We start from the raw sequence: 72,089 nt of genomic DNA on the forward strand, positions 1-72,089 counted from the left end.
CCAAAACAGTGTGGTGGGCCGTTACTTGGGCTTTCGTGCAACTACAGCCCAGATCACCCATTTATCGCCGCAAGTTGTTACTGCTCACCAAATATTCGCTGACTTCTCCACCATCTGTTATGTCTTAGTAATTACTACTGTACAACCGTTACTCTAGTTTTTTCTCCGTGATTTGTTTTCTCCAAAATTTCCACTTGTGGCTCGAGGACTACGTCATCAATATGACTTGGTTCCTCACTACACTAGGGACTTTCTTCTATTGACTCTTTCTGACCCTGGCACCACATGACCATGTCACCTACTGTCAGGCTCGAGGACTAAGTGGGCACACTTCACCTTGCGGTGAATGTGCTTTTCTCAATTCAGGGTTACACCCAGGGACTGGCTGCCTGCTCGGCTAGTTTTTTGCTTTTCTTTACTTTGGACCCTGGCACCACATGACTACGTCACCTACTGTCAGGCTCGGGGACTAAGTGGGCACACTTCACCTCATAGTGAATGTGCTTGCTTTAATCTAGAAGACTCCGTGCCTCCTAAAGCTAAAGAACACTATCTCCCTTTCTCGTGGTCAGACTCTAAGTGGGCACACTTGGTCCACTATAAGGAAATTTTTTATTTCAAACTTGAGCTCCTTACATCCTTATGGCAAGCCTAACTTGGGATACGCTGCTCGGTGATGGTTCACACTGCTCGATGATAGTTCACGACGCTCGGTGATGGTTCACACTACTCGGTGATGGTTCATGCTACTCGGCGACATTTCAAACTGCTCGGACGACAGTTCCCAACTGCTCGACAACTCATCATGGTGGTTAGACCATGAGTTTGACTATTCGGCTTTGTTCGCACCTGCTTGGACAAGCTCAAGATGGCGTTGCACAACGGATACAAGGCACTTAGGGACTAGCTTTGTGGGGTACGACCCCGAATACCCATGGTAGACCACATGGGTTGCGCTCCTAGGGGTGGCCTAGCCCACAAGACGAAGCCTTGTGGGGCATGGCGCTGCTCGGCGTGTCCCACAAGACACCAGGAAGACATCCTAAAGATACTATGAGATCTGTTAGGATACATATGATCCCATGATTCTTGTAATCTATTATTACTTTCTGGTTATCTCCTAGATCTAACTGACTTGTAACCCTACCCCTGGACTATATAAGGCGGGCAGAGACCCCCTCCAAAGACACATAATATTATACGATAGCCAATACAATTAAATAGACCATAGGAGTAGGGTATTACATCATACTAATAGCCTAAACCTATCTAACTCGTGTGTCTCTATTGCCTTCTTGTTCTCGATTACACGCATCTCTACCGATCAATCTACCTTCATGGGATACCCCTTGGAGGACTACCGACAATATTCTATCGATAGGATACACAATGAGCTCACCACTAGTTACAACTTGCTAAAAGAAGAGTACACCAATCTCAAGATTAATCATGACAATCTTGTTTTTTCCCATGAGCTTTTATCAAATGAGCCGCATGATGCTACTAACAATATTGTTAAGATTGATATAGCCACATCATGTGATGACTTGATTGTTGAGAGCATTGAGCAAGGTTCTAGTGGCAAAGGGAAGAAAGTGGTTGAGACCAATAACTATGATGATTATGTCAAGCTCAAGAGTGAGAATGAGAAGCTCAAGAAGGATCTTGAAAAGCTATCAACCACCAACACAATTGTGATAGAAAACCTTGACAATGATCATGATTTGGCTCTTGAGAATGAGATGCTTAGAGAAGAGAACAAGCAGCTCAAGATGGAGAAGGATCTTGAGAAGCTATCAACTCATGATGAACTTAGAGAAGAGAACAAGAAACTCAAGTTAGAGAAGGAGCATCTCAAGACCGGTTTGAGCAAGTTCACAAGAGGCCAATATCTTCAAAGTGAGCTACTTATGAACACCATGATGAAGATGGATAGAAGTGGTATTAGATTCTTGGCAAATCAAGAGAAGAAAGCTCAACATCAACATCAACAACAATATAAGTCAAAGCCTAAGCCAAAGAGATGCTTTGAGTGTGGACAAGAAGGTCACTTTGCTCATGAGTGTGAAACTCCACCACCACAACCCTTGCCCAAGCATGCTTGACCCTTTGCTTTCAATGCTCACTACATGCTTAGGAAGGATTCTAGTGGAAAGATGAAAGTTATGTTCTTACATCCACCAAACAAGAATAGGCCTAAGCAAATTTGGGTCGTTAAGTCACTAGTTGAGAAAGTCAAGGGCCCTCATCAAGTTTGGGTCCCTAAACAACAAGCTTGATCTCTTGTGTGTAGGTGAACTACAAGACCGGTGGAAGCCATTGGGTTATTGATAGTGGTTGCACTCAACATATGACCGGTGATCCTCGTATGTTCACCTCACTAGATGAAGAAGTGGATGGTCAAGAAAGGATTACATTGGGTGACAATTCAAAGGGCAAAGTACAAGGGTTGGGTAAAGTTGTTATATCAAATGACCACTCAATTTCAAATGTGCTATATGTTGCTTCATTGAGCTTCAACTTGCTATCTGTTGGACAATTGTGTGATCTTGTCTTTCAATGCTTATTGACCGAGAAGGAAGTGGTTGTATCAAAGAAGGATGATAAACAAGTCATTTTCAAAGGCTTTAGATACAACAATCTATCTCTAGTTGATTTCACCTCTGAAGATGCTAACTTGAAGACATGCTTAATCACCAAAACATCACTTGGGTGGCTTTGGCATAGGAGGCTTGCACATGTTGGGATGAGTACACTCAAGAAGCTATTGAAGGAGTTGGTGAGAGGTTTGAAGGAGGTGAAGTTTGAGAAGGACAAGTTTTGTAGTGCATGTCAAGATGGCAAGCAAGTTGCAAACACTCATCCAACCAAAGCTTATATGTCAACATCAGAGTGCTAGAGCTTCTACACATGGATCTATTTGGACCAACAACATATAAGAGTTTGGGAGCCAACCTCTATTGTCTTGTGATAGTTGATGATTATTCAAGATACACTTGGGTGTTCTTTCTTCATGACAAGACCAAAGTGGCCGCATGTTTCAAAAAGTTTGCCAAGAGAGCACAAAATGAATTTGAAGTGAAGCTCAAGAAGATAAGAAGTGACAATGGGAAAGAATTTGACAACACAAACATTGAAGCATATTGTGATGAAGTTAGGATCAAGCATGAGGTCTCCGCAACCTACACTCCTCAACAAAATGGTGTAGTAGAAAGAATGAACTAGACACTAATCACCCTTGCAAGAACAATGCTTGATAAGTATTGTTTACTCCAAAATTTGGAAGAAGAGTCATAGGGACTCAAAAGCTCCCAAGATCATGTCAATTGTGTGCAGATCGGAACCAGCTAATTCGGATGCAAAAACTAGAATCGGCTTTCTTTAGATAGCACCGACGGATAACAACAAAGCCTATGTTCAGCATCAGGACGAAACATGTTGGACTATACAAAAAGGGAAAGATTAGAGTCTAAGTTATCTTAAATTAGGAATGTTTTCTCTAGGGTCAAAAAATTGTAATGAGTCGTGCTTAGACAGGAGTCATGCACAGGGCCCAGGTATAAATACCAAACCTTGGCTATTGTAAAAGACAACAATCAATCCAATACATAAGTTATTTACTTTTTTAGCTTTGGCCACCCCTTAGGAGTAGGAGTAGAGTAGATCTCAGCGAGTTCTTCAGCAAGTATGGTTGTATTGATCCAGTCGACCTCCACTGCTTGTTGTAAGTACCGTGATGGCATATACCTCTGTTCGTACGACTACATCGATCCGATCGACCTCCACTGCGACTCTGGTATAAGTTAGTTATCGATTCTTGCCTAGTTCAAGTATGGCTGCATTGATCTGGTCGACCCCCACTACATGAACTAGATCAAGGTCAAGTTATCGGCTCTACCTTAGAATAACAACCTTTGGTAGATTCATTAAGTTACCGATATTGCTTATTGCTTTCATTATTTATCTAATTACAACAATTTCACTCTACCCGATTGAGATTGATCTAGATCGGCCTTATATCTTGTTTAGTCCATCATTTGTTAATCTAAAACTGATCTAATATATACCTTAAACGATGAGTTACGTTTTATCGGCTGTTTTACTTCAATATTGATCATGCATAGCATGCGGTTAAGGCATGTTGTGTCTTGAGTAGATTTGTTGGCTAACGAGAACTGTTCCATGCCCGTTATCATGGCCTATGTGATTCTACCTCACACCCCACTATTAGCACCATGGAGTGGGGATCATTATTTGATAGATCTATTCCTGATAAGGCATGACTTTAACTGTGCGCTATGCCTGAATCAGCTGGTTTAGCCGATATCGAGTGCTTTCACGAACAGTTCGCATCATGAGACCGTTGAAGTAAAGATAGATTGAAAAATATGTTAGCCCCATGATCTTATTATTGTATTATGGCCTGCATGATTCTGCCTCATGCCCCACGGATATTAGTAATGAGTTAGGGTCATCGAGTCTATTGTTATTTCTACGGCCTGCATGATTCTGCCTCATGCCCCACTGGTCATAGTGATAGATGAGATCTAACATGTTCATTAGATTTATCTTTATTAAATGGTTAAATGATGTCAAATTGTTTCTTTATATAAAACGAGTTTGGTTGCTTGTAATCATTGGCTCAGCATAAACCAGTCATTATTGACATCTTATTGCCATTGATTAATATCTGCTCAAATAATGACATTTATCCAGAATGATAACCAATTCTTCTTATACAACCCAATGAGCATTAACCAAATTATTCTCATGAATGTGCTGGAATTGGCTGTTTAGTCGATCTCTTCTCATATCGGCTCTTAGAGCCGCATATTCGGGACTGTCTGGCAACACCGACAAGCTCTGCCCTTAATTACTGATGAACTTTCTCTCCTTGTCAATTATAGGGTCAAATTGATTGGCACGTCTTGGGAGGAGTGCATAGGATCAACCATCCCTGTGCTGAAGCTAGGCGGATCTACAGCTCCATCGAGCAGACCCTTCCGGCTCGCTGCGTGTGTCCTCGGTATGGAACAAAAATTTAGTGTCGACACACATTTCTGGCACGCCTGGTGGAACCCCACAATTGTCATGGTGGTTCACAACAATGATGACATCCTTATGCTACATTATGAAGATCTACCTGATGGGGATAAGGGTATCATCAGCAAAGCTATAGAAGAGTTTCAGAATAAATGTTTGTTGTCCTACACCAAAACACATGACACCACAACTGTTTAGAAATTTCCACTACCAAGAGTTCTGTTACATGGGCAGACAGACACAACTGAAGCTAAAGATGGGCGTTTCTTTAAGGAAGTTGTAGACAAATCTATTCATGATGCCATATTGAGCCATAACGAAGCTTTCGTGGACATATTCCACAATACCATGAGAGAGGCGATTCATGGGTTTCTAGTTGGTCAAGGTGGGCTAGCTTATTAAAACATTACAGATCTGTTGACCCAAGGGACCAATCAAGTTGGTACCAGCCATCAAATAGCAGCACTAGCTGGTAGTGGTGATGTATAGATAGTTCAGGGTTCATATGAATAAACTAAAGGAACAACTGCAAATCAGACATAGTAAAAACCTAGACCATCAGTACAACATGTGCAACAGCCGGCGGGGCAAAGTCAGAACCAGGTGATCAATTTTGGCACATCAGTCTACATATCATCATCGGCTCAAAAAATAACACAATCAATTCAAAGGATCCAAAGAGATATAGATCCTTATGTCTATAATCCGAGACTTCAGCATCAAGCAACAAGAACCTAGTAGATTGAGATTCCACATGGGTATCACTATGGCATAGATTATAACACCTTCCACATGATGCCAAATCTAGGATATCAAGGCACGCAGGATTTCAATCCATAGATGGGTCAGCAGGTGCAGAGAAATCCAAATCCTCAAGCTAATGAATTATTGTTGAGGGTGACCGAGATGATGAAGAATCAGTTCAGTCTGAAGCCAAAAGGGCTAACCTTTTCATACAAATGCCCCTATCCAGAATGGTATGATTTGGTTGCTCTTCCAACAAATTATAGGCTCCTAGAATTCACTAAGTTCACTGGCTAAGACAGTACAAGCACGATAGAACATATCAGTCGGTATCTTACATAATTGGGCAAAGCATCAGTTGAGGATGCCCATCGAGTTTGTTTCTTCTCTCTGTCCTTATCAGGGCCAGCCTTCACTTGGTTTTCATCATTATCAGTCAATTCCATTACCAATTGGGTAGACCTGGAGAAGAATTTACATATATATTTTTACACTAGGACTAGAGAAAAGAAGATTACTGACCCGACAACTATAAGACAAAAGACTAATGAATCGGGCACTGAATTTCTTCAGAGGTTCCAAGAAACCAGGAACTTGTGCTTCTCCTTAAACTTGGCCGATGATCAACTAGCTGCTTTAGTTGTTCAAGGAATACTGCCGATGTAGAAAGAAAAGCTGCTGGGACAAGAATTTGACAAATTAGGACAATTGGCTCAACGAGTAGCAGCGCTCAATAACTAATTCTAGAGTATGCGTAGAGATACCTAGTTCTAGAAAAGTACCATAGTAGCCAAAGCTTATGATCCATACTCAGTCGATGACGGATATGAAGATGAAGAAGAAGAGGTTGTTGTGGCTGAATGGAATTAGAGCAAGAAGACAGTGATGGTTCCAAATCCTTAAGGAAGAGGAGTTGAGGAGAGCTATGACTTTGATATCACCAAATCAGATAAGCTCTTTGATTTCTTACTTGAGAAAGGGAAGATCAAGTTACCTGATGGTCATGTCATGTTGCCCCCTGATCAGTTGAAAAATAAGAAGTTCTACAAGTTCCATAATGCTACTTCTCATTTCACTAATGAATGCAGAATCTTCAGGCCGCATATACAGAGAGCTATTCAGTAGGGGAGGCTCAAATTTGATACACCACAGAAAATGAAAGTTGATGATAATCCTTTCTCAGGAGATCAAAACATGGTTGATGCTGGGCTATTTAAAGGAAAAACTAAGGTCCTAGCATCAACCAAATCAAAAGAAGTTGGAACAGTCAATCCTAAGAAGCAAATATCGAATGATGAGTGCAGAGAGATTAGAAGACATCATGCCGAGCAAAAGAGCTGATACGAGCAGGGGAAGATGTCAAAAGTAGAGACGACAAAGCCGCGGGTTACATCTCGGATTCTATTGAATAAATGGCAGCGGCAGAAGGAAAAGGATTATCAACGTTAGTTGAAAGATCAAGCGTACCAGCATCAACTGAAAGAAGAGAGGTATGAAATGAAACAAGCCAAATTACATTGGAATTGTCCTTTCTTCAGACATTGCTAGAATGAAGGTTTAAAGTTGCCTACCAGACATGATAATCTAGAATGCAGCAATCAATATTGGGAATACAGACAGCCTCAAACCAACCGCTGGTCTATCCATGCTCAAGATGCATATCATCATAATAACATGGATCAGCGCTTAAAAAATAAAAGTATTCATGATCAGCTTGGAAAAAGAGTCATTGACCAGGACTGGGCTGATCATGAAGAGGAAGACAACGGAAGAAGATGTGTGTGGTAGGAAGGCCAGTGGTGCCCAGGAGGTTTGATAAGAAGCCATAAGAGAAAGGTGCAACGCCTAAGGAATAAAGAGATGGAACAGGCTCAGGCATCCGGTAAAACTCAAGTGTGGCGCACCAAGAAAATAGTCGATAGGGAGCAACCATCGGCTAATATCCAAATGGCTTTTCTGTTGCCATCGGAATTCAGAGCTCCAACAGATCAAGAAGTTTATTTGGATTTTGATGAATTCTAAGGAGATAGTTGCCAAGTTAACGGTTGTATAGCAAGCAATATTTGACAAACTAGTCAAACATTGGCACTTAAAAGCTTTATATATGAAAGGTCTTGTTGATGGGAAGCCGATGAACAAGATGTTGGTGGACGGAGGTGCTTCTGTCAATCTTATGCCTTACACTACTTTTTGTAAACTTGGCAAAGGACCAGAAGATCTGATGGAGACTGACATGATGCTTAAGGACTTCGAAGGTAATACGTCTAAGACCTAGGGGCAATAAACATTGAACTAACGATCAAAAGCAAGACTCTGCTCACCACATTCTTTGTCATCGATGAAAGAGGGTCATACAGTTTGCTCCTCGGTCACGATTGGATTCATGTGAATTGCTGTATAGCATCGACCATGCATCAGTGTTTGATTCAATGGCATGGAGATGACGTCGGACTGGTTCATGCTGATGAGTCTATGAGCATCACAACAGCTGATCTGGTCTTTTGGGAACTAGAAGACTTCAAATATTGTTCTAGCAAGTCATGGGAAGGAGGCTTCATTAAGATCAGCAATGAAAGCCAACAGCTGATGCAAGCGATCGGCTCTGAGAGTTTGTTTTAGTAGAAAAATTATGGCTTCACATTGGCCATTGGATTAAAGGAAAAATAAGCGTTGAGTCTTGGAGATGGGTTTAGGACGACGTATGTGAATGCTGTGTCAAAGTGTGAATGCGATTTAGAGTTAATGGATTTCTCAAAGAAGTTTTGTTTCGCTTAATAAGACTCTTGTCCTAGGTTAATTAATCGCTTGACCTTTGATATGAAGAGCTCTGCGGTGCGTTATCCTAACATCTAGTCAACATTTGATAGCCGATTCGTTCTCGGCTCTAATAGCTGGTACCAGAAGGGTATCGCCTCTAGTTCAAAAAATGAAAATCTTAAAGGACAATAAAAGCTGATACGATATGTATCACCTATAGAACAAAACCAAAGATAAAAATAGTCATACACAAGAGCGTTGTACTAAGGTACATTCACAGAAAGAACAAGAGTCTTTGTTCATCGGGTGACCCTAGATACAATCTAACCAAAGATCTTATTCACCACATCCTAGGCGGATGTGATGTCTACTATGGTCTCCGCTGCCATGAAAAATTCTTTGAGCAGGTCCTCATGCTCCTCAGGGCCATTGCCTATTGGGAAACTAGTCTCCATGGCGTGGAGCTCGTACCTAGTCTAGGCTTGTGCCGCGGTCAGTGCCACCGCCGCACCATGACGAATGCCATGGAGGGCGATCTCCCAAACGCGGGCTAGGATGTCTTGGAGACGAGCGTTGATAGGGGAACCCTACGCATTGATGGCAACCGTGGCCGTGTTTGCCGCTAGTTGGAGAGACTCCAACGGCACCATCAGGGCTGACAGTCATAGGAACAAAAGACTATCAAGATAAAGATAATGGAAATTGGAATGAGGCATTCCTAGAATTTATCTTACCCGCCACCATGGCATCAGACTTGGCTAGCTGTGCTTGGACGGCGCTAGCCTCCTCCTCAGCCATGTGAAGGGCGGCCTGAGAGACCCCGAGGTGAATCTCCAGTTGGTCGTTCTCCCAAGTCGCCTCGGAATAGCAATTCTGAGCCATCCTCCACTCATGAAGGTAGCGCTGGGCATCGTCGCCATTGTAGGAGTTGGAAGAATCCGACGACGAGGCTGGCACAGAAGATGCGGCGTCAGAAGGCCCATGGGCCCTAGGAAGAGGACAGAGACTATCATTCACAACAAACCTATAGGCGAGTTAGAACTATTCATCATCATAAACAAGAAATGTCAATCTCACCTCATACGTCGGAGACGTTGGTTCATCGGCATATTCTTTTCTAGGATTTCCTCCGCTGCGCGCTTGCCTTGGTTTTCTTCATCGGCCATGAAGGGTGATTGGATCTATGAAAGGGAGGAGGAAAACCACTATAAGATTTCGACAGGCGGAGAAGAGCAAAGGAACAATTGCGAGTGGAGATGTGTTCGAGGCCGAAACCACCGACTGGTATTTGAAGACCTGAAATGAAGAGGTGGACGCCTTGAGACGTGTGAAAGGCAACCGCAATTAATGAAAGGCAAAGCGCCACTTCACTAATGCTGATGGGAGTATGGCATTGAGCAACTGAAGGCAGGGAATCGAAGGGTTCTCTTAATAAAAGCCGTGTTTTAGACTTGATTGGGTTAGAAGTATGGGATCGGCTGTATCAAATCGGCTCTTTAGCCAAAAAAAGAAGCGTAATTAAATAACAGGGAGCATGATCGATTCCACACAAAATATGTGTTGACATGCAGATCTCAAGTCTGGAACATCATGGGTCGCTCTCAATATTTCTAGCCGAATAGCATCAGCTCCTATGATATGTTTGGCTTCTTCAGTTGATCTAGGGATACTCTCGAAGACATACTTATGATGGCCAAAAGCGAGATAGCCGGTATGGTCACCTAATCGGGAGAAACCTTATCAGATCAAGCGTTGTGCGCTTGGTACATTTTGGAAACACTGAGAGAAGAAGAAGGGTTCGGCAGAGCAATCGAATGGGGGATATTTAAAGGAATATTACCCTGATGTTTGGATTAATACTTGACAACCAATTTGCTCGGTCGACAGCTCTAATAGCCGATACCAGAAGGGTATCGCTTCTGGTGCAAAAATAAACCCATAAGGGTAAAAGCCGGTACAATGTGTATCGCCCGCAGGAGCAAAGTAAACATGGACAGAGAGATGCATATAGTATGAAATACGAAACAAAAGGAAAATCACTCAAGACAGAGGAGTTGTTTGCTAATATGACCTATTACAAACTATGGGCCAAAAAACACTTTGGCTATTATATCATCAGCCTGGGAGATAAAAGTCATAGAGTTGGCAGCATCAGAGAAATCCTCAACCAGGTGCTCATAATCTCTAGGGTATTCGGTGGCTGAAGCTCCACAGGGAAGAAGACGAAGATCGTGGCCGAAGTGAACTTGCGCAGCAGTGAGCGCCATGGCAGCACCATGATGAACGCCATGAAGAGCAACTTCTCTGACGCAGTTTGGGATGTCATGCAAGCGAACCACCAAAATGACGCTCCTGGCATTGACAAATCCCGCCGCATGGTCCGCAACTAAACAAAGGCCTTCTAGTTGAGCCGATAAATCTAAAGGATTTAAGAAAGAGGTGATCAGGATCATGGAGGCAAAAGTTAAGAAGACATAGAAAATTATGGTAAATGTCTTACCAGCGATTCTGGCTTTAGCCTTGGACAGCCTCTCCTGCACCGGGTTGGCCTCAGGAGGTGATCGGCCCTAAACTATGGCTAGAGCCGACTCCATAATAGCGAGGCAGTTGACAAGTCTCTCGCCGGTTCAGTCGATGGAAGCGTTCAAGTCGTCATTATCTCTTGGACTCCTCAGATAGCAGGGAAGCTGGCGACAAATTGGTGCTAAGGATGACCCCAAAGGCTGAGCAGAGTCAGCCCTTTGCTCTGAAGTGATAGGACCATCGCGAAGTGCACCCTCTTGATGAAGGATGCACTGGCGTGATGAAGCAGATCCATCGAGAGCCTCCTCAATAGATCTATTGTTGTTCTTCATAATCTCAAGCCTACGGGAAAAGTAGAAACTATACAGGAGGTTTGAGACGAAGCAGTAGTTTTTTGATCCAGAGCCACGGCCTATATATATAACCCAGGAAGGTGAGAAGATAGACTTTGCCAGGGGGTGTAAAACTAAAATCAGGAATAGAAATGGATCGACGCTCCAGAAGTTCGAGGGACAGATAATGAAGAGATAACAAATTCAGACTTATTGCTTCCCCGAATTACAAAATATCATGGGGTGGATATGAAAATTTACATTGACCAGAGACCAACCCACCGAGATTTCTTTGGATTGAAGGGAATCTAAACCCTCACAAGGCCGAAGGTCATCATGAACCAAGTCAGGTCGGCCCATTGATAGAATTGTGCTAGAAAAAGGGGAAAGGCCGCCCAACAGATGTCCAGCTGATTCCTTGGTGAACTATGGGAAAGAAGCATGTGGTTTCCATGGTGGGCATTTGGTGGAACGAACAAGGGAAAGGTGTCCACACATTTTAGCCCACGAACACTAGAATAGCTCTGCGAGCATGGTGAGAAGACACAGGTGATGTCATAAGACTTCTTCTAGCCGCAGTAGCTAATTCTCTTGCTTGACAAGGCGCTAGAATGAGCGACACAATTACCCTATGCATAAGAATTCTTCTAACCACTCAAGATCTTCATAGCAAGAGAATGGACCATGGAGGGTCCGACGGAACTAGAGGCGCTTGAGGGAGCGGATGGAAGAAAAACATGGCTGAATTGTTGAGTTGCTCTCACTAGGGTCGGATAGGCATTTTATAGCTGGCCTAGGAAGATGAATCCAAGTGCCCGTGAAGCAGTGATGCTCTTGTAAAAAGTTTTGTAGCATAGGCTCATGAGTGGACACAAGCGGCAACAAACAGTGGACCCCAGATCAAGGTTCTCTACCCGTAATTGTGGACCAATCAGGGATACAGACATGATAAATTTGGAATAAAATTACTTTTATCCCAAAATTGGGGGGCATGTGTTTACACCAAAATTTAGAAGAAGAGTCATAGGGACTCAAAAGCTCCCAAGATCATGTCAATTGTGTGCAGATCGAAACCAGCTGATTTAGATGCAAAAACTAGAATCGGTTTTCTTCATATAGCACCGGCGGATAAAGACAAAGGCTATGTTCGGCGCCAGGACGAAACATGTTGGACTCTACAAAAAGGAAAAGATTAGAGTCCAAGTTATCTTAAATTAGAAATATTTCTCTAGGGTCAAAAAATTGTAATGAGTCATGCTTAGATAGGAGTCTTGCATATGGCCTGGGTATAAATACCAAACCCTGGCTATTGTAAAAGACAACAATCAATCCAATACACAAGTTATTTACTTTTTCGGCTCTGGCCACCCCTTAGGAGTAGGAGTAGAGTAGATCTCAGCGAGTTCTTTAGCAAGTATGGTTGCATCGATCCGGTCAACCTCCACTGCTTATTGTAAGTACCATCATGGCTTATACCTCTGTTCGTATGACTGCATCGATCCGGTCGACCTCCACTACGACTCTAGTATAAGTTAGTTATCGATTCTTGCCTAGTTCAAGTATGGCTGCATCGATCCGGTCGACCCCCACTGTATGAACTAGATCAAGGTCAAGTTATTAGCTCTACCTTAGAATGGCAGTCTTTGGTAGATTCATTAAGTTACTGATATTTCTTATTGTTTTCATTGTTTATCTAAATTACAGCAATATCACTCTATCCGATTGAGATTGATCTAAATCAGCCTTATATCTTGTTTAGCCCGTTATTTCTTAATCTAAAACTGATCTAATCTATACCTTAAACGATGAGTTATATTTTATCGGCTGTTTTACTTTAATCTTGATCATGCATAGCATGCGGTTAAGGCATGTTGCGTCTTGAGTAGATTTATTGGCTAGCGAGAACCATTCCATGGCCTGTTATCACGGCCTATGTAATTCTGCCTCACACCCCACTGTTAGCACCATGGAGTGGGGATCGTTATTTGATAGATCTATTTCTGATAAGGCATGACTTTAACTGTGCGCTATGTCTAAATCGGCTATTTTAGCCGATATTGAGTGCTTTTACGAACAGTTCGCATCATGAGACCATTCAAGTAAAGATAGGTTGAAAGATATGTTAGCCCCATGATCTTATTATTGTATTATGGCCTATATGATTCTGCCTCATGCCCCACAGATATTAGTAATGAGTTAGGGTCGTCGAGTCTATTGTTATTTCTATGGCCTGCATGATTCTACCTCATGCCCCACTGGTCATAGTAATAGATGAGATCTAATATGTTCATTAGATTTATCTTTATTAAATGGTTAAATCATGTTATGCATCCAACCGTCTATTTCTTCAAAAGTTTGTTGGCAAGACCCCTTATGAGTTCCTTAATGGAAAGAAGTCGTACGTCTCATTCTTCTGGGTGTTTGGTTGCAAATGCTACATCTACAAGAAGCGGCAACACCTAGGAAAGTTCCAAAGATGTTGTGATATTGGTTTTCTTGTTGGTTACTCATCAAAGTTCAAAGCATATAGAGTATTTACTCATGCCACCGGCTTGGTTGAAGAAACATATGATGTGAAATTTGATGAATCTAATGACTCTCAAGGAGCACATGAGAATCTTGATGATGTAGGTGAGGAACCATTAAGGGAGGCCATGAAGAACATTTCAATTGGAGACATCAAGCCTAAAGATGATGAAGATGAAGTACAAGTGATTGATCCACCCTCTTCATCAAATGTGCCATAAGATGATGATAAAGATGGGCGAGTAGAAAATGAAGATATTCATGTCTCCCATGATCAAATGGTGGCACAAGCTCAAGATGTTGATGCTCCACAACCTCCTCCCCAAGTGGTTGATAGAAGAAATCCGCCTCTACTTCAAGCACATCCACAAGATCTCATCATAGGGAGTCCTTCAAAGGGTGTAATGACTCGCTCTCAAAAACTTGCTTCATTTATTGAACATCACTCGTTTGTTTCTTGCATTGAGCCTAAGAATGTAGAAGAATCTCTTCAAGATTTAGATTGGATAAATGTCATGCATGAAGAATTGAACAACTTCACCCGCAATGAAGTTTGAACATTTGAAGAGCGACCACAAGATGCAAGAGTCATTAGAACAAAGTGGGTGTTCCACAACAGGCAAGATGATCAAGGCATTGTTGTGAGGAACAAGGCAAGGCTAGTTGCAAAGGGGTTCTCTCAAGTTGAAGGTTTGGATTTTGGAGAGACCTTTGCATTGGTTGCAAGACTTGAAGCCATTTGTATCCTCCTTGCATATGCATCGCATCATGAAATGAAATTATATCAAATGGATATTAAAAGTGCATTTTTAAATGGCTTCATAAATGAACTAGTCTATGTTGATCAACCTCCTAGGTTTGAAGACCCTAGATATCCTAATCATGTTTATAGGTTGTCCAAGGCGCTATATGGGCTAAAGCAAGCCCCAAGAGCTTGGTATGAGCGTCTTCAGGATTTCCTCATCGAGAAGGGCTTCACCATTGGAAAGGTCGACAGCACACTATTCACCAAGAAGCTTGATAGAGAAATCTTCATTTGTCAAGTATATGTTGATGATATCATATTTGGCTCATCAAATGAAGATTGTTGCAAGGAGTTTGGTGAATTGATGTCGAAGGAGTTTGAGATGTCTATGATTGGAGAGCTTACATTATTTCTTGGTTTTCAAGTCAAGCAAATGAGAGAAGGGATTTTTATCTCTCAAGAAAAGTATACCAAGGATCTTCACAAAAGGTTCAAAATGGATGAATGTAAGCCAGTCAAGACACCAATGTCATCTAATGGATATCTCGACCTAGACGAGGGAGGTAAATTGGTTGATCAAACTCTCTACCGATCCATGATTAGTAGCTTGTTATATTTGACCACATCTAGGCCCGACATTATGTTTAGTGTGTGTGTGTGTGCTAGATTTTAAGCTAGTCCCAAGGAAGCTCACTTAGTTGCCATTAAGAGAATCCTTAGGTACCTTAAGCACACACCAAGCATTGGCCTTTGGTATCCCAAAGGAGCTAGATTCCAACTAGTTGGCTATTCCGATTCAGATTATGCCGGTTGCAAAATTGATAGAAAAAGCACATCCGGAGGGTGACATTTTCTTGGTAGATCACTAGTGTCTTGGAACTCTAAGAATAAAAATAATGTGGCCTTGTCCATCGCTGAGGCAGAGTACATTGTCACGGGTGCTTGTTGTCCACAAATCCTTTAGATGAAGCAAACTCTTCTAGACTATGGTGTAGTTCTAGAAAAGGAACCTCTTTTGTGTGACGATGAGAGCGTGGTAAAGCTTGCTAACAGCCTGGTTCAACACTCTCGCACTAAGCACATAGATATCTATCATCACTTTCTTAGAGATCATGTTGCTAAGAATGATATTTCACTAGAAGGTGTAAGGACCGATGATCAATTAACGGATATCTTCACAAAACCATTGGATGCCGCTACATTTTGTCGATTGAGGAATGAGCTCAATGTGCTTGACCTAAATAACTTCACTAAAAGATGAGCTTGTGTTGTCCCTTGCACTGCATTATAATATAAAACATGTTCAATTTTTAGAAATGCACTTAGGGCTTGTCTAACATGGTTAAGATAACAACTGAAAAGCATGTGAAAAAGCTTAACCTTGGATCAAACTTGACAAGAAACTAGATTTATTTTTTTGTTTTGCATTGCATATGCATGTGTGTTGCTTTGTCGTTTCTTTTTTGTTAAGTTTTGAGCATCTGCTGAGTTCGTCCACAAATAGGGAGAGCATTTGAAGCTCCAAATGGTTGAAATCCCCATTGTGTGGCCTCATGGTGCTCCTTGCCCCTTTTGTCCCTTATTTTCTCAAAAAGAATTATAGCCTAAGGCAAATTACTTTGAAAAATTGAGGGCTTGAGAGATGGTTCTCATACCAGTTCCAATTAGGTGTTTATTTGGCTCTTATTTGGATTGGAACTTGGTTGGGAGAAAGTGCCATGAAGAAAGATGGAGAATCAACAGCTGGAAGAGCATCGAACGTAGGACTAGACTTGTAGGTGGTAGCGTCTAGTCAAATGCTATGAGGAATTGACGCTAAACAGTGATCTCCCCATGTCCGGTGTGAAGATGAAGAAGCGTCCGATCATCTCGAGTTGGTTCATAGGAAATGACCGAACTTCGTTCTGCATTCGGTCAGGAGTAAATGGACGCATCCGATCACGTCAATAGGCGTTCTGATGCTCTCTGTTCATGACTGGACTCCAGGCGAGCTACGTCAGGTTGTCTCAACCACCATGTCCGATCACAACAGTGAACGCACGATTGAATTCAAATCCGACTGACACGTGGGTCCTGCACTTATCTATCCCTAACCGGTAACCTCTCATTGTGCTCTCTCTCTCTCTGTCCACTTGGGCCCGCATCACGTGACCATATTGGTTCATCGATCTTGACATCACTTGCTTTTCAATGTTGCCTTCGTCCATCGGCGCCAAGTCTTGTTCAAGCTTCATCGCCACATGATCCATCGCTCCAAAGACTCCAACTTGCCCTTCACGCTTGCAACCGATCCATCAAGCCAAGTCTTGTCTTGATCTTCTCCACCTTGATCACATGACTCAATGTCATGTCTCATGTGCAATGAGCTCCTTCATCATCACATGTGTGAGCTTTGCAACATCTCTAAGCCATTTCCACCTCTATGGCATATGTTTCTCACACACATGTACCTGTGGACTAATCACCTATGTATCTCACATAAACACAATTAGTCCACCTAGGATTGTCACTCAATTACCAAAACCAAATAAGGACCTTTCAATCTCCCCCTTTTTGGTAATTGATGACAACTCTATAAAGATATTGAAATTAAGCTCTTTTGGATTCATGTTGCTTGCCCAAGCAATTTTACCATGTGTAAATGATTTTGGACAAGTACCACGAACCCAAAATGGTAGTATTAGCTCCCCCTACATATGTGCTAGAGTGTTTGGTTTGAAGCTCGCACATATGCACAGATTGGAATTATGGGAGAGTAATTACTACCAAATTATGCTAAGGTGTATAGAATAAACCTTTAAAGTGTGATACCAATCAGAGTTGCACTTTTAACGCCATCATTAGCACCATGAGTAGCTAGACAACAAAAATACTAGAAGCCCCATGAGATCAACATTATAAGCAAGGTTCTAGTACCATGTGTAAAAATACAAGTCTAGCTACCATCCTATGCATGCATATCAAATTTAAAAAGTTATGCAATGCAAGCAAGCACATGACTATGCGCATATCAAATGCAACCAATCAAAGTTCATGAGCTTGCTCCCCCTACTTGTGTGCTTCTCTTGTCTAAGAATTTTGATCCATCTCTTTTCTTCAATGTTGCTCCCTCTTTGTCCATGTCCATGTCCAACCTCTACTTCTTTGTCTCAATCTCTCTAAAGCTTTCATATCTTTATACAATCTCTCCCCTTTGTCATCAATTTTCATAAAAGGTGTGCTTCTCATTGATGCAAAGGTTTGCATTTGGGGTAGTTGGTTGAAGCTTGAATCTTGCATTTTTTATGGATATCACTTGATTGTTGGAATGACACTACTTGTAGCCCTTGAGATACCACACATAGAATCTTTGACCTTGATACAATTTGTGGGACACCTCCCCCTATGTCATAGCATGGGTCATCCATTTGATAAACTTGAGCTCTTGTAGGTGAGGGATGCATTCTTCATTTGATGATCACTTAAAGTTGAGGATCACTTGTGGAACCATCATCTTGCATAATTGATACCACGTGTAGATGTGATACCACTTTGAAAGAATTTGCTACCATGGAACCACTTGTTGGATTTGTCAATTTTGACCATTTCTTGAACATTTGCTGTCTTCATGAGTATCACTTATAGGATATCACTTGTGAGTTGATCTAGACATCACTTGTGAATTCTTGATGAAATACTTGAGTCTAGATACCACTTGAAACAAACAAACTAGATATCCATTTGCATTGTTGTCTTGTGCTTGTACTCTTATCACTATCATGAGCTTCTAATTTTGACTTGACTAAATTGATTTTCCTAAGCTTCCAAGCCTGGTTTGAACCAATGACAAGCTTCTTCACACCTCTTACAAGGGTTATCTTACTAATGTTGTATTTGTTACTTGTTTAGCAATCCAAATTAAATCAAGTACTTGGGTTCACTAGCTCATGAACAAATTCATATACTAACCACTAGATCAACTAATCATTCAAGCAATGGTGGTAGGCTATGAATTTAAACATTTCATTTGTTATGCATGGTCCTATGAAGTATGTACTATATGCACTAATCGCATACTAGTAAGGGATGAAATGATCATGCACATTATAATGAGACCTTTGCTATGTTGGAGTAGAGGATAGTCACATAGATTCCAATTCATTACTCTAATAGCAATGTAAAGTCCAATTATAAGCTTGGTGAAGACCAATCATGAATAATGAAATCCATACTTCACCCATATGATTTGAGAGCCACTAATATGATCAAGTGCACTATCTTGTTATGGTTAGCTTGCTTCATCTTTTGATCAATGCTTGCATGAGAGAACTATTTGGAATACCACTTGAATTGCCATGACTAGCTCTCTTTTGGGTGTTGCTTGCTTTTCTTGATCAACCCTTTTGATTGCTTAAACTAAGCATCTCAAATGTTCCTCGGATCACCACTTCTATGTTAGCCTTTCAAGCACCACACTTGGTTTATCTACACATAGGTGGCAAGCCCCTACACTAGGGAGAAGTGATCTCTCTCTAAAGAACCATTCTTGACACTCACTTGAAATAACTTGATTGATTGATCCAAGTGATGAACTTAACTTGATGAGTAACCTTGATTCCTTCTTTAAGTCATTTTATTTCTACATGTTTAAGTCCTTTTCTTTCTACCAAATGATTTCCAATAGTCACTAGAACTTAAACTTCATCTTCATCTTGAGTTTGATCTTGATCTTCCAATTTGAGTACCAAATGTGTGCCAAGTACACTCCACAATCAAATGGCCTTGTACTCATAGCTTGTTATACTTCTAGATCATCTCAGAACCAAACTTAGGTGCCTCAATTACTTATAAACATGTTTCAACTTGAGGACCTTTCAATCAAAGTGACTTCAAATAAATCCAATAATTGTCAATTTTCTGGCAGATTCTGTACTCTTCAAAGAAAAATGCATATATCCCAAAGTACAAATCCAAATATCACAAAATTTGGTGGAGATATGCTTCACTAAGTTATATAGCATCTGTAAAAATTTAAGATTCATTTGACGTTTAGATTGCTACCAAATTTCAATTCTTCCACACTGTTACATGCTAAAAACTGTTGCACTATATCTGACAAGATCCACTCCAAAACCAAAGCATCTCTTATCCAATTCTCATAAAATTTGTACATAATATTATAACATAAGTCTAGAGCATGTAAACAAATTTTTATGCCAATCCAATAAGTTTTGATCACTCAAACATGGCTAAGATCATAGCTCACTCAGAATTTCAATATAGGACAGATTTCAATCACTTGAGCTATACTTCATCAAATGTGAATCAAACTTGAAACCAACTTGTTTGAATACTTTCACAATACATAAATCCATTCAACCACTCACTAAAAGTAATCTCATGAATTTATCCAACATAAATCAATCCAAACTTGACTACTAATCAATTTATCCATTCAAACATCTTATAGTAAGCAACATTGCATATTTATCATATTCAATCAACTCATATGCACCCAAATTAAATTATCAACAAGAGATATACCTTGGTTAGCTCATGATCATCCAATTAGCGAGCTTCAACTCAAATATTTGCAAGCCATCAAATATATCCAATGAATCACCAACAACTTGAACTATAGCACTTGTTTGTTGATAGCACTTGGACTTCACTCAATTTGTCATGGCATTGGGATAATGATCATCACTTATCAATACTTGGCTTAACTACATAATCAACAAGATGAATACCATTTGAACCAAGCCTCCAATGCCAATGGTACCTACAAACAATCATCCACTTTTTGATGGTACCCAAACAAGTTTGGGTCCTCTCAAGTTAGGAGCAACATACTTGGACAAAGCCTTAGTATGAGTAGCGGGATGTTTTGCAATAGCAACCATAGAGGTACCATTATCATCATTCCTAAGCATAGAATCATCATCAATTGAAATAGGCTTAGGAGTGTTACCTAGGGGACATGAATGTGCCATGTGTCCCCTTTCCCGGCATGAGTAGCACTTTCTCTTTGATTGAGCCTTCTCTTCCTTGCTCATGTTATGCTTCTTATTGCCTTGCTTCTCCTTGTTTGCTTGAGCCTTCTTCTCAAGCTTGTTTGGGCAACCCGAAGCTAGGTGACCCAATATGTCACAACTATAACACCTCATATGAGCAATCTTCTTCATTTTCTCTTCTTTGTTCTTGCTCATTTGCTTTGCATCTTGATTCATCCTTGGACGCATCACTCTTTCTCTTGCTTTTCCACCCCTTCTAGTTTTCTTCTTTATCATTAAATTACCACCATCTTCATGGTTGATCTTGATTTGAGTTTGGGGTGTCTTCTCTTGCTCAACTTGAGGCTTTGGTTGAGGCTCTTCTAGTTGCTTCACCAATTGCTTGGTTGGGCACATTGAGGTAAGATGACCCCAAGTGCGGCATTTGAAGCACTTCACATGCTTGAGCCTCTCTTCTTCTTTTATCTTCTTGAGCTTCTCAATGTTAGGGCAACCATTTGCAAGGTGTCCAGCTTCATGACACCGGTAGCACACGGTATGAGAGAGCTTTCTTTATTGTAGCTTCTTCATCTTTCTTTCTCTCTTTCTTTTGCCCTTTGTTATCTTCTTCTTGAATCCAAGGCCACTCTTGTCACTGAAGTTTCTTTGAGTCTTCATCAAATGCTCAAAGGTGACTTTTGAGTTGTAGCACCTCTCTAGCTTATTGCTCAAATTCTTCACTTCATTTTTGAGCTCATTGTTCTCCTTCAAAAGGTTAGTCTCACAAGACATAGAAGTAGAACAAGCATCTATATGTGAAGAGCATGGCATATCTAATAAATCATCACAAGAGGTGGATACATGCTTCTTGCCTTCATCATAAGGGTTAGCAACAATATGTGATTGATCAATTGACCCATGTGATGACCTCTCATTAGTTTTAGTTTTTCCATTGGAAAGCTCCTTAGTGAGAAAATCAGGGTTTTGTACCAAGTTATCATGAGCAACACTAAGTTCCTCATGAGCCAATTTTAGCTCCTCATGTGAACAAGTAGTAACATAAAGTAGATGCTTTTGTTGTTCACATGTGTACTTTAGAAAAGAGTTTTCATTTTTCAATTTCTTGGTTTTAGCCATCTCTTTTTCTAAAGCTTTGATCATGCAACCATATCTATCTAGAAGCTCCTCATATGAAACGAGATCAATCACATTTGCATTAGATACCTTAGTGTCACCTTGTGACATGAAGCAATGTGATGTAGTTGGAGAGCTTGAAGAAACATCACTCTCATAGCCCGAGCATGACCCATGATTATCACCATCAAGTGTGCATGGAGTAGCATCATCATTGGCATCACTTGTAGCATCATTATCAATCTTGTCAAGTGATCATGTGGTATGATCATCATCATCATCACTTGACCATGAGGTGGAGCAATCTTTCACAATCACCAAATTGTGGTCATGCTCAACACACTCATGCGTCTCCTTCTTGGGCTCATCATCATCATCGGAGACCGTCCCATACTTCTCATTGAGATAACTCCAAATCTCATGGGCGATCTTCATGTCAATGATCTCTCCAAATATGCTATCATCCAAAGATCTATACATAATGTCAATAGCTTGGGTGTCGAGATCTAGGCATTTTTCTTGTGCTTGAGTTAGATTTTTTTTGTCCAACACATGAGAAAAGCCTACATCTACCATCCACCACATTTGAGGGCAAATAAACTTAAAATTATATATCATCCAATTTTTCCACCGTGCAAAGTGTGTGCCATCAAAAATGTGTGCACAATCAACATCTAGCCCATAAGTTGCCATCCTCTCATGTCGGTGAAGATGACAAATAAGAGATCGAGCTCTGATACCAATTGAAAGGTCGAGATAGCAGACTAGAGGGAGGTGAATAGCCCTTTCTAAATTTAATCACGTTGGCTAACCGAAACAAATGTGAAATTAAAACAATCGGTCTAGCCAAGACTACACTCCTCTATCAAAGTTCACAATCACCTTATAAAGATCCTAATTAGGCAACAAATGTGCCGGGCTAGTTAGAGCTCACCTATCCAATTCTAGGAGTAAGATCACACAAACCTATGCTACTAGTATTTTGCACATCGGGGAGCTCCTACACAATTCTAGTAAGCAAAAGCACAAAGCTCCTAAGCTCACTAGCAATGCTCAATAACAAGGCAACCAATGCCAAATTAGAGAGTACAAATACTTAGCTACACAAACTAAGCAATGTGACTAACAAGGTTACACAAACTAAATTAGCCACGCAAGGGAGCTACTTCTATGCTACACAAGCAAGAAGGTAACTAGTGAGCTACACAAGCTAACTAATTACAAGAGCAACTACACAAGCATGATGTATATGATAGTAATTACAAGCTTGTGTAAGGGGATTGCAAACCAATGAGAAGAATAATGTTCACACGGTGATTTTTCTCCCAAGGTTCACGTGCTTACTAACACGCTACGTCCCCGTTGAGACAAGCTCCAAGGTTGCCGCCGGTCCTCTTGCTAGTGGTGACCTACAAGTCACACTCTCCCACATGGAGTGCTTACCACAAGATCTAGCACTTGACCTAGCCAGACCACTTGTCGCCCTTCACGTCTCGCTCTACTAGAGTTGCTCTTCGTGGCTCCCGCGGGGCGAGCACAATGCCCCTCACTAAGCTCTTCTCTGAAGCACCACACAAGCTTCTTGCGGGCTTCGACAGAGACCACCACCAAGCCATCTAGGAGGTGGCAACCTCCAAGAGTAACAAGCACCATCGGCTTGCAAGATGACCATCTAGCGCCACTCGATGCAACCTCACGGTGCAATCGCATGAGAATCGCTCACTCACTCGATCGAATGAACACTATCAAGCTCAAGTGAGTTAGAGGGCTCCCAAGCACTCTCAAGCATGGACACAAAGTCCCCCAAGGTGCTCCTTATGCAGCCATGGCTGAGACACCCTTCTATTTATAACTCCATGGGCTAAAATAGTCGTTACCCCTTCACTGGACTTTCTGCCCATCGATTGGACGCGTAGGTCCACTTGACCAGACGTGTCGATCCCTACGTCCAGTCACTGTCGTGGTTCCACGTGTCACTAGCCATTTTGAACTAACCATTGCCACCAATGGCTATCTCACGAGTGCGCCTTATCGGACGCGCTGCTTAGCTTGACCGGACTCACCACACCTCAGCGTCCGGTCAACAACAGAGAGCTCCCAAAGCCTTTGAAACATGACCAGACATGTCCATTCACATGTGACCGGATGCGCCACCGCCTGAGTCTGGTTGTTTCCAGAGAGCTCCCTAAGCCTCTATTTTGTGACCGGACACGTCAGGTCAGTCACGATCGGACACAGCACCTGAGTCTGATCCTTCATGGCGTACCACACATCACTGCTGCTCCTCATGCCACCACATCAGCATACGTTAGCGCTGACCAGACATGGCCACTGCGTGTTAGGTCACCTCTTCACCCAGCGTTCGGTCACTTGACCGAGACCACGCGCTCTCTGTTGTCACTAGACCGAAAGTGCTGGTCCTCCTAAGGCCAGCGTCTAGTCACTCACAGTGACCTGTTACACCTCCATTTCTTCATCGAGTTGATCCATTTCAACTCCAACTTCTTTCTCCTTTGCAAATATGCCAACACCACCAAGTGTACACCACCATCTGTATGTGTGTTAGCATTTTTACAATCATTTTCAAGGAGTTAGACACTCAACTTGCCACGTCACTCGATCCTAGCGATGATGCAAAGTTAGATCACTCAAGTGGCACTAGATGACCGATATGCAAACAAGTTTGCCCCTCTTGATAGTACAGCCATCTATCCTAAACCTAGCCATAAACTTCTCTACACACATATGACCGGTGAAATGGAATGCCCTAGGTTATACCTTTGCCTTGCGCATTCCATTCCATCTCCTCCATTGTTGATGCAACACATGCACCAACCAATCACCAAATGATATGATCCACTTCATATCATCACGTGACCGTATTGGTGTATCAATCTTGATGTCACTTGCTTTTCACTGTTGCCTTCGTCCATCAGTGCCAAGTCTTGCTCAAGCTTCACCGCCACGTGGTCTATCGCTCCAAAGCCTCCAACTTGCCCTTCATGCTTGCAACCGGTCCATCAAGCCAAGTCTTGTCTTGATCTTCTCCACCTTGATCACATGACTCGATGTCATGTCTCATGTGCAATGAGCTCCTTCATCATCACATGTGTGAGCTTTGCAACATCTCCAAGCCATTTCCACCTCCATGGCATATGTTGCTCACACACATGTACCTGTGGACTAATCACCTGTGTATCTCACATAAACACAATTAGTCCACCTAGGGTTGTCACTTAATTACCAAAACCAAACAAGGACCTTTCAGCGCAGCCTCGATCCATGCCCCACGAGCACGTGTTGGGGTGGAGACGGCTGAGCCCTAGCCTATGGTGGCCTGCTGCGGGCATCTAGTTGGCGTCCGTGGTGACTTGAGCCCCGTGCTCACATGCCTGGGCTCGTGTTGCCACCAGGGTGGAGCTATAGGGCTGTAGAGTGGCCTCTTTTGTGTGGGGTCGCTAGCTCCATTCGTGAATAGATTCTGGGTCAAAACCCTACCCACCAGCTTTGGGCTAGCGACGATGGCACAGTTAGCGTCATCTACCTCCTTGGAGGCATCATTGAAGATTTCATTCATCATGCATGCCATGGTGACATTGTGATAGGCCCTAGGGTGAAAGCCCTACTCATGTGCTTCTTTTCGACGATGGTGGCGTCCACGGATGTCACTCTCCTTCATGAAGGCATCATTGAAGCACTCATGTGGTCATGCCTCTGCGTTATCTTCTGCTCCTCTTGCCAGAGATGCTCCTTTGGTACTTGGGCCTGTGTGTGCTTCAACTCCTCTTCGCAATGGTCTATTCAGTTGCTTGGTGTTGCCACAGTCATTGGTTTTTTGTAGTAGATTCTTTGCTGCTACCGCTCTTCTGATGGATACTTTGTCATCATTGCTGCTCAGGTGGATGCTTTGTTGCTGATGTCGCCTTGGTCTCCCCTCTTTGGCAGATGCTTTGCTGCCATGAGCGTGATGGCCCCTCATCTTGTGGATGCTTGTTGCAATGCTGCTTGGGAGGATATTTCTGTCATAGTCTTGTCTTCTCTTGGTGGATGCTTTGCCACCGTGGCTTCACCTCCTATGTTGGCAACCAAGCATTGATTTTTCTTTCCTTTACAGGTCTAGTCAATTAGGGTAGTGGTGGATGGGCCTCTCCTTACCGCTGTTCTTTCTATTCTGATGTCGCTTAGGTTTCTAACCACTTTCTCTATGATTCTATAACCATCACTATGGGCTCTCCCATAGCTACATTATGTAAGTCATTCTTTCGGCACTCTTTCTTCTTAATGAAATACGCGTGAAGTCGTGTTCTCAAAAAAATGGAATATGAAGGGAGACCAAGGAGGGAGATAATGGAGACGATCAGGAGTCTACGAGGTGAATCGGAATAAATGAAAACTACCTCAAAAAATCAAAGGTCGTGGGGTCTTGTCGTCTTGACTTTGCCTATACCTGCAGAATTAATATACCTATAGAATTAAGACGTTTTTCTACAGAACATGTTAAGAAGCGTGGCTACGCAAGATCGGGTACTTGGCATATACACGTTTTAGAAAGCGTTACAAAGGGAACGTATCTAGAGGAGGGTCTTTCTTGTAGTGTACAAACATACATCATTTTTACCAACTAGTCTTTTTTAAAGATCTAGTTGCTCGGCTTGATTACTAATAAGAAGAAGGTAGCATACAATAGTTGGTTACATGCGTGAGCAGCGCTCCCTACAGCAGCTTAGGTTGTAGAGGTTCTGGTTTACAAAGGCTAATTACTCACTACCCAGTCGAACGACCAATAGTGGTCTGAGAGCTGCCCCTTCTGCCAAGTACCAGTAGTGGCTAATATCCTTAATCTCCATGAACATAGCCTTTGTTGACCTTCTACCGCAAGATGATAGCCAACCTAAAGTTCCACCACTGCTTCAATCTGGCGTACTTCCATCTTCCCTAGTACGCACATCATAAGGGAGAAAAGACCCTAACTCCACCAATTGAGGACTGGTCGGTGCTGGCACTGAACTAACAACCATTGATCAAACTAACACAACTTTTTGGGCTGCAGCAACTCACTTGACCTCCATCTTCACAGCATCAGACTCCTCAACTATCGCCCGCTAGGGCCTTATGTTACAATTGAAGTCTATAGACACATTATAATATAACCACCTCACAAACATTCTTTTAGCGCCCGAGAGGGATTTTAGAGGTGCAAGAGCATGCCGAAGGGGGTGGAGAGAGCCAACCAGGGTGCATAAGGGTTTGAAGCTCAATGAACCCAACCCTCTGGCAACTAGCCATAGGCTCAACGCATAACAACAACCAACCCGGATACTGAATAGCATTATATTGCTACCAAGTCACCCTGTCTTCAGCGTGGCTCTATCTTCACAAACATTCTTCTAGTACCTCTCACGCATCATCTTGGCTACAAAATGGAAGGTGTATGTTGAGACATTTCTCCCACAGAGAACACATAGTTGAGACTATACCCAAATGGTTGGCACACATGCAAGCATGGATAGATCTAGGGGTATCCTTAGGTATTCCTAGGAATAGCCAACTTTTTTGAAGCACTCTTAAGTATATATGTATGTAAACTTATATATAATAAACGTACAATGAAGTATTCTCTAGTATTTTCGTTAATTTTAGCCCACAACGGCAAAAAAAGTTCTATCGACCTGGCTCCCAACCTCCCCACCTCACAAGTCGAGCCACTAGGCGCATGAGGCCTCTCCACCCCTTGCTCCTTGGTCGCACCCATGGTGCTCTCATGCCCTGCCCCTATCCACCCAACCATATGACTCCATGACTCTCCGACCATGCGAGTTAGTAAGTCACGAGTGCGAGGCTATTCCTCAATCTCCATTCCAAAATCTCTAACCCTAATCAACCGGTGGTGCGAGCGTCTGGTGTGCGAAGTGAGCGCGGCCTCTCTGTGCCTAGGCTATGCCTGCATGATAGATGGTGGCTCAATGGCCAGGAGGCTAGAGGCAACGGCTGAGCAGCGGCCCACCAGGCACAGAAGCAAGCAAAGCAAGGTGAGTTTTTTTAACGTGGGAATACGCAAAGTTGAAATCCTAGCTCCGCACTGCATATAAGGGACCTAAGCTTGCTCCTCTATCCGTGGAGGCATCCGAACATATGTTTTATGACCGGAAGCATTGGTGGTAAAAGGGATCAACGGTTGAGAATAAATGAATTGATAGTTAGGTGGATCCAACGTCCAGAAAGAATACTAACATGTCAGTATAATAATCGACAGTGATATGAAAATGGCATTGTTAGGTTGTGGCTTGACCCGCCAGCAGGAACATATCACTGCCGGGTTGTAGTATGAGCCAGCAGTGATATCATAGCTATCATTGTCGGTTCGTAGCACGAACCGATAGTGAAATATCACTGTCAGGTGGTGGTTTGAGGTGGCATGATATGTGTAATCATTGTTGGGTGATTAGTTTCCTACCAAGTTTCTGGCTCCTAGGCTTATGACTCGATAGTGATAACTAATCACTGTCGGCTCCAGAACAATAGGAAGTGATGCTCCGACAGTGATTGCATGTTCTGGCATAGTGACTCCTGGATGCTTACAGGAATCTCATATGGTCCTTTGCATCACTCTTCCATCAGTTCTTCCCAAGGAGATATATGATCATCACATTACCACAGTTCACTACATCAAAAGGGATAAATCAAACCTCCACGACATTTAGCGAAGAGGACTCAAGAAAAAACTTTAATCAAAATTATCTCTTCTGTTTTGAAGATTTCTCTTCCATTGACACAATAAATTCCTTCCTGCAAATACATTGTATGTACTATACATTTTAAACTTTTTGTTCCTCTCAACCTACATGTAATTTGCATTGCTAACATAATATTGGGTAATACTTCAAATTTAATTTCATTCATCCTAAAATTTTCTAAATATTGGTTTCCTCAAATTTCTAAAGCAAATACTACCACAAAATAGACCATCACTGCTGAATCTCAACCCATCATCACCACCAGAAAACGATCTGGCAGTGGGCAAGTGATAGTGATGTCGTTTTTCTATCTGCCGCAACCCGACCATCATCATTGCCAGAAAGCGAACCAGTAGGGGGCAAGTGGCAATGATGTTTTTCAGGATTCGAACTCGAGACCTCAAGCCCCTCAAGCGCACATACCAGCTGAGCTACACGATACATGTGACTATATAGCTAACACTATTCTTTCAACTACATATTTTCGAATCTTGTATTGTACATTTGACACTCATAACAATCTCAAATGAAAAGATTGTTAATTGCAAAGTTATAGATCTTGTCGAGTACTATAACTTTGATGTTGACTTTGTCTCAATTCGACATTGTTAATAATGTCAAATTTAATCCAAAACTTATATTGAATATTTGGACTTGTAAACCATCTCAAATTAAACAGTTATCAACTAGTTTTAGATCTCTTTAAAGTCTCAATTTTAATATAAAGTTTGTCATAATCCGATCTCATATGAAAAACTTACGATTTTTTTTACAAAACAACTATAACTGTCGGTTGAAGCCACGAACCGGCACTATCCCTGTTGGTTCATGGCTTAAACTGGCTGTGATAATACCATGTCTATCACTGCCAGTTGAAGCCACAAACCGGTAGTGACAGTCGTCGGTTGAAGCCACGAACCGATAGCGATACTCTATCACTGCCGGTTCCAAAACAACCGGCAGTGATAGTTTAGTGATTGTCGGTTCTGTAGCAGTGAAAGCGCTAGGTATTTAGTATATTTGACAATTAAGAACTTACCTATATATATCCTAAATCATGAAATCTTTCAAAGTCAATTCGGTTAAAACCCCAAAACTGTCTTTAATTTTATCATACTGTTGCTTTCAGCACAGCTAGTGACGTTCTATTTCATCTTGAAAAAGAAAGAGAAGCATCCAGACTTCATTTCGGTAAGACAAGACTTCAGCCAGCAATTTACATGTACAATTTATAATCATGAGTAAATATTTTTTATTATGAAAATAATATTATATTATTTTTAATCACAAATGCATACTATGCATTGATAGGTCATAACGGCACGAAGTATGTTTTCTAATTTTAATCAGAGGGAGTACTTTTAGTCTAGTTCATCAAAAGGGCATGGAGAAACTGTTTAGGTATTTTTCAAGTGGGTTTCACAGTTGTATTGATGCATTATATAGGTATAACTTGTGCTTAATTTTCCAGCTTCAATCGCTCAAATTGTTATTGGGTTGACCAATCAAAATATGCAAACGGTTTGGCAGTGCCTGTGACGACCTCTCGGGATTGTGAGAAAGCACTGTCCCTAAAAAATTGATTATTTAATTTTGCCCTAAATCAAATTATTTAAAGTTTTTAGGGATATTTACATAGTATACCTATTTGAATTATTTAAATTATATTACCAAATAATTTTGATTAGATTAATTTACATATATAGTATACCTATTTGGTGTTATAAGTGTTGATGTTCTCCTCTATAAATTTAAATAAACTTTAGAAAAGTTTGACATAGAATAAAACTGAAATATCAACTTTTTTAGGACAGATCGAGGAATTATTTTCCTGCTGCTAATAGGCAGATAAGTAAGAAAATTGTATTGACAAAATAAAACCGCAAATGCATGCAGTATGCATTCTGCTTTTGCGTGCGAATTATTACTCCCTGCTAATGTGAAGCAAACAAATCAAAGTGCAACCTTAGTGTGTGTTTAGTTCGTGAATTTTAGGAATTTGGCTACTGTAGTACTTTCGTTTTTATTTGGCAATTAGTGTTCAATCATGGACTAATTAGGCTCAAAACGTTCGTCTCGCAATTTCCAACCAAACTGTGCAATTAGTTTTTTTTTTCATCTACATTTAATGCTCCATGCACGTATCGTAAGATTCGATGTGATGGCTACTGTAACACTGTTTGGGAAACTTTTTGGGAACTAAACAAGCACTTAATGTAAAATAATGCCACGAACTTCCTCCGTTTCCAAATTGTTAATCGTTTTATATTAGTATTGTAATTTGGAAATTGTATATTACGTATGCAAAAACGTTAACTTGATTGACAAGCAGATTAAAAGATGAAGGAAACCGTTTAGCATGAAATGGAAAAGAAGAAATTCGTAACGAGAAGTGGATAAAAATGTAGAGAAATGTTGCTCTGAAATCTTGAGTGCTGTGCTAGCTGTGTTACTAACAACGATGTAGTTGGTGAGTGTAGTAGTGCAAATCCACTAATAACATGGAACCAATCTAGCTGGTCAATTCATATTGTTCAATCAACATATATATCGAGAGCTAGCCTAAATTAGAACCCTGGATTCTTGCCTGCTAGTCAATTCAACAAACAAAACAAGACCGTCATATCATACTTCCTTTCTCTCGGTCACAGCTAGCATATATAGCTCATTATTTTGTCAATTGGAAAAAGAAGAGAAACGGTGAGCGTATACAGATCTCCATGACGGATGATGACCAGTAAACAACAACTGACCTCCATTACGTACTCCGGATTAATCTCCCGATCACCTATAAATGGGCCTGGGCATTCGCCATTTGCATCTCACCGCCCTGATCTCAGTGAGCATCTAAGAGAGGCCGAAAGCAGTAGCTACGTACCTTGTGCCAGTAGTGGCAAAGAGACAATAATGGCCTCTCCAGCAGCGCGCATCAGTGTTGCGGCGCTAATGGCGATGCTGGCGGTGCTGGCGCTCGCCGCTGGTTGCAGCGCACAGCTGCAGTACGGGTTCTACCAAGGCAAGTGCAACGGCAGCGACGTGGAGGCGGTGGTGCAGGGCATCGTGAAGGCCCGCTTCGCGCGCGAGAACCCCATCGTCGCCTACCTCCTCCGCATGCAGTTCCACGAGTGCGCCGTCAATGTACGTATATAATTTAGCTGATCAGACCATGCACGTGCGTCGGTGCGTGTTCACAAGGAGTACGTGTACTTACGGTGGTTAACGTATGCCCCCAACTGCAACTGGCTACCATTGCAGGGGTGCGATGGTGGTCTGCTGATCGACGGCCCCGGCACGGAGAAGACGGCGGCACCCAACCTGAGCGTCAAAGGCTACGATCTCATCACAGCCATCAAAACGGCGCTGGAGGAGATGTGCCCCGGCGTGGTGTCCTGCTCCGACATCCAGATCCTCGCCACCAGGGACGCGGTCGCGCTGGCCGGGGGACCGCCGTACGCGGTGCGCACGGGGCGCAGGGACCGCCGGCAGTCTCGAGCCTCCGACGTCAGGCTCCCGGCGCCGGACTACACGGCGGCGCAGGCGGTCGCCTACTACGCCAGGCTGGGGATGAACGCGCTCGAAACGGTGGCGCTGCTGGGCGCGCACACCGTGGGCGCCACGCGCTGCAGCGCCATCAAGAACAGCAGGCTGTACGGGTACGGCGGCAAACCCGGCGCGACCGACCCAGGCATGGACCCGGCCACCGCGTCCGTGTACAAGAAGTGGGTGTGTCCCAACGTGTCCTCGTCGGACGGCAACGCCGTGTTCGTGGACGATCAGTGGAGCGCGCTCAAGGTGGACAACCACTACTACAAGAACCTGCAGCAAATTCGCGGCGTGCTCTCCGTCGATCAGAACCTCTACAGCGACGGCTCTACGCGCTGGATCGTCGACCAGCTCGCCAGCAACGCTGCTCTCTTCCAGTCGCAGTTCGCCAAGGTTCTGGTCAAGCTCAGCGAGGTCAACGTGCTCACCGGCGTGCAGGGAGAAATTCGAAAGGTCTGCAGCAGGTTCAACAGACCTGACCGCCACATCATCTGTCGGCTCTCCTTCTCTACTCCTATTTATTAATTCGTTTCATTAATTTCCTCTTGCTTTGATGATCCGAAATGCTTTGCTGCTGCTGCTTGGTGTTTCTTCCTCCTTTTGGTTTGATCAACTTTGTCTGATTTTTCAGTTCATTCCTTTCTTTTAATTCCACCATTTTTTTTTTTTTTGTAATAACTTACGCACAAGATGGATGACTGTACCATTTGTATGGCCAAGCTCTTTTGAGTAGTAATGAACAAACTGTTTGTTTTCTTCATTTTCTTTCTTGTATACTCTGTACATGATAGCCCATGGTGTTGGACAGGCACTGAATAAACTCCGGCTGAGCAATGGGGACGACAAACAGAACACACTTAAATTTCAAACCAATGAATGAGACTATAATAGTACAATCAATACAATAAAATCTGCAGTCCCTAGTTGACGTGTTTACAATATTGCTTGAAAAATGTTCAGAAGCACGAACACCAGATGAGCAATGTAACCATTTCAACTTTCAAGTTCGGTTCACACAATTTCGTATCCATATCTGAGCACTTTGAGAGCGTGCTATAAGGAAAAGGGGCATTAACATAATTCCAGTTTATGGCGGCCAAAATTCAATGGTAACTAACACTCATCTAGAAGCTGAATTCACGAACATCCAAATGGCATACAACAAAGTAGGGGCAAGATAAGTCCATGCAGTTGGAGCATTGGAAGGTAAGTCCGAAATTTTCACGGTAAAATTCATTCAACTAGAGCTAACAAATCTGACTCACGGCAGAAGCAGTGCTTCTCATCAGTACCAAGGTCCACCTACAACATAGTGAGCTAAGTCAACTAAGTTGATTGAATCAGAAAAATGTAGGGCTCAGGACAAGGCCAAAAAACAATTTGTTAAGAAGAAATCAGTCAGTTACCTCATAAGCATTGATGTCTGAGAAGAGAACCTGCAAGTGCAAACTGGTTAGACTATTCTAAATTATGAGCATTGTACTTCGGTAAAACTAGAACGGGAGCCTTGGCGCAGTGGTAAAGCTGCTGCCTTGTGACCATGAGGTCACGGGTTCAAGTCCTGGAAACAGCCTCTTGCAGAAATGCAGGGAAAGGCTGCGTACAAAAGACCCAAGTGGTCGGACCCTTCCCCTGACCCTGCGTAAGCAGGAGCTACGTGCACTGGGGCTGCCCTTTTTTGTACTTCGGTAAAAGTACATTCGATGGACTATGCAAACTGTAAGAAAAAAAACTCGACCTGCGGGGGGTATGACGGCCCCCGGGCATTTTTTAAGAAGAAGGATGATCTTCTCACACAGATCGAGAAAACAAAAATAAAACATGTCTATTTTCAGCATGACAGGCAGATTTCAGTAGCGGACAATGTCATAATGGCAGCAGCTTGCAAATTAGCACAATGTATTTGTTTCAGAAACATAACCACTCTTCAATCTACTCAAGTAAACATAGTCCATCCATTTAAATATACTCAAGTAAACATAGTCCATCCATTTAAATAATTACAGTACAGTACACCAAAATTTCACTTAGTTCATCCAAGATAAGCAATAAAATCAAATGGTAAGATTAGAAGACAAACCACAAAGCAAAGTGTGACATAATACGATAGATTGTTCTCTAAAGTATAAGCAAACTTCACATGCAAAGCACAAAATGCTTCTTGTTGGCACAAGTGAGCATTTGGGCATGCGTCAATAAGAGTTAAGTCACACAATGTTGCTTACCTTCTTCCCAGCCTCAACTTCACTAACATCAGCACCAACCGATAGAATCTAGCATGAACAATACAATATGGTGAGACTATATCCTGCTAAAATTAACAATAACAGAAACAGATAGTAGTGCCTTTAAGATCTCACCTCTCCCATCAGATACCTCTCAAACTTAACAGCAGATTTTGGTAGCAATACACCACCAGCAGATTTCTGCATGAATAAAACAATTTTGTCAGAACAAACAACTATAACAAAGTATCAACTTCTAAAACTTCAGCAGATTCATGTGCACTCCTGTAATACAGTTTAAGAGGATTGCACAGTAATTCAGGTATAGAAAAGGATGTGTGCAACAGTTGCTTCTAAATTTTTTTAATGACAGGGCCCTGCTAACATGTCAAACTAACTACACTTGTTGATAGGAGTACTGCAAATAAACAGAATACTGTAATTATTGTTGGGGGAAATGCATGTGTGTTAGCTTGAGTGAATCAATTAAACCACTTTTTAAATAAACTTCCCTAAGACTTTTCAAAACCCAAGTGATGGGAGTCGCTCTCAAAGTCAGAGTAACTACCACACTTAGGGCTTGTTTGGCTATACTCGTATCCATCTCAATCCATGTGCATTGGACTAGATTGGGGTAGAAATTAGTTAATTTTTCACTCCAATCCACACTAATACATGTGGATTGAGGTGGATATGAGCGCAGCCAAACAAGGCTTTAGGGTATACATTTACCGTGGTTAGGCTTGTTTGAACATACCCATTCCCTCTCAATACAGATTGGAGAGGGAAATGAACTAATTTTCCCTTCAACACCTCCCAATCCAGTCCAAAACACATCGGGAATAGGTTTATCCAACAAGCCCTGACACTTTTACTCTGCTATAAGCCACCTTAGTACTGAACTTCATGTGTCTCGTCAAGTTCAACAATAGTTGAGAAGGGGCAAAAGATTTAACGTCTCTGTCATTGCAACTTATAATGGAAATTCCTAAAGTTTAAATTAGCAAGCCCTGCATTTTCTGATATACAATGGTTCCTACACTGAGTGCTTACTTTGCAAACTGAAATAAGAACATCTAAGGATTTATTCCACTTGAAGTGTTGAAGTGAGAGCAGCAAACCAACAATTAGCAACAAACAAATCTAAATAAAACAAAATAGGAGCGGTAAAGAGACACGATTGATAGCGGAGAGACCTCAGGGATCTGCTGGAGACGGACGAGCACCCGGTCATTCTGCGGCGCCACCTGCCCCCCAAAAAACAAGCACCACACCGTTAGATTATACCACGAATTCCACCCGAAAGACCTTGAAGACTCGAAACCAGAGCGCATGATCACAGCAGCGAGCCCACCCACCTTGGCAGGGTCGTACTTAAGCGCGGCCACGCGCAGTCCGGCCCAGGCGGGTGGGGGCAGGGCCCAGCGGCCTGCGGCTGCTGCCGCTGCCGGCTAGGAGGAAGGGCGAGGCAGACACGGCGGCGAGGAGGGAGGGCGCCATTGGAGTGGAGACAAGGGGAGGGGGCGTGACGAAGGTTTCTTCCCTTGGGGATAGTTGCGTTGCGATTGCGTCGCTCGGCCGTCGTGTGCCTTCCCTTATCTGCTTTTGCACGAGGATGGATTCCTTCTCGATACTTCCATAGTTTCTTTTTGGGCCCTTATCTCCAAATGGGCTGTAATCTTAAGGATGTGCAGGGGCTTAGTTAGCTTCCCATCGATTTCGTTTGGTTCGGCCCGACATTAAGGTTGGTGCTGGCCTGCTGGAATAATGGGCCTGATGTGATGTCTGATGGTGCTCCGTAGAACAATGGGCCTGGAACAATGCAAGTTTTCTTTTATACTACTCCCTCCATGTCACAAAAAGAGTGCCACGAGGTTCCCTAAAAAAAAGGAGTGTTACGAGGTCAAGTATTTTTACTTTTATGAAATATATACAATAAATTATAAACATTTATGGTACATAATAGATATTATTAGATTAATCATTAAATATTCTTTATAATAAACTTATTTGGAGATACAAATGTTGTTGTTTCTATAAATTTAGGTCAAAATTAAGAAAGTTTGACCTACACGAAATCTAAAGCAATACTCTTTTGGGGATGAAGAGACCACCCCATATTCTCCATATGGAATGTTACTACCGCGTGGCCAAGCAGGATATGCCATTCTGCCTCCATGTCTAGATTAGGATATGTGTTTACCAAAAAATGTTGGTGTTGTATTTGACGAAGTTAGTCCAAATGTTGCCTAGATTTTTTTATGAAAAGACCTGTCGATGTTTCACCACCGATAGCCTGTCACGAGAGGTACCCTGAGGCAGTTTGTTCAGGCTTTAGCGTATGCAGAACTCGACGGTAAATGCAAGAGACAGTCGATTTATCCTGGTTCGGGCCCTCCACCGTGATCGAGTAATAGCCCTACGTCCAGTCGGCGTTAGCCTTTGTGTTGGATTGATTGTCAAGTGTTGTCTCTCCCTCCCTTCTCCAGGAACTCCGCCCTCCTTTATATAGTCAGGAGGCCTAGAGTTCCTAGTCGATTTACGATGAGAGTTCCTAGTAGGATTATAGAATAATACTACTACTAAGATTACATGGAAAGAATCCTAGTTAGACTAGATCTTCTCCCTTCCTTGAGGGGTATCCTGTGGGTCCCGCATCGACAAGCCCCCGAGCACTTCATGGTTGAGCTCTGAAGCCTCGTCTTGTTCCTTCAGGTCTTGCCGAGTAGGAACAAGCGTCGTCCGAGTGCCTTCTTGAGCGAAACCGTGTAGCGCTTCGTGAGATCTTCGAGTGGTGTGTACCTTTTTTAAGAAAAGTACTCCCATATAGGTGTAGCCCCTGAGCCTCTTGCTATTTGAAACAATGAGCTGGAGGGTCTTGTCTTGAAATTACTCTGATTCTTCGTCGAAGGGCTCTAGAGCATATACTCGGGTTCTTTATCAAAAAGAACTTGGATATAGCTCGGTCTGGGTTCTTTTTGTCTTGAGGCCTTGAAGTGGTCTGTCTTGAAGAAGTCTTCTTGGTGACTGTGCACTTTTTCAAAGAAAAAAGTGCACTCACTGAGTGTAGCCCCCGAGCCTCTTGCTATTTGGAACAAAAAGTTGGAGGGTCTTGAATCTTATGTTTTTTAAAAACTCCTGTCTTGAAGAATTCTTCTAAGTGATGTGCGCTTTTTTGAAGAAAAAGTGCACTCACTGAGTGTAGCCCCCGAGCCTCTTGCTATTTGGAACAAAGAGTTGGAGGGTCTTGAATCTGAGTTGTTCAAAGAACTAAAAACCTCTCCTGTTGTAGCCTCCGAGCATATATCTAGGTTCTTTTATTCAAAAAGAATTGGATCTTGGCATGTTCTCTAGTAGTCTGTTGTTGTCAGATGTAGTTGTTTATGAGATTCCCGAGTTCTTTCTATAAGAACCAAGTTCTTGTGTTCCTTGTGAGGTAACCCTTCATTGCTTCATGGTTGATGAGTTCTTTTTGTAGCAATATGATAACTCTGCCGTGGTGCTGGATGGATAAGTCTGAAATCTGCCTGTTGAACTGTACCTTTGTGTAGAAGTGTGTCGCCCGTCATTTTAGCTGTGTCAGTTGTGTTGAGAAATGGATCGTTGCGTTCTCATGCCGTGTTTAAACGGGCCTGGTGGGCCGCGTTTTTATTGCTGTAAAAATCTATTTAATGGCTTTTCTTCTTCTTTTTCTTTGCTGCCCTGCTTTTGCCTTGAAACCCTAGTCTTCAAAACTCCGCCATCGCCGTTGTCGTCGTCATCTGAGCGCCGCCGTCTGAGCATCATCGTTTCTTAGTGCTTTATTGCTTTTGCTAGTATATGGGTAGGAAGAAATCAGCGAGCAAGTCCTAGGCAACCTTTGTAGATGAGGAGGCATCGCTTTCTGTGATTGAAAATCAAGAATTCATGGCCATGAGGGCTGCTCAGAAGATCTGACCGGCTCCGACTACGACTGAGGATCAGTTGCGCGAGCTTGTTAGTGATGGTCTGATCCAGGGCAAGGAGTTTACTGATTGGAAAGCTCTAGGCCAGCATCGGGTCCCAACTCCAGGCCCTGGTGAGATTGTTCTTTTTGTCTCCTTTATCTGTGCTGGACTCTATCTTCCTACTTCTGCTTTTCTTCATCGATTTCTCAGTTATTTTGGGATTAGCTTGAACCATCTTGCTTCCAATGATGTCCTTCATCTTTCTGTTTTTGTCCATCTTTGTGAAACTTTTCTTGGAATTCCTCCTTCTCTTTCTCTCTTTCGTTACTTCTTCCGTCTGAAGCCCCAACCCCGCAGCGATAACACCCATGTTCTTGGTGATTGCGGAATTCAGTTTCGTCAGGGTCGTAAGAGTAAATTCTTTGATTATGACTTGGTCGATGTTTTACCACCGATAGCCTGCCACGGGGGTACCCGGGGCAGTTTGTTCGGGCTTCGGCGTATGCAGAACTCGACGGTAAACGCAAGAGACAGTCGATTTATCCTGGTTCGGGCCCTCGACCGTGATCAAGTAATAGCCCTACGTCCAGTCGGCGTTAGCCTTTTCGTCGGATTGATTGTCAAGTGTTGTCTCTCCCTCCCTTCTCCAGGAACTCCGCCCTCTTTTATATAGTCAGGAGGCCAGAGTCCTAGTCGGTTTACAATGAGAGTTCCTAGTAGGATTACAGAATAATACTACTACTAAGATTACATGGAAAGAATCCTAGTTAGACTAGATCTTCTCCCTTCCTTGAGGGGTATCCCGTGGGTCCCGCATCGACAAGACCTAAACAATGGTTCAAAATACTGCCAATAATTTTGATGAAATACAGTGGAGAGTGTTGTCTAACAATTTTCAAGAAAGGCAGTGGTTGAAATGTTGCACAACAATTTTGAAAAAAAAACTTATAGTTGAAAATGTTTCCTAGTAGTTTGAATGAGATGTTTGTTGCCTAACTTTTTCTAACGAAGGATTTAACAATTGTCAGATCTTTCTAAAAAAATCTACTCAATTTGCATATGTAGGTTACAAGATGGATCAAATTGACTATTACCAAAACCTGACAACTTTGTAGGGAAACTCCAACAGTTTTCTATCTATTATCTCCATCTTGTGTTTGAGGGCTCTCTCAAACAAGCAGGGGATCGGAGCAAAAATAAAAAGATCGATACATGGGCTCATGGCATCCTTTGTACACCAAATTTCTCCAGGCAAGAAGGCATTAAAACCCTTTAATGTTCAGAAAAATCAAGGTACAATGGCATCGCGAGGCAAGAAATCAAGTTTGATTGACCCCTAGATTGCACACTTCATCACCTTCATATGTAAGGGTGTCGACTGTCGTTGAATCCTACCTTGATCGTCAATTTTTTGGAAATTTCTAGTCAGAACAGTATTTTTCTCTCACACAAACCAACCAGTAGTTTTTCTTCACGAACCAGCAACGATATGAACCAGCCAACCGAACAGGCTGATAATTAATAATCAAACGAAATCCGTGATCGTCATGAACTGGCCTGGCGGCGTTAGGTTCGTGATGAGTGACCGTCGCCGTCGCCGGGATATACAGCTTGCGTACGTACCAAACATACCGGCCGCCTGGAGATTGTTTAACGGGTGTTGGGTTCTTTAGTGAGTTCTAAAATTCATGGCACACTAAATATTTAGATACTAATAAGGAGCATTAAATATAGATTAATTATAAAATCAATTACATAGATGAAGCCTAATTTGCGAGATAATTTTTTAAGCCTAATTCATCTGTCATCAGCACATGTTTACTGTAGCACTACGCTGTCAAATCATAGACTAATTAGGCTTAAAAGATTCGTCTCGCAAATTAGTCACAAATTATGCAATTAATTTCATAATTAGTCTATATTTAATACTCCATGTATGTGTCAAAACATTCGATATGACAAGATTTTAGGAGGGACTGCAGTAACCAAACGAGGCCTAATTGCCTTACCTTACCTATGGGGGTGCTATCGACTGTATTCATTCATGCAGCGTCATTGGATTTTGGATAGACGACGACTCGTGGGCTCGAAGTCCTGGTCGTCTAACTGCGCACGCAACACGATGGAAGCTACGACGAAGATCACCTGCACAAGCAAGTCAATTTCAAGACAGCTAGACGACGGATATACCAAGCCAAACCATCAACGGCGAATCGATGGCAATGGCACGTTACAAGTGTATTAGCTCCAAGATTTTTATTTGATTGCGAAGGTTAGTCTAGCTTATTATTGCTGGCAAGGATGCATGCATTTTCTTTTGTTTTTTTTTTTTCCTTCTCTTTTGCCTTACGATAATAATCACATCTGGTCAACAGAGCCAATCGAGTTGTTACCAATGGGCTAGATAGCTAGCAGAGGGGGACAAGGTGGCACCTACTAGCTTGCTTATTATGCTGTCTCGTGGTTTCCAGTAGCTAGGTGCATGCACTGACGGTGCGTGCATGCGTACGTGATGATGCAAAGAGCGGAGGGCAGTGCGGCATGCATGACGGAGCGCAGCGTCGAGGCGAGGAAGGCGTGGGCGACCCAGAGAAGAAAAAGGGAGCGTCACCGATCCATGGACCGGGACTGGAGTAGTAGTGGAGTGGCGGGAAAGAAACGGGCCGGGGGCCTTGATTATGACGGCCGATAGCTAGCGGTAAGAATGATCTTTTCTTTCTTTGTTTTTGTCTCAACACTCAACTGCCAACGTAACTCTCATGCGAGGTTCAACAAAGTGCGCTTCCCTTGCGTTAACACTTCGCAGCATATGTACAGTAGCTGTGCAAATGATCGATATGCCCTCTAGATCTTTTCAGTTGTTTTTTTATCGTTGCCAAGTAAAAAGATGCGATATGGTTAGTATACGTGTTCAAGATTTAAACTAGATGAATAGATGATGATCCTCAAATTAGGTTCCGGTAAGACATCTTGTTTGGGAAACAACCTCTAAAAGCACAATACCCAAATCTTTATAGTATTGTTCGAGAAAAACAAGCTACAATAATAGCTTCAACTCTTAGTACTATTTCTCTTAATGTTTTCTTCAGATCAACGAACACTGAAAGGAAATGAGGTGTTAGAGTGGAATAATCCCGTAGCACGAATTGCAAACATTGGTTTACAAGTTGAAAGGGACACTTTTTTTTTTGCTTTTCAAAAATAATGGCTCCTTCACATTAAATTCCATATATTAACACCTTATCAATATGGTCATCATCATCTCACAACAAATCTAGCATTTAATGATGTCATAAAAATTTAAAAATTTGTGGTTGCTAAAGAGGAGTGATTTTAACCAAACAAAACTTAGCAAGAAAGAATTGGAGCGGGAACAAATCATACGTGTTTTGTTGTAGAGATGAAACAATTAGACACCTCTTTTTGACTGTACCTATGCTAAATTCCTTTGGCAAACCATTTACTTGGTTCTGGGTCTACAGCCTCCCTTGAATATTCTTGATCGTTTTCATGGATGGTACAAACCGGGGGCAAATCAAACAATAGCTTGCTATTATTAGGAGGTGCTGCCATCTGTTGGACGATATATATGGCTTACAAGAAATAAAACAGTTTTTGACAATTGTGGAACCAAAACTTTTTTGCAGGACCTGATCAGTTGAACACACTGGTTGCGTCAAATGGGCACTGTTACAATGGTTCGAAGAAAGCGAATCTTCCAAGTTTGCCGTGTGTTAGAAAACAACTGCTATGCAGTTCTTTGATTCTTTAATTTGGGTGGATAAGTAATGCTAAAATTGAGTTGAGTTGGATACATTTGGTTTTGATATAAATTAATGTAATAAGTGGTCTAATTCTCTTGGTCACATGGGGTAAAGCCGGATGTTTATTCCTTGACCTAAATAAGGCGTCCAGGATTTCTTTCTATTATGGGATATGGGATAGACTAAAACCTTGTTTAGTTGAACTTATTTAGTTTGCAAAGAAAAAGATAATCAGATACAAATGAACTAAGGACGTGTTCAGTGCCCGTCTAATTTGACACGCATTCTTTCTAGGCGTGTCAAGGAAAATAACCTTGTAAAAATAGGCAATGTTGGAAAAAAAAAAAAGAGTTGATGACATATGGGTTACGAGAAACAGACTAAACTTTAACAACCAAATACTAACTAGTAGTAAGTTGTGATCAACAGAAATTACTTGTGGCTAATTTTAGTTGCCAAGAACCAGGAGGTGTGGATCTAGCTGTGGGATGTGGGGTTGGGGCAGTGGGGTGATAGGGGCTTGTTGACATTTAAATTAGGCCCATACCAATTTAAATAGGCTCATGACAGTTCTAGCCTAATTTAAGAAAACTTTGTGAAGCAACAAATAATAGTACCATATTTGCTTTCCAACGGGATAAGACCACCCTACTCCCTATAAAATAGGGGGTACATGGCCGATTTAGATATACAACATCCAATCGATCTTTTTACATTTAATAAATATAAATTAAATACCTTTTTTCCCAATTTTTTTCCAACCTCATGTTATTGTTCATCTCTTTATCCGATGACCAAGGATGACGCCCTAGGTTTGCCAACCGACCTAGGGCAACCCACTGGTGTCCTTGCCCCAGCCCGATGGAATCCCTCCTAGACGAGAGTTTCGATGGTTTCTTTGCTAGTTTGCTCATAAAGTAGCCGTTGGTGGTTTGCTTGTAAACCTCACCACTCTTCACCATGAAAGCGTGTTGGTTATCCGCTACGTTCTTTGGTCTGTGGCGACCTGGGCGATCTAGCTCTAAGCTGATGTGTGACTAATCTTTGCGTCAACAGGACCTCAAGCGCCCCCCTGCAACCTCTATGACAATAGAGTTTCTCTTGAGCCTCTCCTAAATTATCTAGATATACGAAGGAGAGTAACGATAGGAGTAGAGGTTAAAGATGACTCAAAATCCTCCATTCTAAAATCTATAGATCCGCCTGATATGCACACGCCCGTGGATCACGTGTGACGAGTAGTTGTGGCCCGATCTTCTCGAAGGATCCACAAACTTGATAACTATCGCTGCGTGACATGGTGAAGAGGTAGTGCACCGTGAGTCTGCACACGCAATGAACTACCGAGACAATCACCCTTCCATGTACCAACGAAGCCAGCCCACGCAATCACACCATAAAGATATGAAGGCACAAACTAGGTGAACCGCAGTTCGGCATTCTACAACTCCCTCAGGAATCGAAAGAACAAGTTTGCAAGTCTCTCAAGACTCACATGGAAAGTAGAACTCAAAGAGTTTGTATTTCTGAATTGGCAGTCCCAAAAAGTCCCTCACGTCATCTATTACATGGATATATATATATATAACACTAGTGGAGTCTTCAGTTCAGATTAAAGAAAATAAATGAGAACATGCATTATGAAGTTGTAGCACTCCTATTAATAGTGTGGCCTTATGGAGCTCTTTGGATGGTTGGTATTCATCTGCATGCTTCTGCGTGTGGTGAAACAATAGCCTGGTTGCTAACTGCCTTCCTAAACCTAGGAATTAATTGTTTTGCATATCCACAATTGATCTGCTTGGTAGCTGAATGGTCCATCCTCTCTATGCACATCCAGGCTCCTTAGTCCATATATTTGGAGGGCAGAAACCATCATCATCCCATGCCCGTTCATGCACTCCATCATTCCTAAGAACATTAAAACAAGTACTCAAAAGCATATGATCATCCAAAATAATCTAATTATTTAACACAAGGTTAGCGTTGACCTAAGAATGCATTTCCTTCTCTAGTTGCTTAGCTCTACTCCTTGTAATTGGACCCACTATATCAGATATAGTTTCATTAGGAGGTGGAGAGGAGTTGATGCTAGAGGTGTCCTCATGAGCCTCCCCCTCTTAAGGAGGAGTCGTCCTCGACTCAAACTCACCAACAAATGGAAGCAAATCTTTGACATTGAATGTTGTACTCACATTGAAATATTCAGGGGGAAGCTCAATTTTGTAAGCATTATCATTTATCTTTTCAAGAACCTAGAATGGACCATCACCCCGTGGGGATAACTTACTCTTGCGCCATTGGGGAAATTGATCCTTGCGTAGATGCAACCACACGAGGTCACCGGGCTAGAACGTAACTTTCTTCTTACCTTTGTTCGCGTGCTTTGCATACTGTGTAGATTTCTTCTCGATATTCCTTCTTGTGTCAGCATGTAGCTTCTTAATAAATTCTGATCTCTTTGCCGCATCCATGTTAACTTGTTCCTGTAATGGTAAAGGCAAAAGATCCATGGGTGTATGTGGTTTAAAACCATAAACAATTTCAAAGGGACAAAAAATTGTTGTTGAATGTACTGTCCTGTTATAAGCAAATTTGACGTGTAGAAGGCATTCTTCCCACATCTTCAGATTCTTTTTCAGCATAGACCTCAACATTGTAGATAGAATACGGTTGACAACTTCAGTTTGTCCGTCAGTTTGTGGGTGACAAGTAGTAGAAAATAACAACTTGGTTCCAAGTTTTCCCCATAATGTCTTCCAAAAATAACTCAAAAATTTCATATCCCGGTCTAAAACAATAGTCTTGGGCACTCCATGCAAACGAACTATGTCCTTGAAAAACAAGTCAGCAATGTGTGAAGCATCATCGCTCTTATGACACGGAATAAAATATGACATCTTTGAGAAGCGATCTACAACAAGGAAAATGGAATCTGGCCCCCTCGGAGACCGAGGTAAGCCTAGAATAAAATCCATGGATATATCTTCCTAAGGTACATTTGGAATCGGTAATGGAATATATAAACCATGGGGATTAAGGCGGGACTTAGCTTTCAAGCAAGTTATGCACCGCTCAACATGTCGCTGGACATCACGTCTCATATGTGACCAAAAGAAATGATCAGAAAGCATGTCCAATGTCTTTTTTACACCAAAATGACCAGCTAACCCACCAGCATGTGCTTCCTGCAAAAGAAAATTGTGGAGAGAGCAAGCTAGAATACATAATTTATTAGTCCGAAATAAGAATCCATCATGCACATAGAATTTATCCATCCTTTGCCAAAAATGCACTTAGAGAAAGGTTCTTTAAAATCAGAATCATTAGCATAAAGTGTTTTAACTGATTCCAATCCAAGCCCTCTTGTATCTAGTTGTGTAATCAAACCACACCATCTTGACAAAGCATCTGCAACAATGTTATCTTTACCACACTTATGTTTGACAGCATAGGGAAATGTTTCAATGAACTCAATCCATTTTGCATGGCGATGGTTTAGTTTACCTTGGCTTTTGAGATATTTCAAAGCTTCATAATCAGAATGGATTACAAATTCTTTAGGTAATAAGTAATGTTGCCAAACTTCCAAAACTTGAACTAAGGCATAAAGCTCTTTGTCATAGACAGAGTAGTTCAGATGTGGACCATTTAGTTTTTTAGAAAAATAGGCAACAGGTTTACCTTCTTGAAGTAGCACACCTCCAATGCCAATACCACATGCATCACATTCGATCTCAAAAGTCTTACCAAAGTCTGGCAGTTGTAGCAGCGGTGCTTCACAAAGCTTTCTTTTCAACTCTTCGAAGGCTTGGTCCTGTTCATCCCCCCACTTTAATGGAACATCCTTCTTTGTCAAATTGTTAAGAGGTGCAACGATTGTGCTGAAATCTTTAACAAAGCGCCGGTAGAAACCCACAAGACCATGGAAACTTCAAACTTGGCTCATATTTTTAGGAGTAGGCCAATCCTTTATCGCTTTAACCTTCTCTTCATCAACCTGGATGCCATCTGCAGTCACAACAAAACCAAGAAAAACAACACGATCTGTGCAAAAGGTGCACTTAGAAATATTTCTATACAATTTCTCTACTCTCAAAACAGCAAGGACTGCCCGGATATGATCAAGATGTTCATCAAATGATTGACTATAGATCAAGATATCATCAAAATATGCAACCACGAATTTTCCAATGAAAGCTCTTAAAACATGATTCATTAAACGCATAAAAGTTGAAGGAGCATTTGTCAAACCAAAGGGCATCACAAGCCATTCATATAAGCCAAATTTGGTTTTAAATGTTGTCTTCCATTCATCACCAATTTTCATGCGAATTTGGTGATAGCCGCTGCGTAAATCAATTTTGGTGAAAATAGTTGAGCCATTCAATTCATCTAACATGTCATCAAGCCTAGGAATGGGATGGTGATATCTTATAGTCTATGATAGCACGACAATCGACACACATGCGCCAAGACCCATTTTTCTTAGGGACCAAAAGTACTAGAACAGCACAAGGTGATAGAGATTCATGAACATACCCTCTGTCCAAAAGCTCTTTTACCTGTCGCTGAATTTCTTTTATTTCTTCAAGATTGATGCGGTAGGCTGGACGATTTGGAAGAGAATCACCAAGTACTAAATCAATTTGGTGCTCAATACCATGGATGGGAGGAAGACCAGCTGGCACCTCATCGGGAAAAACATTCTCAAAGTCCTGTAATAAATCAAGAACAACATGTGGCAGCGATGAAGGTAATTCGTTAGTTGACAATAGGACCTCCTTGTGCAGGAGCACAAAGAATGGGGCCGTGGAGTTCCTCACTTCTCTCAAATCACTCTTGCTCACAAATAAACACTCAGTTTGTCGTGGTAGTTTTGTATTTTTAGGAGGCTTTATGTGGCTGGATAGTTTAGGAGTCTCCCTTACTATTTTTGGAGGTCTCACATAATTTTCTTTTCTCACTCTCCTCCCTTTTCTTGCGAGCAACATCAGAAGAATGTATGTCTTCTGGAGATAATGGAACAAGAACCACCTTCTTCTCTTTGTGAATAAATGTGTATTTGTTTGACCGACCAAAATGCACAGAATCCACATCGAATTGCCATGGATGACCCAAAAGTAAGTGGCACGCTTGCATAGGAACAATATCACAATCAACCTCATCATGATAGTCATCAATTGAAAATGATAAGCGGACCATGGATGAAACCTTCACTGTCCCTGAATTATTCAACCATTGCATATGGTACGGGTGTGGATGGCGATGTGTGGGCAGGCTAAGCTTCTCAACAAGCAGGGCACTAACAATATTGTTGTAGCTCCCACCATCAATTATGAATCTGCATACATGTCCCTTCACTTTGCATCGTGATTGAAACAAATTATGGCGTTGCCCTTGCTCAGCTGCAAGTAATTGAGTAGAAAGAACTCGCAAAACCACCAAACAATGATCTGGTGTTTTCAAAATAGAAGCATTTGCAGTGAAATTTGTAGCAGACCCAAATGAACTACCATGTGGGACAAAATAGGAGCCTTCAAATTATTAATATCAGCAAGCAAATCATCAAAATCAGCACTTGTGATTTCCTCTGGATTCAAAGGAATAATAGCTTGTGGTATGTCACCCTGAGCAACATGTGGAATAGACTGAATGGCCAAACAATTCAAGCCCAGCTCATATTCACCATCCTCAGCTTGATACTCACAAGTTTCAATGTTCTCATCTGCCAAAGCCAGGATATTGTGCTCATCCTCCTCTTCACTTTGAGAGTCATAAGAGCCATCAGCAAGTGCTATAATAGCACACCTATTGGGGCATTCAGCTTGCTTATGCCCATGACCACCACACTTAAAACACTCAATCTTACTTGTCTTCCTTGGGGTGGCAGCAGCGGAGGAGTTTGACTGATTGGAACTTATAGCTTTGCCTTTCGAATCAAATTGTTTGGAAGAAGTCGAAACTGAACAAGAAGTTGCACGAGATGAAGGTGTGTGCACCCCTGACCCTTGTTGTTGTGAATGGCGCCATGGAGGAGAACTATTATGAGCTAAAAATGAAACACGGTTCTTATAAGATTCAGCAAACTGCCTTTCTGCCCTTTTAGCAAAATGAACTAATTCTGTTAGATTTGTGTAGGTAGTCATGTCCACTTTATCGGCGATTGGTTTATTCAGACCAACCAAGAACCGAGCCATCATGAATTCCTCATCCTCGGTGATTCCCGTACGGAGTAGGCACATTTCCATTTCTTGAAAATATTCATCAACGCTGTGAGTACCTTGCACAAGGCGCCGCAAATGTAAGTCACGGGAATAATACGCAGGAACAAAACGACGTCGCAGTTCTCTCTTCATTTCTTCCCATGTGATATTGTGATGTCCAAATCGGCGGTATTCTGCGCGAATTTGATTCCACCAAGTTATAGCATAACCTTTAAACTCAATGGCAGCAAGCTTTGCCTTCTTTGCAGCAGGGTAATCATACAAATCAAATATCTAGTCCACCTTGGTCTCCCATTCAAAATAAGCATTAGCATTCTCCTTCCCGCTGAAAGGGGGAATGGACACTTTAACTTTACCCAAGCCATCTTCATCTTGGCGGTGTTCATGGTTATGACGACGTTGATCACGGTATCTACCATGTCCGCCAAACTGGTTGTCACCATAATTTCTAGAGCCGCCAAAATTAGCACCACCATGAGCATCATAACCACCATGGTGACCATAGGGGCCTGCTTCTTGTTCATAACTATAATTTGAATGATCATCAACATCAAAATCTTCAGCACCTCCAATAGGAACGCGTCGTGCACGACCAAAAAATTGTGGCCTCCTATCAGCACCACCAAAATTACCAAAGCCAGCATCATGCCCTCTGCCACCACCACGGCCACGGCCACCACCACCACCACCTGCAGCAGCACGGCGTGCGGCCTCAGCCCGAAGACGTGCAGCTTCCGCCTCCAATGTAGTAGGACCGTCATTCTCGACATGGTCACTAGCATCATGCGGAGGCTTAGCATATTGGTGTTGATGTAGAGATTGTTGAAGTGTGTGCATCTCTTGCATTAGTCGATCCATTTGTGCACGCACGTCCTGGATATCTTGAGTAGAAACAGTGGCAGAAGAAGATTGAGTGTCTCCTGCCATATTAGTAGAGGGGGAAAAACAAGAGGACAATATATATGTGGAATATATGTGGAGTCACTCCCTCACCACTTGCTGAACAAGTTCTTTCTCTTCCTGAAGGGTCAAGAACCGGGGCAGCAATCTGCAGTGGAAGAGTGATTGTACCAGAGACGAATGTGCAACAGATCGCGATGCTTTGAGTGGAGTTTGGTGGGGTAAAATATGAGTGTAGTGCACTGAAAAGTAGGGATGCAAAATCGAGTAATAATCCAAATGAGAAACACGAGTCTTAGTTGCTGAGCACAAAGAAAAACAAGTGGAAAGTAAAGGAGAAAGGTAAAAAAAAGTGGACTGAAGGAAACAATTGGCACCAATCGAACTGCAGCTCAATCCCCTTTTTTCTTGCAAATACTCATACGTCTCTTTTTTTAACAGAAACACTCTTCTTCTTTTTTTGCTCTTTCTTTTTACTCTGTTTTTGTTTTTTAGAACCTCTTGACAAACAGCATACTACTTTCAATAAGGGTGGCGCAGAATGACAAACAAAGTGTCGGTGTCGATTATTAGGCTAATTTGGAAGCAATCAAGGGTGGGATGGGTGGGTTTTTTTTTGTGTGTGTACACGTTTTAGAGAGAAGAAGAATAGATCAAAGGTAAAAGTCAGAAAAAATGGAGAAAGATGGAAAAAAATGAAATTCAGAGCAGGAGAATTCAGACCAAGAGGAAACAGCAACTAGACAAGTCTCACAGGATTGAAAACTCGATAAGCAAAAGAGAGGCTATAGGTGTGTATATATATATATTTTTGGGCTGTTTGTGGGTTGTAGGTATATAAAAATCTATCCTACCAAAATAAGAACAATCCTACCGAGTAAACTGAGGCTCCGGTACCAGATGATATGCACACGCCCGTGGATCACGTGTGACGAGTAGTTGTGGCCCAATCTTCTCAAAGGATCCGCGAACTTGATAACTATCGCTACGTGATCTGGCGAAGAGGTAGTGCACCGTGAGTCTGCACACGCGACGAACTACCGAGACAATCACCCTTCCACGTACCGACGAAGCCAGCCCACGCAATCACACCATAAAGATATGAAGGCACAAACTGGATGAACCGCAGTTCGACGTTCTACAACTCCCTTAGGAATCGAAAGAACAAGTTTGCAAGTCTCTCAAGACTCACGTGGAAAGAAGAACTCAAAGAGTTTGTATTTCTGAATTGGCAGTCCCAAAAAGTCCCTCACGTCATCTATTACATGGATATATATAACACTAGTGGAGTCTTCAGTTCAGATTAAAGAAAATAAATGAGAACATGCAGTATGAAGTTGTAGCACTCCTATTAATAGCGTGGCCTTATGGAGCTCTTTGGATGGTTGGTATTCATCTGCATGCTTCTGCGTGTGGTGAAACAATAGCCTGGTTGCTAACTGCCTTCCTAAACTTAGGAATTAATTGTTTTGCATATCCACAATTGATCTGCTTGGTAGCTGAATGGTCCATCCTCTCTATGCACATCCAGGCTCCTTAGTCCATATATTTGGAGGGCAGGAACCATCATCATCCCATGCCCGTTCATGCACTCCATCATTCCTAATAACATTAAAACAAGTACTCAAAAGCATATGATCATCCAAAATAATCTGATTATTTAACACAAGGTTAGCGTTGGCCTGAGAATACATTTCCTTCTCCAGTTGCTTAGCTCTACTCCTTGTAATTGGACCCACTATATCAGATATAGTTTCATTAGGAGGTGGAGAGGAGTTGATGCTAGAGGTGTCCTCATTACCGCCCCTGCCGAGAACTACCAATAACCACATCTAAGCTGGAGCTAAAGAAAGACAGAATCGTGTGGTAGGGTACTGTAAAACTTAGCACGATCACTAGCTAGCGAGAAGTGGCTGTGTTCGTCGGCTTTTAACCACGGCCCACGGGGTTTGGTTGGCGACAGGTGTCCCACTACCACTCTAATAATGCCTAAAACTGAGGTGATTTGTGATTTGCCCCGTTGAATTTTTGCTGTCCGACAGAAGAAGATAGGAGCAGTCTTCCATGTCCACTGAGGTGCGCTGCTGGTGTTCCCCGGCACCAGGCATCTCGCGCGCATGCGATGCTGAGGTAAAGTTCTCGCAAGAGCAAAAATACTAGTAAATCTCTCGAGCTCCTTTCCTTTTGATTTTACCGTCGCGCAAGCATCAGTTCTGGTCCACTGCACTGTCTCCACATGTACAGACTTGAGCCGCAAACAGCTCGTCAGGCAGGCCATGCATGCATGGGAGAAGAAAAAGGGACCCTGTGTGCAGCAGAGTTGCATCCAGTGTTTGTGAGCGGTCAATGGTCACAACAGTTGGTGTAGTACGTTCATCATGCATCGACGTCGTCAAATATTTTTGACTTGACTCGACTTAATCACTGAGCTCCAGCAGCATGGCTGCGTGGGTCACGAAAATTTAGCTCAAACTTATAAAGCCCGGGGGGAGACCGTCGTATATATGGATGGATCAGCTGAAACGAAAGGAAAGTTAAAATTGAAAAGAAAAGAGAAAGGAAAAGGAGAGAAAGGAGGAAATTGCAGAGTCCAGAAGCAGGCCTTTTGCTTTTTTGGCCTTGTCTCTTGCCCTTGTCCCCCTTGGCCTTGAGAAAAACAAATTCAAGACATCAGTCACTCGGTCACGGTCAGTGCTCGTAGCTATAGGAAGGAGTGGAGTAGCTCGCTCGCTAGTACGGTGCTTGCTTGGTGCTCTGCCAGTCTCGTCTCACCCTTGCCATGCATCTTCTGTTCGCTGCAGTGCTGGGGTGTGTGTGTGTGTTATTTTTTCTCTCAACAGTACTTTCGATCATGGCTTAGTAGCCAATCGATAAGGGGAACGGCCTCCAACAGCTCACACAAGAAAGAAGAGAGCATTGGCATGGCAGGCAGGGAGGGCCAATGCATGCGAAACAACACTTGCTTTCACAAGGTAGCCAAGCCAGGCAATGCCGTACCACATGCATGGCAAAACCCCCTTGGCTGAAGCATGCAGTAGGTACAGTTGAGAGGTTCAGAGCAAGGACAAAGGCTTCCACCACCAAAAGCGACACTCCCTCTCCTCCCTCTCGTCCACTCCAGCTTCACTCCCATCCACAGTGGCAAAGGACGAGTGAGGGACAAGGCAGGTCAAGCCAGAGCGCGCGTACAGTCAAAACGATGCCCTTTCTAATTATGTTAATTGGGATAGCGAAGCGCGCGGAGCCAATAGTATTGTTAGCGGCTAGGCGGCCAGGCCATGGGCCAGTACGATGCAATGGGACAGTGGAGTCCTTTTCCAGTGGGGACTGAGAGGGAGTTCTTGTAGGCTTGTGCGTAATCTCATGGACCAGCAATCTTGGTCCATCATATCCTAACCTCCTCTACTCTATCCCATGTGCATTGCATTCTCTGCTGGTGCACTCTTTCTTTGCACAGTGCTGCTGTATGTAGGAGTACACTCTTTGCACAGTGCTCTAGTAGAATTGCACACCCTTCAACTCCCTACTCGTATGACAAGCACAGGATGTGATTGAGATGCACCCGTTCATTGTGCATCAACTCATCAACCTTCGTAAATGTGCGCCACCATAGCATGAGAATTGAGATAAACATAGGTGATGGAGTAGGGCGTCTCCTACGACATTTGCTAATTTATTTGCTATGCAAAAATGGCCAATCCACGCTACTAGTACATGCATACATACTGTACGTACACAAATGATGAGTACCACAAATCAACCCAAATCAAAATGCAGCAAAAGCCCCCCAAATTTCTACCATTTTCTTTCGAGTGGCCGAGACTGCTGTGCATCTTCTGCCTAAGAGTCATTCGTCCTCATTCTTCCCGCCGACATTCTCCAATTCGGAAGCAGTTTTGAAACCCGCGAACGGGGCATCTCCTCCGTCCTCGAAATCCACCCGGCCCGCCCCAGAACCAAAACAAAAAATAAGCAAAATAAAAATTCGACGCTCGCATGCCGAAAAGAAGAGCCGGACAGACAGGCACTCCCAGTTCATTTCGATTCGTTTCACGAAGACGACGAGGAGGGCCTTTCGGGAACACCGCTCGTCGCCGGCCGCCGCCGCCGCCGCAGGGGCGAAGCAAGTTTCCTCCGCTTTCCATGGATGCTGGAGTACTATGCTAGCACCGTACGACCGTATTTACTAGTATGCCCCGGTGAGCCACCGCACGAACCCGTAGAACGACGCGCTGCCGTCGTCCGCCTCCCTCCGCCGGGTCGCGGGGGCCACGCCGCCGTCCATGTCCCACCACCACTCCGCCGTGGCCGCGGCCGTCACGGTCCCGGCGTCGTACCGGCTGCTCCAGCGCCCGCTGCTCCACCGGTTGCTCCACCTGCTGCTCCACCGCTCCGCCGTCGACCTGAACGATGCCGTAGGGGTCAGGCCCACGGACGACGGCTGCCCGCGCTCCACCGCGGCGAGCTGGTGCTGCTGCTGCTGCTGCTGATGCTGATGCGGCTGCTGGCTTGGCGGGTCGCTGGAACCGGCGGCGGCTGCGCGCGGGCTCGGTTTGAGCACGACCTGGAGCTCCTCCTCGACGAGGTACTCTGACGACGCCGAGTTGGGGAGGCCACCGGGGAGCGGGTACGCGCGGACGGCGGCAGCCGCAGCGTCCGGGTTGGAGCGGCGGCTGCTGACGCTGCCGAGCTCCACGCGGAGGAGGTCCGTGAGCGGCGGGTGGGGCAGCGCGATGGAGGCGCGGCACAGCGGGCAGGACGGGTTGGCGCGCAGCCACGGGTCCACGCAGCGGGAGTGGAAGGCGTGCCGGCAGGCGGGCAGGAGGCGGAGCTCGTCGTCGTCGCGGAATGCGCTCTGGCACACGGCGCAGTCGCTCGACGACTTGGGCACCGAGGCCAGCGACGAGTACAGCGTGAACAGCGGCAGGCGCGCGATGAGCCGCTCCGCCTCCGCCTCCGCCGCGGCCGCCGCCTTCCCTCCTCCTCCCCCCTCCTGGCCGTCGGCGGGCGCCACGGACGCCCCCGCCGCGGGGCGCGCCACGAGCGGGAGCGGCGGCGCCTGCCGGGACGAAGCGGAGGACCCCGCTGGGCCCACGTGGCGGCAGAGGTGGCGGATGAAGTAGTGGATGCACAGCGACGCGAGCAGCATCACCACCACGATGACCGCGATGATGAGGATGCTCGGCGAGATGCCCGCCACGCTCCCTCCTGCACTACTCCCCCGCGCGTCGTCGCCCCTTCCGCCCCCGCCGCCATCGTCCGCCAGCCGCGGCACCAGCGGCAGTCTCCGTTCCGGCACCGCCGTAGGCGGCGGCGGGATGGCGGTTGATGCCATCAACGTGTACTTGCCCCACCCGCCCGCGCGCTCTCCTCCAGGCTCCTGCTGGTGTGGTGGCGCGGGTGAAGGAGGAGGGCGCCGCGCTGTTGCGGCGGGCTTGTCCGTGGGCCGTGGCTTATATGTGTGGTTTTGTCCGGTCGCGGCGCTGCCGGTGGCGGCTTGCCATTTACATTTATACTTGTGCCGGCTAATTTGTCCAGGAGGGGGACGGATAGGGATAGAGAGGAGGGATGGGACTGGGACCTGGGAGTGGACCAGGCGTTACGTTGGATTCTTGTGTGACTAATCTTTTTTTATTAGTATCATTATACAACAAATTGCAAATGTTTTAGCAGAGGCAGTGTTAGATTTTTCACAATTGAGATTTCTGGGGCCCAAAGTTTTTTGTTTTTTTTACAAAATATCTAGAGATCGTTCCCCGGAGAATAAAGGAGTGGTGAGCGAGTATATATATGTATATGCTGCAGGAGAAACCAAACTTGTAAAGTTATGGTACAACGACAATTAAGCAAACGTCAATGGCTCTATGTATATGCTGCAGGAGACAAGATGATTTGGTTTAGCTTGAAATTACTCGAGGGAATTTCCTCAAGAATTTAGAGCTTTCGAGGACAATACTTCATAATTAAGCATTCATTAAGTCACTTTACTTCGTAAAAGCGACTTCAAAAGACTGTTTATATCCTTCCTAATTATTAGGAATAAATATTTTGATACAAAAATACACTCCAACAACTTTCTAAATTGGCTAATTAAATATAGAAAAATTGAATCGATGGCACCAATAAATTACCAAACATCGTAGAAATGCATACTTGTCACCCTTTTATCTTCTACATGTAGATGTCCCTCTAGTATTTCTTCTTTGTCCATTTTTGGAACTTTAAATCTCATTCCTATCGCAGAAGGACTTCACATCCCACAATTTTCCTTTCTTATCCATGATCAAAATCATTGCTTCAACATTGTTTTGTTCCTTCCTTTCCAAAGCATGTAATGCTCAATAAGTCAATCATCAAATGCAACATGGATACAAAATCAAAACTATCCATTTTACCAATTATAGACCATATGCTCCACCATTTAATGTTGGTTTAACAGAGTCTTGCTCTACAATCTCAAGCACCTACATATAGCCTCTCTACAGGACTAGCAAGGCTACTTTCTTGCTTTAGTCCTGTTCCAGTGTTAATATCATCTTTCTCTACTTTTCCCAATCTAACAAAACATGATGCAAGTAAGATATCCTTTCTAATCAAGATGCAGCCCATAGTATTCACTATCAAAGGGATATAGTTAAGGAAACCTGCAAATTGTCGAGCAATAGGTGCAATCGTAACAACCACTAACTACAACTGATGGGCGAAACAATGTTCATAGAAAAAGCATAAGGATTTTCACCTGGAATAAATTTTTGCACACCACTAAATTCACCTCTCATGTTCAAAAGCTTCTTTCAGTGCAATAGATATACATTTTTTCCACTTGATGAAATCCAAGCAACATTTCCTTAAGCTTTCCTTGATCATTCACAATCAAAGTACATGATAATTTATCCAATGTCATTACTTGTCACTACAAAATATATAAAATTATACTAGCATAAATAAAATGCAAACCTTTGATCTTAAAATCACTACATCTGCTCCTTTACGGAGATATCTCAAGACTCATCAATAAACACAGAGATGTTCCTATCTCCAATCTCATCCAAAATCACGGTTTTGACTCGATGTGAGGTCCTTTGAATATGATGAGATATTTTTTACACCGTGCAAAACCTTTGAGATACTATTTTACACCGTGCAAAAACCTTTCTCATATGTAGTATCCACCTTCCCTCTCTTGTCTTTATAGCAATTAATCATCTCTCTAAATTTACCCTTATCAAGCCAAGTAACATTTAGTGGACCGACAGATCTCGATATTGATAAAGCCACCACAGGCACCTCGCTATCGATAGATATGTCGCCTAACACTAAAATAATAGCGCCGCTAATCCTAGAATAATTCAAAGGGAATGCGGGCACCCAAGTCAAGTTAAGGAGTTGGAGCCCGATAAGCAGGTTGCACCATAAGAAACCTAGCTAGCTAGGGTACACTTAGTTCGCTAAGGCATACTTGTTCTTTGCTTCATAAAGTCTTCGCACTTAAGCCTTGCAATATTGTGTATAGCCTCCTTCCAGTTGTTATACCTAGACTTTGCAAAGACATTACTCCATTTTTTTTTTTTGGATCTGTCAGCTCAAACAAAAGATAGCAATACAAGCAAAATGTTGCATCTTTTGAAATAATGTACTCTAACCAATCAAACACCTCAAACCATGATTTTTTTATTATTAGAAGGATCTCCATTCACCATTTTATTTTACTATCTATCTACGAGGGAACGTGTGATTTGCAGGTTTGAGTTGGACCATTCGTAGCCAGTAAAATACAGGTGGCGTTTTTTTGGTGAGCAAGGCAATACAACACAATCCAGTGGCGTGATGTTGGAAAAAAAAAACTCACTTCGCTGGCGTGTGATTTTTGGCTCGAGAAAAGGAAGAGGCGCTCCTTTGTTTGGTGACTCGTGGCGGGCTCGGGCTGGTTGTCCGCTCGCGTGGGCCTCTTCTAGCGGTAGCGGCTGCCGGGGGCCCACGGAGCTGCGGCGAGGACGATCGAGTGGTTGGCTTGGCTGGCTGAAGCCGGGAAATGGAATGGAATAGGATCCGATTCCAACGCTGTCGCCCTTGCCTTTTTCCGTGGACAAGCAAAGCAGTCGACGACTCGCTCACCCGGCCGATCATTTTACGCACGCACGCAAAGTGTGCAGTGGCTGGAATGAGCTTATCAAATGACTAGTATTACTGGGTCACTGTCGTCGATGGCTTGTTAATGAACGTATTGTTATCTCTTGGATGCCGTGGATGGATTCTTTAATTTTTCAACTCTTTTTGTTTTTTTTTTATTTACTATAGCAGCTGTTGCCTAGAGCCTGCGAGCAGGAATCATTGGTGTCGTCATTAGGCTCCCCAGGATCAAAGGACACGAGTAGAACTGTAAAAGAGAGCCGCCTCTGTAGCCTGCTTCTCCAACCCCAATGCATTGTCTTCAGCGGGTTCATGATGAGGCCCATGAGCGATGGAGAGGTTCTGCATTCTGCTCGGAGCAGACGAGAGACGACGACGGAGCAGTGATGCATCCTCGATCTAGGAGTACCCTCTTCCCCTTCCCTCCCGGCGGCCAGCCAGCCGGTTCCTGCGCCCTCTGACCTGTTGCTTCCTCCGCCAGTTAATATACTGTAACAATCATGGTCCATGGAAGAGGCAAGCATAGAGTCTTGTGCATGCCTCCTGCGTCCTGCCGGCCTAGATCCATCCATCCATCTCCATGCCGACGCTGCCATGGCATGCATTGCACTTGCACGGTGGGCTCTCTGCCTCTCTGCTGTCTACTAAAGTACAGTATCTCAAGACTGCTCAAGTAGGCGCCCCACACCTCGATCGCAATCACTACCCTACCCTCACCTGTTCGCTGGTTGGTTTTGGCTAGGGCTTATCATCCAGTCAACAGTATTTTTCTCTCGTAACAAACCCGTACCAGCCAGACTTATCAATCCAGAAACCAATCAGCGAATAGGCCGAATATCGGATCGGCAGTCAGCACATGGGGACAGCATGGACGCATTGCATGGTAGTCCAGCAGAGCTAGTGCGCAGCAGCAGAGGAACTAGCTTGGCCGAAATCGATCGGCATCATGGATCATAGGGACAGCATGGACGCATTGCATGGTAGTCCAGCAGAGCTAGTGCGCAGCAGCAGAGGAATCTAGCTTGGCCGAAATCGATCGGCATCATGGATCATAGTCATGGATGCTGCGTGCATGCATGCATAATAATAATATGCTGTGGACCGGTCTCCCTCTCCTGTAGTCCTGTGTGGCTGCTATGCTATCCCACCACACATCCACCTCTTTCTTACCATACTCGCCAAGCAAAATTGTAGATAAAAAAAGGACGTCTGTTGGCCTGCAGACATTGTAAAATTACGCACTCTTACGACAGCGAGGGAGTGGTAATATTATGCTCCTAAAAACTAGAGTAAAAAATCTCACCGAAAAGCATGCTATAACAAACTTCGATCGCGCCTGATTTGATTCGCGATATATAATGCCTGCGCATCATGAGGATTACTACACATTTCTTTGATTAAGGTTGCTTGCGCTTTAATCCTCTGCCGATTCTGTGAATGACATATAGCGATTATATATTTTACTTCCCCCAATGCAAATGCATATACCAGTGATGTGTTCCGTTTTCTAAGGTGCTCCGTTTCCCATCTCTGATGTCACTGTCAAGCTGTGCTTTAAGCAGATGCGAGGAGAAAGAAACCGACGACGGACACTGCTTTCGTCCTGAGCAGCTACCGATCGAGGAATAGCATTTGCTGCATAAACTGTTAGTGAAGCAAAATCATGACGCCTCTCTACCGAACCTGAACATACATGGATCAAAGAGGAATCGGGTCCTCTGTGTTACTAAAGCCATGCTGCTACACGTACCGCAACCCCACTTTCCCCAGGATCATGCAGTTGGACGGAGGGAACAGGGTAGGCACATGCTTCACTCTGTTCTTGTACTAGAACCGATGGCTACCATGCAGATGAACTTCAGTCCGTCCTAAATTTCGTCGATCGGCTGGGGACCGGGCAACATGGAAACGCCAGATTCAGATTCAGGCAATCAGGCATGAGCATGACGCGACGTGGACAGCTCGACTCTGTTCGTTTAGCTGAATTTGGCCGGAAAAAAAAAAGCCAAAATACTGTTTCGGCTGAATTATCGTGAGAGAAAAAACCGAACAAGCCAGCTTTTAAGGTCAGCTGATCGGTGTTACTAGTACGCCGTAAGGCGGCGTCCTTTTCCTGCATAATTCTTCCTCTGAATCCAGCTTACTAGTGACTAACGCGTCTTTCTTTTCTTTCAGTCAATCAACCATGGATCGCGTGCCTCTGGCCTTTGCTGCAGTGATGATGGTTTCAGACGGTAATGGCGCGAAAAATGACAGGTTTTACAGGTTGTAGAAACGAGGAACAGAAAATCGTGTACTCAGCAGCAGAAGAAGAATCAGTGACTGAAAATCCAATCACTTCGGCTAGCCATCAGATGCGTTGCTATTGCTAATCTAGTTAGGCTACTCTACCAAATGCTTATTCTGTGCAGTGATTGGGCATTTGGGCCATCAGATGTGACTGGTGAAACAACACACTTTCTTGTTTTGTTTGCCTGTAAATCAATTCCCCCAGTCCCTTTCCAAAAAGGAAAAAAAATATCCCCAAGTTGACCTTTATTATTTCATCCACGGGTTGGGCTGGCGATCGGGCAACGTACAATAAGGAGCATAGCGAGAAAAAGAGATTCAGAGATGACGCGACATGGACAGAGCTAGACTCTGGTCCTGGACCTGATGGGTGCTACTCCTACGCCGTAACAGGCCGTCCTTTCCTGCCTGGATCTTCGGGTGAATTACTCGTCTGTGTGCAATGCGTACGCACCTCTGGTCTGTGTGATCCATGCAGCGATTATATTACTGGTTTCACAAAAGAAAGACGAAACTGAAATCATATATTTTAAAAGAATCACTGACACAGTGACACTGAACATATGGCATAAGTACTGCCATGAGATGCAGTGATGCAGATCCTGGGCTTCTGGAACCGAGCCCATCCCGGCGCTCTGATTTCCTGACTCTGCCCCATGCAGCTAGTCGTATCTGATGAAAAGGCTCGCTAGATTTGGCGTCGACCAGTTAGCCAAGGTAGCCATCCACGTGTAGATGCTGCGCAACCAACTCTAGCTGAAGTAGGAAGCAAGCTAAAAATCACACTGAACAAATTGGGACGTAGTATAGGTAGCCTGTACATGATGGGCATGGGAGAGCAGCACCACCAAGTGTTATTGTATAGTATGCAGCTGTACAGTGCAATGGAAGTGAGTGACACCAAATCGGCGGAGCACTGCATTTTGTTTAGCTGTTTTTGGAGAGCACATGATGGAACGGGGCCAGGAAAAAGAGCTAGCGAGATCGATCAGAAATCAGAATCGAATAAAACCTCACGTCAAACATCTTTGCACTAACCGGCCATAACCTAGCTTCGGAAGCTAGTCCCGTAGCGTTGCAGATTCGCGCGGCTGCAGTGCAGAACGAGCAGCTAGCTTTGACGGAAAGAGAGGTTGGCCCGGGTTCTCCACACTATTCAGCAGCAGCGGAAGAAGAAGAGAAGATGACGATGACTAATGACTACTACGGAGTAGTCACTAGTGTCAGCCAAGCAGCCGTGTGCTGTGCTTTGCTTCTTGGACACTCCGCCGTGCAGCTGCAGACGGCAAACGAGCGCAGCACCGTGCAAATGAATGATTAGCCCGGGCGGGAGCTGAAAGCTGAAGCGTGTCCCTGGCCTGTGCCTGTTTTTCCTACCCTTCTCATCTTGGATTCGCAGAAGCCACGGCGAGTTGCCGGCCGGCCGGCCTGCAGTCTTTTACGAGCCTGCCTTTGATTTGCCGATGCATCGATCGATTCTCTGATTCTTTTCTCTCTCCTCGTCACTTTATTTTTGTAATCGGCCCGAAAGTGCTTTCCTATATTTACGCACACACGAAAAGAAATTCTCGGCGCACTGCGCTCTGCGGACCTAATCTTTACGTGTAGTTCTACATCTGGGCTTCTGGTTTATCTTTGATAAGCTGTCAGAAACTGGCCCAACGGACAATGAGGGTGCAGACTATCTGGCCCAATGGATAATGAGGGTGTGGCTGAGACGGAAATTGAGTACTCCGTACGCATTATCTAAAGTGTGGGTGCAATTTTATGGGCTTCCATTGGAGTTGAGAGATTTTCTTATTATATGGATTGTGGGCGCTATTTTTATAGCAACCTTAAGCAACAATGTATTTCTAGAATAAAAGTAGTAGCCCAGAATTGATCCCCGAGTATGTGGATGTGGTAACTGGATATTATGTTTATGAATTAAAACTTTAAGTCGAGAAGGATGAGCTTATTGATCATGCAATGTCTATTTATATGTAACGATAACTGAAAGGAAGGAAAAGAGAGAGAAAATGAGGAGATCAATGAAAAGACCAATCTAGATGCACCTCTAGTGTCGCGGATCCTTCTAAATAAGTACAACAAATGTGATGAGGGGAAAGCAGCAGGGAACTCTAGTGGATTGGGGTCACAGTGACCAGTGAGTCGTATGAGAATTGCAAGCATGCTCGCCCTCTTGTGGTCTTGCAACAATCTGGACCAGGTGGTATTGTGCAGTGCTAGACTAGAGGATGACGACATGGGGCAGACCACACCTATTATGGAAACTGACTCAATCTATTATAACCGACTAGGAAACCTACCTATAAACCGATCAGGACTCTATGAAACCCTACCACCGAACTATATTAGCAATCACGAATAGATCCTAATCTTATAGATACATAGTTGTGATTCCCTACTTGCATCCGACCCCAGCACATGACGCATAAGCAATAAAGATCCATCTATACTAGATGTAGGATACGACATACATGACCAATATAAACTCGTATCCCGTGTGCTACCCCTGATCCATTGCGTGTGATACATTGATTATTATTTGGGTGTAAAAAAACGACGACATGCTTATGTGGATCACCTTACTTGGAGCCCAAATGAGAAAGTTATGGTAACTAGAAGTTTTCATGCCCGTGAAAATGAGGGTAAAATTTTCTAACCCGGATGGTCTAGTTTTTATTACTCCCTCCATTTCAAATTATAAGGTGTAGCTTTTCTAAATACGTAATTTTTTATGCACTTGGATATACACCATATCTAGATACATCTAGATATATAATAAAACGGTGTATATTAAAAAAATCAAAATGTCTTATCTTTTGAAACGGAGGGAGTAGATAAATCCGAAATAAAGTTGTCTTATCTTTTGAAACGGAGGGAGTAGATAAATCTGAAATAGAGTTGTAAGTCAGATTTAGGGTAGACCTCCCGAGGACAATTGAAACACACCTAATCAAATCCAATCTATTATATATGTCTTTACTTTTTTGCCTCGATTTGCTCTAAAATCATCCAAACCTTGGCATGTTCTTAATCCACCGATCCCTGACTTTCAAAGGAGACGCCCTAGACTTGCAATCTAACCAAGAGCAACATGCCGACGTACATGCTCTGATCGGGTCCTCCACATATGAGAGTTTTGACGATCTTTGATTGTTTGTATATAGAAACATGCCATCCACACCGTCACCTACACGATATGTATCCTTTGCTAATTTAATTTGTTTATTATAAATCTAGCAAAAGCTTGCATGATGTTACAATTGGCAGACGGAAACCCAAGAATATCAGAACATCCGGTTTCTACGAGAAGGCTCGGCGAGGCGCGCGTTCCACTGCAGGTGAAAATTCGAAGTGCTCGGTGTTTGACACGTCACACGTCTTTAACCTCGTCAAAGTTAGATAGATAGCTAGGCCACCTAGCTTTGTTGATTTTGGTGCTGGTATAAGTTCACTTTCATTTTCACCACCAAAGGGCGGTTAAAGCCACGGTGGACAGGATTGTTATAATAAATAAATAAATAAATAAATAAAGCTAGGTTGATCCCAGTCCCAGCTTTGCTGAGCACTGCTGCTGGTTGCTTTAGTTCTCTCTTGCATTGCATGCATATGCATGTGTCTGTCATGTCTCACTTTGATTCTCCAACACTCATTGTTGCCCTATTCCGTTGGTGCTTTATTAAACCCGTCATTTGCTTGTTGGTGGTGGTGATCTTCAGGCACACATCCACCTATACACGGCCATATAGATGCCATCATGGTATTCATTCAGTGGTTTGCACCAGAACCTGCTTTACCTGATGGTTTTCTTAATTCTATCGACAAGGCCAGCTCTGTACCTAGTACAGCTTGTTACCTGTATCAGTCAAACAATGATATGATGAGGTAACAATCAATTATGCCTCTATTTTTTCTGAAAAAACATTCATTCATTTATTTGCAAAAGAACACCCATACCCTGCATGCACCTCCTCTCCGAGATCCTTTTTTTTTTTTTTGCAGGCAGGTGAAGTCACCCCTGTGGCCCTGTGATTGTGAGGTCTGATCTAGAAGATTGGAGCATGCAGTTGAGCTGAACCGGTTGTGTCTCTGTATATCATGCATTCATGCTGAAGGAATGGAACTACTACGAGTGTACGACTCCTACCATATAGCCAGCATTCAGCAGTAAGCTGCTCCTCCTCAATCAAGTAATAAAAAGTACGGAACATTTATTTGTTGTTCAACAAGGGTGTGGTTGGTTCATGAGTTGCACAGGTCGCTGGTGACATCCAACCCATTTCTGATGGACCGCGTTATACCACTATCAATTGGTGGCAGTTGCATCGGCCGTGACCTGCCGTGCTCTCTGCTCCTGCTAGCTAAAGGGTACTCGTAGTACGTAGATAGATGAGCTAGCGCTGTCGCCTGTTCCCTTATGCTGAAATTTGGTTTACGCTGAAATGTTGCGATAGAAAAACATTGTTGGATGGCTGAAAAGTATCACTGGGTGTTCATGTTGTACAAGACGACTTGCCTGTCCCCGTGCCCCCCCCCCCCCCCCCCCCCCCCCCCGCAAAACCGTGCCCATTGCAAGGTTTGCCTTTCTTCTGACGGTGAACACCGTACACGCATGTAATATTTGCTTGTTGCTCGCTTGCTTGCATTTGTTGCTGGCCGGCCGGTCATCTGGCTTGCGCTTGTCGTCCATCTTTTGTTTTTTGAAAGATTGCTATGGCAAAGGCTTTATGGTGGGTGGAACTAATGAAGGAAAAGGAAGCAAGGGAAGGGAAGGCGCGAAACGATCGATGCTTTGTGCTTGGAGGCGCGGGCGTCCTCTGGAAAAAGGCAAACGCGACTGCGACGGCACCGGCTCCGGCAGGCGGCAGCATGACGCTGCGGAGGAGGTGGGCGGACGGACGAATAATGACGGCGGGGCTGGGGCTGGGGCTGGGGCGTGGGGTCACTCATCGCTGTCACGGCGTTGGGCTCCGCAATGGCGACACCATTCAGAGCTTTCAGATGCTCAGAGCCTCAGAGGTGGAGCGTGCAGTGCGGGGCCGGGCTCTGGGCTGGGCTGCTGCATCTGCAAGTCTGCATCCGAATAGTACCCTGTTCCTTGTTGCCCTTTCTTCTCTGCTGCTCCTGCTCTGTCCGTCAGTGATTTGCTAGTCACTGCATCTTGCACTGGTTCCATCGCTGCAGCGACAGCGAGCGAGAAAGCATGCCGAGGCGAGCAGGAGATCGAGGAGGGACAGAGGCTAGTGGTGCTGCGTGGTGGCGGTGCCTTGAGGATTCGGGAAAAGAAACGGTCGGCGTATATACTGTAGGGGTATGATCAGATCAGATGCGATCTCTCTTCACGAGTGCTCCGGATGCTGCTGCTGAGTACCGCTGCCGCCGTGCCGCGTAGACAGTCAGTCCACTGGGCCCTGAACTGAGAGCTGCTGCTACCATATGGCGTTGTGTGCTTTGAGATGCACGCAGCACTTGGCTTCTGGGCTTCTGGCCTTGTGTGCTTTGATATACTCCTAAGATGCAAGTGTTGGTGACACACCCAGGCCCAGCTCCAGTCTCTCCAAATTGAGACGCTGACAGATCAAGTGTACTAACTATGTTTGTGCAGCCACAAAAGGAAACCACCATCTGCAGGAAGTAATGAAAGCAAAAGGGTCAGTTCAGGCAAAGTGAGTGAGGAAGCGGAGCAATCGCCGAGGCCCGAGGCAGAGGCAGAGGCTGGGGGCAAAACACATGCAGGTGCAGCGACGGATGCGGCAGCAGCGGTACCACCACCACCACCTGCCCTGCCTTTCACGACCATGATGATGTAGCCCGCTGCTAGCCTCTCAGCCAGACACCCACCCAGACTATAATTTGGGAAATGCAAACGAGCTGGCCGGATGCCATGGATCTGATCTGACCGGCACTCTCGTATGGGTCTCAACCCGCTGCGAAGCGAATATGAAAATAAGCCAGCGAAAGCTACTGCCATTCCGCCACTCGTTGCTTTCGATGACCCAATCCAATTCTCGCTTCCTCCTTCCTTCCACCGGGCTCGCCGGGACGGTGCAGGGCCGGGAAGCGAATCTTGCAGTGCAGGAACCAGGAACCCCTGCATGCATCCCTTGTGCTCTCCTCCCTCCGCTCTCTCGCTCTGCCCGTCTTCTTTCCTTTGCTTTTCTTTTCGCGTATCTCGATGACTAGACGCTAGACGTGACGGACCCGTTCCTTCCCGTCCGCGCTCCAACTCACTTCTTCCTGACCCGTCGGCCAGCCATCAAGGCATCAATCACCACGTTGCCCATGCCCACTCCACCTGATAGCCTGCTGTCTGTTTAGTTTCTAAAATTTTACAAAAGTTTTTAAGATTTTTCATCACATCGAATCTTGACACATATATAAAGCATTAAATATAAATAAAAAATAAAACTAATTACACAATTTAGACAAAATTCACGAGACGAATCTTTTAAGCATAATTAAATTATGATTGGACACTAATTATCAAATAACAACGAAAATACTACCATACCATTTTTCAAAAAATTTCGTCTAAACAAGGCCCTACATTTTGCGTGCGTGCGACCGTGCGTGTAGGCCAATGACCGATCCGAATGGCGAAATGAAGTGCTACAGGTGCTAGTGGAACTGCAGACCCCGGCTCCTTAAAGATGGCACCTGATACTCGACGGGTATTTGATCCATTAGAGAACGAAAATGGAATTATATCTTTACATGTGGGCATCTAACAGCCTGTTTGTTTGGCTGTGGCTTGTCGTAAATGATTGTCGACGAAATATGGTCGGTAGTCTACCTAGGGGTATGCCCAAGGTAGTAGATTGTCGGCAGACAGATGCGCAAGCCACAAACAAGATGGTGACGCAAGACAGACACGAGGTTTTATCTAGGTTCGGCCGCCAAGAAGACGTAATACCTACGTTCTGCGTCTGATTGTATTGTTGTATGTTAATAAGAAATGTTTTTTAGAGGGGTCCCCTGCCCGCCTTATATAGTCCGGAGGGCAGGGTTACCGATCTGGAAACTAATCCTAGCCAGTTACAATTGCCATAGGTGGCCGGATAAGGACTCCTATTTTAACCGACTAGGATCTTGCTTGATCTCTAAATCTGCCTTGACTTCTTGCGCGGGATTCCGAACAGGTTGGCCGGGACGCGCGTCGTCTTCCAGTGGACCGGACCCCCTGATCTGGGCCGGCCCAAGCCTAGCCGTAAGGGTATAGGGGTTAATACCCCCCACAGCTAGTCCCCGAGCACCATGTATTATGCTGTGACACGCCGTTGGATCTCCTTCGACTAATGCGATCCGTCTTCATGTCATCGTCAACTGATTGAAACATTGACCAATCAAATACGCCAGCATTCTGATCAGAACTAAGAGCAGTAGACCACGATTATAGCCAAAGATTCTGATTGTCCGAAGAATGTATGGTGCTCTTAAAAAAAAAGAAAAAGATTTCTTTCCTTATCAAGTGTGCCCACTCGTATTTCTGATAAGAAATATAAGTGACCCTTGGACAGTAGTAATCTTGGCAATCAGTCAAAGCGTAGGGGTCGATAAAATAAACACATTCACCACAAGGTGAAGTGTGCCCATTTAGTTCCCGAGCCTGGTAGTAGGTGACATAGGCACGTGGTGCCAGGGTCTAAAAAGAATTTCCACTGAAGTTAAGAATCCACTCATCGTACAATCAATATGAGATGCGTCGGCAGGTGCATCGTACCGATGTAGTCTCCGAGCTTGCTGGAAGAAGAAGTATAAGCCTTGTAGCAAGGTCTAAATAAATGCCTCTCGACTGTATGTGAGTACACGTCACATGTAGCCAAGGAGAGCAATCGTCGAGCATTCTTCGGAACAGTCCCCGAGCATGGTAGTGGTCGGAGCAGTCCCCGAGCATGATAGTGGTCTAGGCAGTCCCCGAACATGATAGTGGTCTAGGCAGTCCCCGAACATGGTAGTGGTCTAGGTAGTCCCCGAGCATGGTAGTGGTCGGAGCAGTCCCCGAGCACGGTAGTGGTCTGGACCATCCCTGAGCACGAAACATGCAGCGAAGAAATGAATGCCGCTTGTACTATTATTTGGTGTATTTATTTATCTTCTTACTCTGTCAAGTCCAATCTGACACGCTTGGTCAAAAAAACAGACGGGTATAGCACGTCATACTGCCTTCTTGTCCTTTCCAGCAAACAGTCGCTTGGCACCTGTAAGGAGGTGCGTCAGTGTGGGCCCTCTCACACTAGCAACGAAGAGGCGCATACACTAATAGCAAAGGGGCGCATATATTGGCATATATCTCAAGGTTGTGAAAACAACTGTCTACGCCGCGTGCGCACGTCTCCCAAGAATCTCGGACAGACGAAACGGCGGAACTCTTGGTTATTTATAATATAGAACTGGTAAGTTACTTTTTACCGATCCCCATTACCATTCGCCGCCGCAGCCTTTTTCTTCCTCTTGTCAATCCTAATACCTCCGAAATCATCACCAATCACCCCTCCACCGTATCCACCTCCATCAGCAAGGGCGGATTCATAGCGAAGAGTGACGCCCAGAAGAAAGCCGGAGTCATGGCGAAGGAGTGGTGGAAGTCAAGAAGCAACGAGCAGACCATCGAAGACCTCATCATCATGGGAGTACTCCACAACAAGGCACTCGCAGGATGGCGCGCGTCAGAAGGAGAAGGGTACCCCAATCCACAACCAGGTGAGATTGTGGTTTTCGAATATTTCTTCAAGCGGGGTTTTGGGGTTTCCGTGCACCCTTTCATTCAGGGGCTCTGTTTGTATTACGAGATTAGGATTTTCAATCTGTATCCCAACTTGATTCTTCTTGTCTCCACCATCATTCATCTTTACGAAGCATATGGTGGCTTCCAACCCCATTTTGACTTATTTCGCCATCTTTTCTGTTTGCGGAAGAAAGGAAGCGGCGGCTCGAAGATAGCCGGAGGTGTGTACCTCAATCAGCGTGACGGGATAAAGGCCCAGTACTTGCACTGCCCTTAGAACACATCGCTGGACGATTGGTACAAGAAGTGGTTCTACATCCGTGAAGAGCCGAACACGATCACACTGTGCAATACGGGATTCATTCCGAAGAAGAAGAACAGCTGGTCAGAAAAGCCCGAGCACCTGGAACAGATCCAAGAACTACTTGGGATGATCTCATGGAGGAAACTGGACGGTCCGAGCGTGGTCGTAAACTTCATCAGCCAAAGGATCCAGCCCTGCCAGAGGAGGGTACATCCTAGCTACGAGTACCAGGGTAGCGCAGATCCAACGAGGACCAGGCAAGAGGCGCTTGACAAAGTCAAAGTCAAAGAAAAAATTAGAGAGCTATTTAACTTAGCTGATCCAAATTATGTCAGATTGAGCGACATCGAGCATGCTTTCAAGCTCGCCTGACCTCCTGAAAGCTCTAGTTTGGTTTTGGTGAATTGATGAAACCCTAAGTGCTAACCTAGTTTATCAAGTGATCATGACATAGGTAGCACACTTCAATAAGAAGAAGCTAATGAAGATCATAGCATGACAATGGTGATAGCATGGAGATGATCAAGGGCTTAAACTTGAAGAGAAGAAAGAGAAAAACAAAAAGCTCAAGGCAAAGGTATAAACCATAGGAGCTATTTTGTTTTGGTGATCAAGACACTTAGAGAGTGTGATCACATTTAGGTTTGATAGCCGTACTATTAAGAGGGGTGAAACTCGTATCGGAATGCGGTTATCAAAGTGCCACTAGATGCTCTAACTCATTGCATATGCATTTAGGGTCTAGTGGAGTGCTAACACCCTTGAAAATATTTGTGAATATATGCTAACACTTGTGCACAAGGTGTGTGCAGGGTTGAGATGGGTTTGGGTCCCTCTCTCCCTCCCGCCGAGCTTGCGAGGCGGGATTCGGCGCTTTTTGAAAAATGAAATGTCTATTTTCTATTGCGCCGGATGCAAAATTCTTGGTGATTGGCTCATTGGAGCAAGGGTGAAGAAGTTAGAAGTGAAAACGAGTTGGTCGCAAAGATGCCAGCGTCGGTCAACTGACCGGACGCTAGATCTGAATGCACCGGACGCTGGCAGGCTGCGTCCGGTCGCGCTGACGTACGGTGACACAGTAGCTGGAATGTGACCGGACGCTGGCTGCGTCCGATCGCATTCGACCGGACGCGTCCGGTCATGCTCGGGAGCTTACTGGAAACGACCGGACGCTGGGCCTTCAGCGTCCGGTCAGTTTATACCGGAGCGTCCGGTCAGGTCAAGTGACCGTTGGAATCAGGACACGTGGTCGTCTGCGAGCGACCGGACGCTGGGGTCCAGCGTCCGGTCAACACGACTGGAGCGTCCGGTCAGAACGCGTTTTGCCCAGTGAAGGGGTATAACGGCTCTATTTGATGGGGGCTCTATTTATAGCCCCATGGCCGGCTCAAGGGATAGCTCTTGCATATTTTCATTGACATAGCAACCTTGTGAGCCTAGCCAAAGGACTCCCACTCATCTACATCATTGATTCATCATCATAGTGAGATTGGGAGTGATCCAAGTGCATTGCTTGAGTGATTGCATCTAGAGGCACTTGGTGTTCGTGTTTTGCTGCGGATTTCTCTTGTTACTCTTGGTGGTTGCCGCCACCTAGACGGCTTGGAGCAGCGAGGATCGTCGAGCGGAGGTGGTGATTGTCTCCGGCTCCGATCGTGGTGATTGTGAGGGGTTCTTGACCTTTCCCCGGCGGAGCGCCAAAAGGTACTCTAGTGGATTGCTCGTGGCTTGTGTGATCCTCATCTTGTGTTGGTTGTGCGGCACCCTATTGAGGGTTTGGCGTGTGAAGCCAATTAGCGCGTGAACCTCCAAGTGAGTGAATCGCCACAACGAGGACTAGCTTGCCGGCAAGCAAGTGAACCTCGGTAAAAAATCATTGTCTTCATCATTGATTCCGAGGTGATTGGTCATCATTGTTATTCATCTTCGTGATTGATTGGTTCATTCATCTACACGGCGGTATAACCCTCTTAATCACTCTCTTTACTTTACCGCAAACTAGTTGACAAGCTCTTTAGTGTAGCTAGTTGTGAGAGCTTGCATGCTTGGTTGGTGTGGCTCTTTAGTTAGCCTTTGAGAGCACACTAATATAGGGTAGTGTCATTGCTCTTGTGTGAATTGACACTATCTAAACTAGAATTGTGGTAGGTGGCTTGCATTTTGAGTAGGCTAGCGCAACACTCGCTTCACCTCATAATTGTCTAACCATTTGGTTAAGTGTTGTTGTAGAAATTTTTATTAGGCTATTCACCCCCCCTCTAGCCATTAGGACCTTTCACCTCCCCTAAAGGTAAATCATTCTGCCTTGTACCCATAGTTTTATGTTATAACAGAAACTTACTGTGTTATCTCCTTTGTGTTTTCCAGTTTAATGGTCGTGATAGAGCAATGGTGTACGTGTCTCCACCCCCCGGTGTAGATTGGCCGCAAGTACCAGGCCCAACCGCCTAGACCAGCGCCGGGATCGAAGATATCGACTAGGCCGTGCTCGGAGTTGGGGAGGAGACAGCGACCAGAGCTACTGGGAAACGGCCGACGGCCAGCAAGCGTCATCAAGCGATCTTTACATTGTCGGACGATGAAACAGAGGATGCAGGCATCTTTCGACTCGTCCCTCGAAAGAGGAGGAGGCAACTGGAGTTGATGGAGCAAGGTGGCTCCTCTGTGCCAAATAAACCCGCATCGCTGACCACTGCAGTGCAGAGGACAAGTGGCAAAGGGGTCAAGCATCAAGCCCCGGCGCCGGTGCTGGTCATAGAGGGAGACCAGGTGGCACCTGCAGAGCATGTGGAGTAGCCACGGCCGAAGAGACGCACCTTTGCCACATCATTCCACGCTTCCAAGCTATAAGTATTTGTAATCTTGATGTAAGCTTACAATTTATATTGAATACTGTTGTCTTCTGAACTTATCTCGGATATATTAGGTCGGCGTCCACCGAAAATCCCGACCAACTAGTCGGGAGCGGCGTGGCTCCGCCAGCAGTGTCAGAGAAAACTGTCCAGCAGCCGGCTACGAAGGAACCTATAGCAGAAAGTCCACCGGAACCCTAGCAGACGAGCGGCTAGACAACAGTCCCCGAGCTAGTGGTCGAGGGGAGAACCGAGCCAAGTACAGGTGCTCCGAGCACTAACCCTACTGAGGGGGGACACTTCAGCGCCAAGGGTAACAGACCAAACCGAGGAGGAGCAGCCGGAGGTGGCACAAAGCACGTTTACCGATGCTATGGCCCGTGGGAAGGCCATAGTGATCGCAGAAGCTGCAAACTCCAGACCAGCACCGCTACTCAAAGAAGATGCCGAAGAGGATGAAGTAGAGGAGGTCCTAGGCCGTCCTCAAGACAAACGACAATATGTATATGTGTCGCGCTGGCGGAACGACCAATGGGTTGTGCATGAGGAAATCCCAAAGGTCGAAGAGACCATGAAAGTTGAACGAGTGGCAAAACGTCTGGTGACAGAAGTCCAGGTATATTTTGCTTGACCACTTGATCCTGCTATCTAGTCAAACTATCTGACTTAGCTTTTTTACATGCAGGAC

General features: G+C 44.1%; 2 protein-coding genes and 1 pseudogene across 2 annotated transcripts; 1 reads left to right on the forward strand and 2 right to left on the reverse strand.

Moving 5' to 3' along the window:
• Window positions 1-31,417: 31,417 nt before the first annotated feature.
• On the forward strand, window positions 31,418-32,578 carry LOC136462550 (peroxidase 57-like). Its single transcript, XM_066461649.1, has 2 exons — window positions 31,418-31,648; window positions 31,766-32,578. Exons 1-2 carry the CDS (start codon window positions 31,418-31,420, stop codon window positions 32,576-32,578), a joined length of 1,044 nt encoding a protein of 347 aa, XP_066317746.1.
• Window positions 32,579-33,027: 449 nt separating this feature from the next.
• LOC136492518 (10 kDa chaperonin 1, chloroplastic-like) lies at window positions 33,028-35,858 on the reverse strand (annotated as a pseudogene).
• A 16,829-nt stretch (window positions 35,859-52,687) lies between these two features.
• LOC136492527 (E3 ubiquitin-protein ligase Os03g0188200-like) lies at window positions 52,688-54,589 on the reverse strand. Its single transcript, XM_066488512.1, has one exon. The coding sequence runs from the start codon at window positions 54,428-54,430 to the stop codon at window positions 53,282-53,284; it is 1,149 nt and encodes a 382-aa protein (XP_066344609.1). The 5' UTR covers window positions 54,431-54,589; the 3' UTR covers window positions 52,688-53,281.
• Window positions 54,590-72,089: the final 17,500 nt, after the last annotated feature.

The sequence above is a fragment of the Miscanthus floridulus genome, chromosome 1 (assembly GCF_019320115.1).
Source record: "Miscanthus floridulus cultivar M001 chromosome 1, ASM1932011v1, whole genome shotgun sequence".
NCBI classification, from domain to species: Eukaryota; Viridiplantae; Streptophyta; class Magnoliopsida; order Poales; family Poaceae; genus Miscanthus; species Miscanthus floridulus.

What these genes read in the sequence shown, in the direction of transcription:
- LOC136462550 (XM_066461649.1), top strand. Translation starts at nt 31,418, where the DNA reads ATGGCCTCTCCAGCAGCGCGCATCAGTGTTGCGGCGCTAATGGCGATG. An exon ending in TCCACGAGTGCGCCGTCAAT is followed by an intron (nt 31,649 to 31,765) that starts GTACGTATATAA and finishes CTACCATTGCAG; the next exon opens with GGGTGCGATGGTGGTCTGCT.
- LOC136492527 (XM_066488512.1), bottom strand. Translation starts at nt 54,430, where the DNA reads ATGGCATCAACCGCCATCCCGCCGCCGCCTACGGCGGTGCCGGAACGG.